Genomic DNA, 66,704 nt, shown 5'->3' with positions numbered 1-66,704 from the left:
GCGGCCTTAATTATGTCTTTTTACATGCAGTTTATATCTCACAAACCTAGGCAGAACCAAGAATCCTTATTGCACCCGAACATTGGGAGGAGGGAAGATGTGCCGACATCTGAGTGTCTAGCAAGCAGTAGAAAAGTCGAGGCACTCAGCGGTAAAAGAAATAATCGGCCACTTCTTTTCATACGGAAAACACACATGTCGGAGATACAGACAAGTGCAGTAGATGGGAGCAGCGGCTTCACTTGTGTCTACACTTTATCAAGCCTCACAGGTGGAAACACGCTAAATGTTTGTTACCATCTGCTGAACTTCCCAGTACCTCCCATTTGTATATTTTCTGCGTGATATAAAGTGACAACATGGTTATAATTTACTAGAGAGTAGAGCTGCTCATCGTGATCGGCTGGGTGATAACATTGAGACGATTTTCACAAAATCTTACTGGGTCATCCCAAGTGTGTGACCCCTTTTTCTATGATGTGACTCAGTTGCTAGCACTCTTGCTCTTCAGTGCTGGGGTCCTAGGTTCGAATCCCATCAAGGTCAACATCTGCATTACCTTGAAAAACTCCATCCAGATGTTACCCTTGGTAAGATTTCAATTTATAAACTTCAGCATTTGAAAGCAGCGGTGCTAATAACTGAGCCACCACTTTTGCCCATCCTGCTCTGGCATGAACAAGAATAAAAGTAATCCAGCTGTTGCCCTTGGTCATAGTTGAAACTACCACTCAAGCACTACAAAACAGTAGTGCTAACAACTGATCCACCCACTTGTTTGTTTTGCACTGGACCAGAACGACAAGAATAAATAGACAAAAACATCCAAATGTTGCCCTTGGTCAGAGTTAAGGCCACGCTCACACAGGCATTTGTAAAAATGCAGCATTTGTAAATGTGTCATGTTACAGTATTTTAGAACAGTATTTTTAATTCACCCCATCATTGCAATGGGTGATTTAGTGCTTCAAAAACACCCTGAACGCACTGAAATAGAACATACATTTGTTTTAGTGCGTGTTAGAAACGCTTCGCTAAAAGGCTCATCTGAGAAGCCCTGATTGAAATGAATGGGGGATCAGTGCAGTGTTTTTAGTGGGCATTAGAAACACCCGCTAAACGATGTGTAAAAAAACGTGTGAGAATGGCCTAAACCTACAACTCCAGCTCTGAAAGAGCTAACTACTGAGTCAGCACAACTGTGCTTTTTGCTCTAAAGGGGGAGAACAGCAAGAATAAAAACAGAAAATAAAAAACACCTTCTAAAAGTTGCCATTGGACAAATTTCAACCTAGAACTCCACCATGTTTGTTCTACTCAGTCTTTCTTCTACCTCCTCCAGTCGCAAAAGGGAATAAGAAGAAAGTGCAGAAGAATGAAGAGAACAAGTATAAGAAGGAAAAGGAAGAAGGAGATAGGGGCAGAAGGAAGAAGCTTTGAGGCTCAGTGGCTAGCATTATTGTCTTGTAGTGCTGGGGTTCTAGGTTCATGGCTGATTATGGAAACATCTGCATGGAGTATGTATGTTCTCTGTGTTTATTCTTCTCCATCTTCTACTACTTGTCCTTGGCACTAACACAATTAAACATGCGCCATCAGTGTTTTCTAATTGTGAGCAGTTGGCTTCATAATCTAGACGTACCTTAAATCTTGAAGAAGGAATTAAATGTTGCCCAGTGTAGAGGAAGCAGTATATAACGATGGTAGCAATGATATATTCTACTTACATGCCTCCAGTAACATGGTAGAACTTGGGTATTCTTCACTGAGACCGGATGACTTGTCATAGACAGTATGAATTCCTAGCTCCTGAGAATGGTCAGCATTAAGAGGTCTAGCTGTTACATAACGCATGTTAGAGGGGAATATCTACTACATATAAACACTAATATCTCATCACTGCTGCGTTGGGTCTCTCTTCCGAAAGACATTTGGTAAAACTTGATCTTTTCTGGGTTGTGGATGTGTCTCAGCAGCTGAAATGTTTAACACAGCCATTGGTCCACACTCCTCAGCTAAAGACAAAGTCATAGTAAACCTGTTATTGAAAACAGTCGTGCTTTCTACCACATTATGATCCATCAAAAAAGCCTAACACAACACATGCATTCAATACCCTGGTAGACTGAGGATTGTTCCCCATGATCGGACATTGGAATTGTCCAGTACTGAAAGTTAGTCACAATTAACAGGCTTAGCAGCATAAAAAAGGCATACTATAGGTATGAATCTTCTACCCCAAGACCGGAAAACAGACATGGAGGAGTAGGTGCTCTTCTCTCCCCGCAAGGCACCTTGCAGGTCATCCCCTTGGTACCCTCACCTTCCCATTTTTCGAGGTACATGCCCTACCACTTTTCTGTCTGCTGTCCATGCGACTAACAGTTATCTACCGCCCCCTAGGTCCTCCTCGCCTGTTACTTTGCCACTTAGCTCCCCCACTTCTTATTCTGCAAAATCTCAACCATCATCTTAGGCAACTTTAAAATCCCTACCAATGACCCCATTTCCCCATCTGTCTTTCAGCTTCTATTGCTCACCTCCTCCATTCGTCTCTCACAACTTGCAGCCTCTCCCACTTATAGGGATGGCAATACTCAATCTGGTCTTGTTCTCAGTCTCTATTCTGCTTCCCACTTCACTAACTCCCCCCTCCCGCTCTCGGACCATAACCTCCTCTTTTTCACTGTCAAACTGCTTAGCATCTCCCCAGACCCTCCTACCCACCGTACATATAGAAACCTTCAGGCTGTTCACACCCAAAACTTTGCAGAGCCCCCACAGTCCTATTTCTCGCCTCTCGTGCCCCAACCTGGCTGCCGCATATTACAACACCACTCTCAAACATGCTCTAGATGAACATCCGGCTACCACCATGACCAAAGCCATACAATGGAGTCCAAAGCACCCATGGCTCACATCTCAGACGCTCTTATTCCGGCGGTGCTCTAAATGTGCAGAATGGCTGTGGAGAAAGGTGCAAGTGTCTGCAGACTTTCTCCACTTTAAATTCATGCTCAGAACCTACAACGTAGCCCTCCACAATGCCAAACAAGTCTACTTCACCTCTCTTGTCTCCTCACTATCTCACAACCCTAAATGACTATTTGACACTTTTCACTCCCTCACTCCTAAATTACAGCCCCGTCGTGGTAGATCTCAGTGCTGAAGAACTGGCTGCTTACTTCAAAAAGAAAAACAACAACATCCAGCATGAAATAATATCCCAATCCCAGACTAGCCATGACCCTAGTCTCATCAGTACTGCATCCAGCCCCTACTCATTCTCTGTACTCAGACCAATGACAGAGGAAGAAGTCTCCAGATTGCTTTCCTCTGGTTGCCCCACCACCTGCACTAGCAATCCTTTTCCCTCACACCTCCGGTCCATTTCTCCAGTTGTCATCTCCCGTCTCACCACTATATTAAACCTCTGGCATCTTCCCTCCTCATTTAAACATGCTATCACATTCCCACTGCTAAAGAAACCAACCCTTCACTCAACCGATGCTTCTAACTACTGATGCATCTCAAATCTCCCCTTTTATCTCCAGACTAATAGAATGCCTGGTTTACTCCTGTCTCATAGGCCATCTCTCAGAAGGCTCTCTTCCTAACCCCTATAGTTGAGCTTCTGCCCTTTACACTCGACAGAAACCGCCCTGACTAAAGTGTCAACCTCTTGACGGCTAAATCTACTCCCTACTAATCCTCTTTGACCTCTCCGCGTTTGATACTGCTGACCACAAACTCCTCCTCAGTATGCTTCACTCAATTGGACTACAGGACACTGCTCTTTCCTGGTTTTCCTCCTACCTATCTGCCCACTCATTCAGCGTCTCCTTTGCTGGCTCTAACTCCCCTCCTCTTCCTCTTTCTGTTGGGGTCCCCCAGGGCTCGGTCCTCAGCCCCCTCTTCTCCATCTACACAGCCCCTATTGGACAAACCATCTAAAGCTTTGGCTTTCCATACCATCTCCATGCTTATGATACCCAGTTATACACCTCCTCCCTTGACATCACAGCACCTTTCCTTCAGAATGCCACCTACTGTCCACTGTCTCTAACACTATGTCCTCTGTCTACCTAAAACTGAACCTCTCAAAAACTGATCTACTGGTGTTTCCGCCCTCTACTAACTGACCTCATCCTGACATCTCCATCTGTGTGTGGCACCACCATAACTCCCAGACAGCACATCCACTGTCTTGGGGTTGTATGTGACTCCAATCTCTCCTTAACCCCCTATATCCAATCTCTTGCCCGAACATGTCACCTGCAGCTCAAGAACATCACAAGAATCTGCCCTTTCTCACCACTCAGTGCTTGATTGTTGGAATTCCCTGCTGATCGGCTTCCAATGCGCCAGACTCTCCCCCTTCCAATCCATCCTGAATGCTGCAGGCAGGCTCATCTTTCTGTCCAGCCGCTAGTCAGACACCTCTGCCCTGTGCCAGTCACTGCACTGGCTGTCTGTCACATACAGAACTAAATTCAAACTCACTACCTTCATCCATAAAGGTCTCCACAGTACCGCACATTGCCTCCCTCATCTCAATCCACCACCCAGCTGGTGGCTTCTGTTCTGCTAACAAATCAGATTAAGTACCCCTTTAACTTGAACCTCTCGTTCCCGCCTGTAAGACTTTTCCAGAGCAGCACCAGTCCTCTGGAACGCTCCACGAAAACTATCTGGGCAACTTCAGGCGTGTCCTAAAAATGCACCTTTTCAGGGAGGCATACCATATCTCCTAAACCCATTTTACTCCACTTAGAATTTTTTAAAAGTTTTTCAGTACATTATATGGTACATCAAATAGCACCATTGAAAAATACAACTCGTCCCGCAAAAAACAAGCCCTCATACAGTGATGTCGATGGATAAATAAAGGAGTTATCATTTTTTTAAGGGGGGGGGGAGGTAAAAACGAAAGTGGAAAAAAAAGGGGCCGCGTCATAAAGGGGTTAATCTACCCACAGCCACCATTTTTCTTTTTTTCCCCCCATTCTCACTTTCCAACAATTATAACTTTTGTATTTCATTGGTGATATAGCCACATGTAAGCTCTATGCTTTTCTCAGAATGACTTGTATATGTCAATGGTACCATTTAACGTATTCAAAAACTTTAAAGAATTTCTAAGTACGGTGAAATGGAAAAAGCAGCAGGTTTTTTTTGTTTGTTTTTTTTTAAGCAGTAAAAATAACCAAACTACTTTTGCAAAAAAAAACTTATTGCCAAATTCTGACCCCATAACATTATTTTTTCCTGATGAAGCTGTTATAGTTTTTGGTAAGGTGATCTTTTGTTTGTATCTGTCTCATTTTAGGGTGCATAAGACTTAAAAATATACATTTTTTGTTCTTGCCTATCACCCTACTTCTGCATATGGTTACTTTTATTTATCTAGCCATTGCAAATCATCTCGTTCCCCAAACACCTGCTTATGCCAGAATCACAAACCATCTCAGTTAGAGGCAAAATACTGGTTTTAGCCAAAGAAAATTATTACTAGTTGGCTTTAAATTATGGTTCTTTTTAGAATAATTTGTCAATCTTTCATAAGTGGATGGAATATCAGGGTGTCAATGGCATGGGGCCATTGTTGCATCGATGGGCATTGGCAGGGCTTTATCCTTATAAAAATATATAGCATATTCCTTCAGCAATTGTTCTCTGTAGTCTTTCACCATCTTGCCTAGTAATTAATGGCCCATGATGATGATTAGAGATGAGCGAGCATACTCGTCCGAGCTTGATACTCGTTCGAGTATTAGGGTGTTCGAGATGCTCGTTACTCGTGACGAGTACCACGCGATGTTCGGGTTACTTTCATTTTCTTCCCTGAGAAATTTGCGCGCTTTTCTGGACAATTGAAAGACAGGGAAGGCATTACAACTTCCCCCTGCGACGTTCAAGCCCTATACCACCCCCCTGCAGTGAGTGGCTGGCGAGATTAGGTGTCACCCGAGTATTAAAATCGGCCCCTCCCGCGGCTCGCCACAGATGCATTCTGACATAGTTCAGGGAAAGTGTTGTTGATGCCGGAGCTGCTATAGGGAGAGTGTTAGGAGTGATTTTAGGCTTCAAGAACCCCAACGTTCCTTCTTAGGCCATAGAAATCGCAGATCGCACCTATGTGTGATCTGCGATTTCTGTTCTCTTCTCTATATGCGCTCAATGGGGCCGGGGGCAGCAGCGCCGACCCCATTGAGAACATATAGAAGACAAATCATTCTTCTCTGCCACAGCTGTAACAGCTATGGCAGAGAAGAACGATGTTTGCCCATTGAATTCAATGGAGCCGGCAATACAGCAGGTTCCACTGAAAGCACTGGGCTGCCGGCGATCGCGGGATGAATTGTCGGGAAGGGCTTAAATATATAAGCCCTTCCCTGCAATTCATCCAGAAATGTGTTACAATAAAAATATATACCGGCGTATAAGGCGACGGGGCGTATAAGACGACCCCCCAACTCTCACCTTATACGCCGGGAATACAGCGGAGCAAAGAATAAAAATCATTACTCACTTCACCGGGCGTTCTGCGGTGCTCCTGCAGGCTGTCGCTCCCTCCTGGTCCCCGGCAGAGCATTGCTTTCTGGACGCAGTGGTTGAAATCCCCGCCTCCAGAAACACATGTGCCTTCAGCCAATCACAGCCATTCAATGACATCATTGTCATTGGCTGTGATTGGCTGAAGGCACGTGTGTTTCTGGAGGCGGGGATTTAAAGCCCTTCGTAGAGAAAGCAATGCTATGCAGAAAACAAATGGAAGCATGTCCTATCTAGCTGCAAAATCTCACAGCGCAGCCCTGTTTTCAAGGGGGCCAGCAGCAGCGCTAGGCCCATTGAAAGCAATGGGAGAACTTTGTAATCCTCCTATACAGCTGTTCCAGCTGTGGCGGGGGATTCCCTTTATCCCCACAGTGATATGAGGCAGTTTTCACATGAAAACTCCACGCATCCACAGAGCTTTCACATGGTGTGGAGTGCGATATAAGAATGGTATTCACGGCCCAATATCATGCTCATCCGTGTCAAGGCTGCCTAAGGACTAATTAGAAATCTTTTGTTTGGTGGGAAGTTCTGGGGGATTGAGGTTTCCACTTGCCTGTAAGTTCTTCTGGCTTTGGGACATTGACAGTCCACCTTTTTCCTTGCGTGTAGCTCTTGATTTGTTTTGCAGAGGGCGCATTATATCTAAAATGTCCTGGAAAAGGAAAGAAATATCAATCAGTGGTTAGGCCTTAATACATTGAAGAAGCATTGGAATCCCGTGTTCAAATTTGACCAAGAACTAAAACAGAAGTTTAATCACTGCTTAGTGTCTTAAAGGGGTTATCCCAATGTATGTGCTAAAAGGTGAACTGGAATCCAGAAGGTGTAGTGTGATCCTATTACCAAAGCTAAATAATAACCGTATATTGCTGTTTAACCCCTTCCCTCCCCATGACGTAAGCATAGGTCATTGGAGGGGGGTACTTCCCGCAAAATGACGTACCCTTATGTCATAGGGATAACGCGAGATCATGTCAGATCTTGCGCTATCCGGCAGCGGGAGCCGGCTATCACTGATCAGTGACAGCCGGCCTCCCGCTGCAACAGCAGGGGGTGCATCAGAGATGCGCCCCCTGCTGTTAACCCCTTTCCTGCCACGATCTAAGTAGATTGCGGCAGGAAAAGGGTTCACAGAGGCTTCAGCAGGCTCTCACGATGTTATCACAGAGAGCCTGGCTGGTTGCAATGCCTGCAATGCAATGCCCTATCTTAGCGATCATCAATGCTGCAGTGTAAGTCCCCCAGAGGGAAAAAAATGGTGTAAAAAAGTCAAAATAATGTACAAAAATTTAAAATGTAAAAAAAAGTTTAAAAAAAACCCACATTTTTTATGCTTTTTCTCAAATTAGCATAAAAAATTTAAAAAAAAATAAAGAAACACATATTCAGTATCATCGTGTCCGTAAAGACCTGTACAATAAATCAAACACACTTTTTATCCTGCACGGATATGTACAGGATACGTAGTCTATGTACCCAAAAGTGGCACCAATAAAAACTACAGTTCACCCCCAAAAGACAAGCCCTTATACGTCCGCATCGACGGAAAAACAAAAAGTTATGGCTTTTGAAAAATGGAGATGAGAATTCGCCAAAAATTGTTTGCTCTTCAACACCAAAATAGGCCATGTCCTAAAAGACAAAGTCTGTTTGAATGAGATTTTCCAGAATTTGTAAAGGTAAGAGTGCTGGTTAGAGATAAGCGAGTGTACTCGCTAAGGCAAACTACTCGAGCGAGTAGTGCCTTATGCGAGTACCTGCCCACTCGTCTCTAAAGATTCAGGTGCCGGCAGGGGGCGGGGGAGAGCGGTGAGTTGCGGGAGTGAGCAGGGGGGAGAGAGTGAGAGAAAGATCCCCCCTCTGTTCCTCCCTGCTCTCCCCCGCCACCCCCACCGGCACCCGAATCTTTAGAGACGAGCAGGCAGGTACTTGCATAAGGCAATACTCGCTCGAGTAGTTTGCCTTAACGAGTACGCTCGCTCATCTCTAGTGCTGGTATAATACTGAGCTGACCACCAGCTGGCCAAACAGGACTGTTGATTTAGTAATAGAGTCGTGCTGTCAGGATAGGTCGCTGAACACTTGATATTTTAGAGTCTGACGCCCATTTTACAGTCGATCAAACAGACTGTTAAATACTGGATCGTACTGTAAAGATAGGTTGCTGACTGTTCTATGATATGGGGAATTCACAGGCAAAGGGTGGACAGGGTGAGGATGGAAAACAGAAAGACAGCAATTTAAGGAAAGAAGGTAAAAAAAACATCGAAGAAAATATTAAAGAGCTGGAATGGGGTCTGAATGTGGCAGATGGGAAAGTTTTCATATTGAACAAAGAGGGTGGCTTTGTAATAATGGATTCACTAGCATGATGACTAAATGGAAGGAGGTGTCTGAAGTAATGAAAGGTGGATACAAGGAGAATGTGGAAAAATTATAAAGTATGAATGTTGGAATAATGGAATATCCAAGCAACTTATGAGTAAACACTCACTGTTGCCCTCATCCACTTTCTGCCCGATTATTGTAACTGGCTGCTGATCGGCCTCCCCTGAAGCAGACTCTCCTGCCTACAATCTATCCTGAATGTGGCAGACAGGCTCATCTTCCTGTCTTCCTGTCCAGCCGCTACTCGGTCGCCTCTGCCCTGTACCAGTCACTGCACTGGCTGTCCGTCAGATACAGAATTCAATTCAAACTCACTAGCTTCATCCATAAAGCCCTCCACAGCACCACACCACCCTACATTCCCTGCCACATCTCAATCCACCACCCAGCCCACGCCCTCCGCTCCGCTAACTAGATCAAATTAAGCACCCCTTTAACTCTAACCTCTCATTCCCGCCTCTAAGACTTCTCGAGAGCAGCACCAGTCCTTTGGAACGCTCTACAGAAACTATCTGGGCAATCCCCGACACACAACTTCAGGCATGCCCTAAAAACGCACCTGTTCAGGGAGGCATAGCATATTCCCTAAACCAAACCCCGCTGTACTCAGCCTGATAACATGCTCCCCATCCTACTGACTGCAATCCCTGCTAGCCACCATCAACCGCTCCCTGCAGTCATGCAGATTCCGCTACTAGCTGGTCTGACCATTGTCTGTGTGTATAGCATCCCTCACTCTCCACCTCACCATACCGTGCACATCTCCAGCCCCTTTACCTTCTGTATAATGCCAATATTTGTAGTATGTAGACTTGTTGCAGCACAACCCAGTTTTTTGTATCTGCCATGCATTACATAAGGTATTTGGGGTGCTTCAAGGTCATAGACATTAAAATCAAGTGAACTGAAACCAAGAATTTCACCCAAAACTTGGCCAGCAAGTGATTACAGACTTTTATCATCCACAAAGGAGTCGACTAGAGAGACTGTTAACCATTCCTCCAGTTTTATTAAACATGTGTGGCTAGAACTAATGGAACTAGTGGTTCATGCACTAATCTGCTCTGTAGCTGCGAGTGTATTAGTAAATATGCCCATGTGTTTTTGCCCTTAACGTGCAGATTAGAGATGAGCGAGCACCAAAATGCTCGGGTGCTCGTTGCTCGAGTCGAACTTTCCGCGATGCTCGAGGGTTCGTTTCGAGTAACGAACCCCATTGAAGTCAATGGGCGACTCGAGCATTTTTGTATATCGCCGATGCTCTCTAAGGTTTTCATTGGTGAAAATCTGCAAAACCCAAGAAAGTGATGGAAACGACACAGAACCGGATAGGGCAGGCGAGGGGCAACATGCTGGGCTGCATTTCAGGTTCCCAGGTCCCACTATTAAGCCGCAATAGCGGCAAGAGTGGGCCCCACCCGCTAACAATTTTTACTTCGGACAAACCCTCATTAGTAAGCCACACCTTAGCTAAGCACCACACTACCTCCAACTAAGCACAAGCTCTGCCTGCAGGACACACCGCTGCCTCTTCTCCTGGGTTACATGCTGCCCAACCCCCCCGTACGACCCAGTGTCCACAGCGCACAGCAAAGTGTCCCTACGCAGCCTTCAGCTGCCCTCATGCCACATGCTGGCCCCATAGCCACACCACCCTTATGTCTATTTATAAGTGTGTCTGCCATGAGGAGGAACCGGAGGCACACACTGCAGAGGGTTGGCAGGGCCAGGCAGCGACCCTCTTTAAAAGGGGAGGGGTGATAGCCCACAATGCTGTACAGAAGCAGTGAGAACTCCAATCCTGTGCCACCTTGGTCAGGAGCTGCAAACGTGGGCATAGCAATGGGGAATCCATGTGCCACACAGTATTCATTCTGTCAAGGTGTCGTATAGCTCAATCCACACTGCAAGGGGAAAGGCGTCAGCGCTCTGCCCCCTACCCAAGTCAGTCAGTGTCTTTGTGCCAGACAGATCAAACACCGCTATGGGAACTAAGTTTGCACCAACAGCATAGGTGGGTCCTAGGAAACCCAAGAAATGAACAAAAAATTGATCTGAGCGGCCAAACATGGCAGACTTGCACCGCGCCCACGGCATAGGCCTCGGCCCACAGATTCAGCAATCCTAGGCAGGAAGCGGACTTTCACTGCACCCAGGACATAGGCCTCTGAACAAACCCTCAGCAATCGCGGTCCTACAGCGGACTCCAATGCTAGCGTAGCTGTGCACGTCTCATTAGCGCTGTATTGCTCCTGTAGTTTGTCCCAATGCAGTGCCCCCGATAGTAGAGTCAACATCAGATTAAATACAGGTGGGCTTCGGCCCACACTGCATGCCCCAGTCAGACTGGGGTTTTTATAAGTATACACAGGCAGGTACAACTCCCTAATGCGAAGTCCGTGTGGTCCCACAGCATGGGTGGCTCCCTGGAACCCACCGGCGGTACATAAATAAATCCCATTGCATTGCCCAGCACAGCTGAGGTAACATCAGATTAAATACAGGTGGGCTTTGGCCCACACTGTATGCCCCAGTCAGACTGGGGTTCTTTATAAGTAGACACATGCAGTTACAACTCCGTGTGGACCGACAGCATGGGTGGGTCCCAGGAAGCCACCGGCGGTACATAAATAAGTCCCATTGCATTGCCCGGCACAGCTGAGGTAACATCAGATTTAATGCAGGTGGGCTTCGGCCCACACTGCATGCCCCAGCCTGACCAGGGTTTTTAATACATAGACACAGGCAGGTACAAATCCCCTATGTGAAGTCCGTGTGGACCGACAGTATGGGTGGCTCCCTAGAACCCACCGGCGGTACATAAATAAATCCCATTGCATTGCCCAGCACAGCTGAGGTAACGTCAGATTAAATACAGGTGGGCTTTGGCCCACACTGCATGTCCCAGTCTGACCGGGGTTTTTAATACATAGACACAGGCAGTACAAATCCCTAATGTGAAGTCCCTGTGGACCCACAGCATGGGTGGCTCCCTGGAACCCACCGGCGGTACATAAATAGATCCCATTGCAGTGCCCCGGACAGCAGAGCTAACGTCAGATTAAATACAGGTGGGCTTCGGCCCACACTGCATGCCCCAGTCAGACTGGGGTTTTTTATAAGTATACACAGGCAGGTACAACTCCCTAATGTGAAGTCCGTGTGGACCCACAGTATGGGTGGGTCCCAGGAAGCCACCGGCGGTACATAAATAAATCCCATTGCATTGCCCAGCACAGCTGAGGTAACGTCAGATTAAATGCAGGTGGGCTTCGGCCCACACTGCATGCCCCAGTCAGACTGAGGTTCTTTATAAGTAGACACATGCAGTTACAACTCCGTGTGGACCGACATCATGGGTGGGTCCCAGGAAGCCACTGGCGGTACATAAATAAATCCCATTGCATTGCCCAGCATAGCTGAGGTAACGTCAGATTAAATGCAGGTGGGCTTTGGCCCACACTGCATGCCCCAGTCTGACCGGGGTTTTTAATACATAGACACAGACAGGTACAACTCAATAATGTGAAGTCCCTGTGGACCCACAGAATGTTTTCATTGTTGGAGGAGGAGGATGGGGATGTTTTTGAGGCAGTATGTGTCCTGTCCCCGTGTCCGTGGTTATATGCACCTTCCCAGTGACCGAGTCACTGAAAAGTTGTCGCGTCTGGGGAGCCTAGTAGCGCGGCCTCGCCACCATCATGTCTTTGGGAAGCCTCAGTTTCCACTACCCTGTAACATAGCAGTAGCAGCAGTATAGGCAGAGCCGAGAATTAGTAACATTTCAGCGGTAAGAGTATACACAAACCCCTGTAACATTTCATTGGCAGCAGTGACGACAGACCCCACTAACATTTCATTTGCAGCAGTATACACAGACCCCAGTAACATTTCAGTAGTATCTGTATAGACAAACCCCAGTAACAGTTCAGTTGTATAAGTCTAGACAGACCCCAGTAACATTTCAGTTCCAGCAGTATTGACAGACCCCAGTAACATTTCAGTAGTATCAGTTGCGACATGCCCCAGTCACATTTCAGTTCCAGCAGTGCAGACAGACCCCAGTAACAGTAACGTTGAAGCAGTATGGGCAAAGCAGCAGATAAACATTTCCCTGGCAGCAGTGTAGGGAGAGCAAAGTATTTGTAACATTTCAGTAGTAGCAGTATAGTCAGACCCCAGTAACAGTAACGTAGAAGCAGTATGGGCAAAGCAGCAGATAAACATTTCCCTGGCAGCAGTGTAGGGAGAGCAAAGTATTTGTAACATTTCAATAGTAGCAGTATAGTCAGACCCCAGTAACATTAACGTAGAAGCAGTATGGGCAGAGCCCACTATTAGTTACATTTCTGTTATAGCAGTATAGACATGCCCCAGTAACATTTCCGTTGAAGCATTATGGGCAGAGCCCAGTATTAGTAAAATAACAGTAGTAACAGTATACACCAACCAAGGTAACATTTCAGGAGCAGAAATATCGGCAGACCGAAGTAACATTTCTGCTGCTGAAGTATAGTCAGACCCCTGTAGCATTACTGTGGCAGAAGTATAGGTAGGCAGAACAGAGTTACATTTCTGTAGCAAAAGTGTAGGCCAACCCCAGACACAGTGGTGTGCAGGTGAAGCCCATAAAAATTACTTTGATTACATTGTAGGCGAGGGCCCGAAAAATTGGTGTACCGACAGTACAAATGTATCCCAGAAAAATTGCCCATGCCCAACCCAGAGGGCAGGTGAAACCCATTAATCGCTTAGCGTACTGTGGCTTAATTTTTAACTAGGCCTGGAGGCAGCCCAGTCTAAAAAACAATTAGTTCAGGTGGAAGTTTCAATGCTTTAATGAGAATTGAAACAGATAAATATTATTTAGAAAAGTTATATGAGCCTTTTGGCCCAAAGAATAATTGCCCATTCACGGTGATTACGAGAGGTTTCAGGAGGAGGAGGAGGATGAATATCATACACAGATTGACAAAGGTCTTTAGGTAGCGCTGCTGTCCGCTGGTGGAGAAGAGAAGTCTGGGGAAATCCAGACTTTGTTCATCTTTATGAGTGTAAGCCTGTCCGCGCTGTCAGTTGACAGGCGGGTACGCTTGTCCATGATGATTCCCCCAGCTGCACTTAACACCCTCTCTGACAAGACGCTAGCCACAGGGCAAGCCAACACCTCCAGGGCATACAGCGCGAGTTCGGGCCACTTGTCCAGCTTTGACACCCAGTAGTTGTACGGAGCAGAGGCGTCACGGAGGACGGTGATACGATCGGCTGCGTACTCCCTCACCATCTTCTTACAGTGCTCCCTCCGACTCAGCCTGGACTGGGGAGGTGTGAGACAGTCTTGCTGGGGAGCCATAAAGCTGGCAAAGGCATTGGAGAGTGTTCCCCTGCCTGCGCTGAACATGCTGCCTGATCTCCGCGCCTCCCCTTCTACTTGGCCCTCGGAACTGCGCCTTCTGCCACTACCGCTGTCAGATGGGAAGTTTACCATCAGTTTGTCCACCAGGGCCCTGTGGTATTGCATCACTCTCGAACCCCTTTCCTCTTCGGGAATGAGAGTGGAAAGGTTATCCTTATACCGTGGGTCAAGCAGTGTGTACACCCAGTAATCCATAGTGGCCAGAATGCGTCTAATGAGAGGGTCACGAGAAAGGCATGCTAACATAAAGTCAGCCATGTGTGCCAGGGTACCTGTACGCAACATATGGCTGTCCTCACTAGGAAGATTACTTTGAGTATCCTCCTCCTCCTCCTCAGGCCATACATGCTGAATGGATGAGAGGCAAGCAGCATGGGTACCCTCTGCAGTCGGCCCAGCTGTCTCTTCCTCCTCAGGCTCCTCCCCCTCCTCCTTCTCCTCCACGCGCTGAGATATAGACATGAGGGTGCTCTGACTATCCAGCGACATACTGTCTTCCCCCGCCTCCGTTTCCGATTGCAAAGCGTCAGCCTTTATGCTTTGCAGGGAACTTCTCAACAGGCATAGCAGAGGAATGGTGATGCTAATGATTGCAGCATCGCCGCTCACCATCAGGGTGGACTCCTCAAAGTTTCCAAGGACCTAGCAGATATCTGCCATCCAGGCCCACTCCTCTGTAAAGACTTGAGGAGGCTGACTCCCACTTCGCCGCCCATGTTGGAGTTGGTATTCCACTATAGCTCTACGCTGCTCATACAGCCGGGACAACATGTGAAGCGTTGAGTTCCATCATGTGGGCACGTCGCAAAGCAGTCGGTGCACTGGCAGATTAAACCGATGTTGCAGGGTGCGCAGGGTGGCAGCGTTCGTGTTGTACTTGCGGAAATGTGCGGAGGAGGAAGGTTTAGTGGAGGTGCCATACACCGCCGCAGATACCAGCACCGATCTGGGGCCCGCAATTCTGGGGGTGGGTACTACATGAGCGGTCCCAGCCTCCACTAAATTCACCCAATGTGCCGTCAGGGAGATATAGTGGCCCTGCCCGCCTGTGCTTGTCCACGTGTCCATTGTTAAGTGGACCTTGCCAGTAACCGAGTTGGTGAGGGCGCGTACGATGTTGCGCGAGACGTGGTCGTGCAGGGCTGGGACGGCACACCTTGAAAATAGTGGCGACTGGGGACAGAGTAGTGCAGGGCTGCCGCCGCCATCATGTTTTTGAACGCCTCAGTTTCCACCAGCCTGTAGGGGAGCATCTCCAGGCTGATCAATTTGGCTATGTGGACATTTAAAGCTTGAGCGTGCGGGTGTGTGGCGGCGTATTTGCGCTTTCGCTCCAACGATTCTCTTAGCGACAGCTGGAAGCCGCGCTGAGATACATTGCTGGATGGTGCCGAGGACAGCGGAGGTGAGGGTGTGGGTCCAGGAGACGGTCGTGCCTGTGTCGTGAGAGGTGGGTTGGATCTCAGTGGCAGGTTGGGGCCCAGGGGGAGAGGCAGTGGCACAAGCTGGAGGCGGTGAATGGCCTTCGTCCAACCTTGTGGGATGCTTGGCCATCATATGCCTGCGCATACTGGTGGTGGCTCCCCAACTGATCTTGGCGCGACAAAGGTTGCACACCACTGTTCGTCGGTCGTCCGCCGTCTCAGTGAAAAACTGCCACACCTTAGAGCACCTTGGCCTCTGCACGGTGGCTTGGCGTGAGGGGGTGCTTTGGGAAACAGCTGGGGGATTATTCGCTCTTGTCCTGCCTCTACCCCTGGACACCCCACTGCCTGTTCCAACCTGTCCTGCGGCTGCAATTGCCTCCCCCTCTGAAGACCTGTCCTCAGTTGGCTTATCACACCAGGTGGGGTCAGTCACCTCATCGTCCAGCGGCCCTTCCTCCGAATCCTCTGTGCGCTCCTCCCTCCGACTTACTGCCCTCACTACTACCTCACTGATAGACAACTGTGTCTCATCGTCATCGTCCTCCTCACCCACTGAAAGCTCTTGAGACAGTTGCCGGAAGTCCCCAGCCTCATCCCCCGGACCCCGGGAACTTTCCAAAGGTTGGGCATCGGTCACAACAAACTCCTCTGGTGGGAGAGGAACCATTGCTGCCCAATTTGGGCAGGGGCCCGAGAACAGTTCCTGGGAGTCTGCCTGCTCCTCAGAATGTGTCATTTTCATGAAGTGAGGAGGCTGGGAGGAAGGAGGAGCAGCAGCCAGAGGATTCAGAGTTGCAGCAGTGGACGGCGTAGAAGACTGGGTGGTCGATAGATTGCTGGATGCACTTTCTGCCATCCACGACAGGACCTGCTCACACTGCTCATTTTTTAATAAAGGTCTACGACGTGGACCCAAAAATTGCGATGTGAAGCTGGGGACCGCAGAAACTGTCCTCTCTCCTACTCCCGCAGCAGCCGGCTGCGATTCACCTGGACCAGGAACTCGTCCTATGCCCACACCCTCACTTGGGACTCCGCGTCCTCGACCGTGACTGCGTCCACGTCCTCTGCCCCTACCCCTACCCCTCAGCATGCTGGATTAAGAATCGAGCAGAGACAGAGCGGTGTAAAAATTTTTGTGAATTATTGCCGCACAGTTGGTGGCTGCCAGCGGTAATATAACGCTAATATATAAATGAAGCCAGAGATAAATTATAAGGAAGGCTGCACTTAGGCCTTGCTGTGAACTATGCAGTTTGGATGGACGTGAAGTCCCACAGGCCACGCAGGCAAATGCACTGGGTCTCCGGTAGCCGTTAAAAAGGAATAATTTTTTTAATTTCCTTATTTTACTATGCAATGCAGACTGAGGCTATGCAGTGTGTATTGCACTTTCAATCTATGGGCGTCGGGCAGACCGTGAACTTCTGAGACAGCACACGCATAACAGAGCGTTGTAGAAAATGTGTGGTTTCTTGGCGTACACTTAGAGGCACACTGCAGTGAGGCTACGCGAAGTGCGGACAGAAATATGTTTAAATGAAGGCTGCACGCAGGCTCTGCTGTGCAATACAGAGGTACTACAACTCCCAGCAACCACGGAGTTAAATACACACGGTCACAGGTTGCCCTAAGAAGAACCATTGGTGTTCTTGTAGACAGGATTCTACACTACCACTGTCCCTGCCTGCCCATTAGTGCCCCTATACTGAAGTACAGACTGCAGCCTGAGAACGCTACAGCCTGCACGCCCGTTATACATAAAAAAAAAAAATAGTGCAAACGGGCTCATAGCAGCCACTACAGGTACTACAACTCCCAGCAACCACGGAGTTAAATGCACACGGTCACAGGTTGCCCTAAGAAGAACCGTTGGGGTACTTGTAGACAGGATTCTACACTACCACTGTCCCTGCCTGACCAATAGTGCCCCTATACTGAAGTACAGACTGCAGCCTAAGAACGCTACAGCCTGTACGCCCGATATACATAAAAAAAAAATTTGTGCAAAACTGCTCACAGCAGCCACAACAGTAATGCACTAGGTGAGCTGTGGCCCTAAGAAGGGCCGTTGTGGTTCTTGAAAACGCTAACACTGTCCCTATAACAGCAGCAGCATCAGCAGCACTGTCCCTGATCTCTCTTAGCGTGTGTCTGTGGCGAGCCGCGGGCGGGGCAGATTTAAATACTCGGGGGTCACTTGATCTCGCCAGCCACTCACTGCGGGGGGGTGGTATAGGGCTTGAACGTCACAGGAGGAAGTTGTAATGCCTTCCCTGTGTTTCTATTGGCCAGAAAAGGGCGCAAATTTCTCAGGGAAGAAAATGTAATGGAGTCGAGTGCTGCGTGGTGCTCATCTCGAGTAACGAGTATCTCGAACACCCTAATACTCGAACGAGTATCAATCTCGGACGAGTGCGCTCGCTCATCTCTAATTATATCCCATAATGTACAAGACTTTACCCCATTTGGGGCCACCCATACATGTTTTCACATCCTGGGTGTCTGGGCTTTATTCTACAGGGAAGTGAAAACATGTTGGCCCTTTAGAATAAAGCTACAAGATTGAGGAGTATGACAACTTGTTTCTATTGGCTACCAGAGGTAGCCAACAGCTTGGAGATGTCACCAGGGGCTGTGGTATGTGGTCCCTAGCCACGTGTTAGCTATAATTTAACAGATACAGCAATCACATAAAAGTTTAAAAAGAAGTACACAGTACACCCTTAGATGAATTTGTTAAGGTGTCTAGTCTTGAAAATGGAACCATTTGTTGGGATTTTCTGTTGTTTTGGCTGCTCAAGGGTTCTACAAGTGGGCAATGGGGCCTAAATCACCTTCATGCTAAATTTCTGTTCTGAAAGCTACCAACTACTCCTTTAATTTTGGACCCCATTGTGCATCTAGACATAAGATTAGGGCCACAATGGGTATGTCTCTGAGCACAGGACAAACAGGGGTATCCATTTTGGGGTGAAAGTCGTCATTCATGTGTGTGCTGTACAAAAAAAACTGTTTTTAAAATGAGACAATTGCCAGAAAAATGAAAATTGTTATTTTTTTCCTTCTGCTTTGCTTAGATTCATTCAAAAACTGTGTGTGGGTCAATATATGCAGTACACCCCTAGATGAATTCGTTAGGGGGTCCAGTTTTCAAAATGGCGTCATCTGTGGGGGTTCTCCATAGTTTAGGCCCTTAAGAGCTCTACAAGTGTGCAATGGGGCCTGAAACACCTTCAAGCTACATTTCTGTTATGAAAAGCTGCTCGTACAGACATAAGATTAGCGCCACAATGGATATGTTTCTGAACACAGCACAAACAGGGGTATCTATTTTGGGGTGTAAATCCTCATTTTTATGTGTACTATAGAGAAAAAAAACATGACTTTAAAAGGACACATTTGCAAATATATGAGATTTTATTAATTTTTTCTCCTCACACACTTTCCCTAGAAAGAACAGAACTAGATTTATGCATCACAGACACAATAAAATGCAAGATTAGATGGTCTAATCAACGCTACTATGCATTAAATAACAAACCCTTTACACCATAAACTCCATTCACTCAAATGCCCCGAAAACCGCTTTTACAAATTACGTACCAGAGGGGGCATGCTCTCTGACAGCTTCTCGGTGCTATATTATAAAAAATGTTCTTCGATCTTTAGTACTTATATAGCCCACTATTTCAATAATGCCATCTCAATGATCCCTAAGGCCCCCTGCACACGGGCGGAAATTCCGCGGTGTCCTCTCCACTGCGCATGTGCCAGCCAGCGCTTTGGCCAGCACACTCGCAGCAGAGGAGGCCGCGTCATCGCCATAGCAACAGCGCAGCGTCCTCTGTACTGTGCATGAGCCAGCTGGCGTTCCGGCCTGCACATTCGCCACAGAGGTCCGACCCGCCCGTGTGCAGGCGGCCTAAATTGGGCATATTTGTTTTCCGTGCTGGAACATTGGAAATTTCCAAACAAGTTTCTAACATGGATACAAATATTGTATCCTCCTAAAGTGTTTATTAGATGCAAGGGTTTTTACTTGGACTATATTCCTATTCTCCGAGGCACATGGCAGGAATGCCCCTTATTTTCCCTCTTGTTTATACTAGTCATGGAACCTCTATCCATTAGACTATGCAATAATCCAGATATTAGAGGAATTAAAATTGCCTCAGTCCAACTCAAACTCTGAATGTTCGTGTTACGACACTCTGACCCCCCGAGCGCCAGGTGGGGTGCCCTGAACTTCCCGCACCCCACTGTCCCTGCCTACTTGCCTCGGCCCTGGCTAACCCCAGGCGGACAACTGGACAGCGGTCCCTACCCTGGCTAGGGACATGGCGACTGCAAAGATGAATCTAACTAGCGGGGGACAGAGTGCCGACAGAAAAGGCAGATGGAATAACCAAACAGAAAATTTCTGCGCAACAGGCAACTGGAAGGAAGCTGACAGACAAACTAGGGACTGGCTGAGACTAGCTGCAGACAGAACTAACTAGAGGCTGACAGAACCAATAACTGGCAGTGAGCTCCGGACACTGCCAGCCTTATAACTACACGGCTCCGCCCCAGGGGTGGAGAGTGGGAGGAGCCAACCCCCCACTACTGCACAAGAGAGGTGGAGGAGTGCGGGCGGCGCCCTATGGGTGGACACGCCCACGCCGCCGCACACCGGCCGCTCCACATCGCCGGGAGAGCCCCGACGTCAGGGCTCCAGGACGCCGGAGCGGCGCGCGCCAACCGCGGGACCCTGCGCTGCCCTGCATGGTAACAGTTCGCTGATAACATCCTAAAGTTACTATGCTCTCCCTCATCCCTTAATACCCAATTTACTGGAAGAATTATCCAAATTTGGATCATTATTGGGGTTAAAAATAAACAACACAAAATCTAATACTAAACAGTATTACAAATCCAAGCTAATTTCACATTTCGATTGGTTTCTGGTTCATTAGATTATTTAGGGGTCTGACTCACTAATTCTTATTCATTTTATACATACATAATTACCCCTTTCTCCTACGTATGTCTCGGCTTCTCCTGGAGAGCTGGAGTTGTTCACAGATATCATGGATAGGAAGGGTGAACACATAGAAGATGACATTCCTCCCCAAACTATTGATTGAAAGGCGGTCTTGGTATCCCAAATACCCCAAAATAATACCAGTTAGCCAAAGTAAGCTCACCTGGCCTTTCTCCATTCACAAACTAACACTCCACTCTGGTCATCTTTAGACATTAGGGCTATCCCCTCAACATCGACATATGGGCCCCACCAATTTATAGACCCCGTCACAAATCCTATTACAAAACACTCACTTAAAATTTGGGACTCCATCAAATATTCAGGCAGCCTAATTTCACCTCATCTAAAAAAAAAACATTTTTTCAGTCTTGTGTAGTGGCCCAGGAGGTCCTACAGGATGGTTGCACAATCACTGGTCCTTAAACACCCGTTTGTGAATTTCTTCTGAGACATTTCTTGTACTGTACGTCAGAAAGACCCTGTCTTTCCCCTTTCTGCACGGGTGATGTCCTGATCTGCCCGGTAGCGTCTGGCTCCGGATTGGTTGCTGTCATAAAAATCCCTAATTGGAAGAGGAGGATGCAAGCCCGGGAAAATAAGCAGGGCGAGGCAGGATGTGAGGAGGAGTTAAAGAGCAAGAGCGGGAGAATAGAGAGGAAGTGAAGAAGGAGTTAGTGAGTTATCGTCTGGATGTAGACGAGGAAGGAGGTGTACAGTAGTGCTGCAGAAACTAACACTGTTTGAAGTGGAGGAGAGACTACAAGCTCTAAAGACAAGTGCAGTGTGGAGGAGAACAAGTTGGGATCTTTGCTGCACAACAGTGAGCGTTACAAGCCCCTGTTAAACTGAAGCCAGGGAAAGTACAGTTAACCCAAGTCTCCATAACTACAAATTCTGCATAACAATCTTTTGGAAAACAACTCTCAGATAACTTAGCCCGACAGGATTCTGTCTTGAGTAACCTTAAACCAAGTGAGAGACCGTTGAAGATAAAACTGCTTAATTTCTTGAATGTACTGAAATTAGCCATATTTACTTGGCTAAACTGAAACCTGCATACTGTGAATTGTACTAATGCTTCAAGTTAACAAACTGTTTAGTAAACTGTGTGCCTTCTGTTTACAACAAAGCTAAAGTAGACTCATCTCCGTTATTTCATTACCATCTATTGGAGCTCACAGCCCAAAGGTACTGGCGTCACTGTGACACAACCGTTAGATATTGTTGCTATAAGTTTTATTCCTGGTCCACTGCGCATGACTGAGCTGGGTCTATTTCCCGCCATTGTTGGAAGGGATCACACAGCCACCTGTGACAACCACCTTGTTTACCCGTGGTGTCCCCCACATTTGGCTTGCCCATGCTTGGCCGCTGCAGTTGTAACATCTCCCCCCAAACTTTTCAGGTCTGGACGAGCAGAGGTCTCACCAAATTATATCATCTAGTTTCTATAGAGAGTATTACCTCAAGTCCCACCCTTCAAGTAAACTACACAATACCCTCCTCAGAGGTAATTAGATATCTACAACTTAAAAACTTCAAAACATCTTTCGTAAAAAAAAACACCATTAACTTTAACCCCTTTTGAAACTTTCTGTCTTAAATACCCCCCATGCCAAAGGACTAATTTCTCAAATATACACTAGACTAGTCCACTCCTCTTATCTGTTACAGTATCCTACCCACCAGTACGCCAGCCCGGGTTGCCCTAGAACTTACCCGCAACCCCCTGTCCCTGCCTACTTGCCTCCACTCCTGGTTAACCCTCCGGAACCCCCGAAGGAGCGTCCTGCTGACCGTTCTGTAGTTGAGGTACGAGGTCGGATTCTAAAGCTGCCACCACCACCCCAGGTGCCAAGATATTCTCTGTAGTCATAGTCTCACTTTCCGGTGCCCCAAAACTCCGTGACAGGGCGTCCGCCTTCACTTTCTTCTCTCCCGGGATATATGTCACAACGAAATTAAACCTGGCAAAAAATAACGCCCACCTGGCCTGCTGAGCTGTGAGTCTTTTAGCATTGGCGAGATATACCAAGTTCTTGTGATCAGTGTACACGGTAATGGGGTGTCTAGCCGCTTCAAGATAGTGTCGCCACTTTTCTAGAGCCCACTTGATTGCCAATAACTCACGGTTCCCCACGTTGTAGTTACGTTCCGCCGAATTAAACTTACATGAGAAGAACACACGTGGACTATACCCGGATCTCCCAGTGACCTCCTGAGACAAAACTGCCCCTGCCCCCACCTCGGACGCATCGACTTCAATAAAAAACGGTTGACGCGCGTCCGGCTGTATTAACACTGGGGCAGTGGAAAACGCCCTTTTTAGATGACTAAAAGCCTCTGGGGTCTCTGGTGACCATCTTACCAAGTCAGCCCCCTTTTTGGTAAGATCGGTCAGAGGTTGGGCAATAACTGAGTAATTTTTAATGAAATTGCGTTAAAAATTTGCGAAACCCCAAAATTGCTGGAGAGCTTTTAGGTTGTCTGGTCTGACAAAAAGTTGGTATTCATGCAAGAGAACCAACCTCAGGTGCTGCACATGAGAATCTCAGTCCGGTGAGTACACCAGAATGTCATCCAGATATTTGACCATAAATACCCCCTAGTTCCTGAAAAAACGAATCCACTGACTGCAGGCAAGCCGAACTCTCGGGTAAAGAGTAGGCCCATGTCTGGGGGGACCCCGCAGTAGGGACATAATCAATGCCACTTTCTGGGACTCTGAGCCAGAGGAACCGGGCCGCATCCAAAAAATACAGTCTACATGCCTGCTGGAAAACAAAACTTGCTTCTCTCTCCTGAAAATACCTCGGGGAGAGGACACTTGGGCTCAAGGATAGACGGGGCGGTAGAAACCTGCGCCAACGCTCGCTGCTCCTGGGCCACCATACGACCGAACAGGTCCTGGATCACGCCCTCTAGATCCTGCAACTGACTAGCAAGGACATTCAAAGTCTCCATTGGAGAGCCAAACAAACCCTATAGGGGCATTTTAAGGGCCAGTTATTATGTTACAGTATCCTACCCACCGATACGCCAGCCTGGGTTGCCCTAGAACTTACCCGCAACCCCCTGTCCCTGGCTACTTGCCTCCACTCCTGGTTAACCCCAGGCGGGCAACTGGGCGGCGGTCCCTACTCTCACTAGGGACCAAGAGGGGACACTGGCGTACCAAGATGTAACAAGGTAGAATACCGAAAGGATGGGCAGATGATACAATCAACAGAAAATACAAGCAGACCAAGGCAGATGGGAGAACCTGGTAAATATGACAGAACACGCTGACAACGCTGGAGACCAACAGAGGCAGGATGCTAGCTCGCTGAAGGAAACCAAATAACTGGCAGTGAATGCAGGTCACTGCCAGCCTAAAAAACACAAGCCTCTGCCCAGGGGCGGAGAGAGGGAGACACTCACTCCCACAGCACCAATTTAAAAGGTGCTAATGCACGGAGCTGACTACAGGTGTGCGCGCACACGGAGCCGCCCGGACCCGCGAGCGCGCGCACCAACAGCACCACGCCGACCAGCCACCCGCGCCCCCGGCAGCCGGACAACAAGCTGGGGGGACGCGCCCCGACCACGGGACCCAGCGCACCACCGCCCCGGGAGGACCCGCAGCCGCCACATGGTAACATTATAATACTCAATTATGATGCATTTTCCATTGGGAAACAGATATTGGAAATACAGTTACTGGTGATGATTGGTCCCAGATTTGGCAATCCACTAATAAAGCACCCACAATATACTCAGGTTAGAACCTCCTTTAAGATACTATTCCGTTGGTATCTAGTCCCAACCTGAATAGCCCACACTATGTCGGTATACGTCTCAAATTGCTATTGTTGCTGTCAATTCCCTGGTGACATGCTACACATTTGGTGGTTGTGCCCCCAAGTTAAATGACTGTGTATAAGGGTATACTTGCTCATTTTTTCACTTACCGGATGCAATATCTGAAAAGTTCCATGGCTGGTCATATTTTAAAAAATTGCAAATATCTCCCCGGAATCATTTTTTTTTCACAAGTGCCCAGTCATAGAGGAAGGCCTCCTTGGAATTTTTGGAAGTAAAAATTCTTTTGTAGCCTTCTCTTGATATGTGCCTCCACACAATCCTGTCTCTGAGCTCTGATATGCATTGTGAGCAATGAGACCTTATATAAACAGATGGCTCCAATAAGGTGTAGAAACATTTCAGAGATAATCAAGAGAAATGGGAGGCCCCCACAGCTAAATGTAGTCATGCCAAAGGGTGTGATTACTTACGTTAATGCAAAATGGTAGTTTTTCATTTTTAACCCCTTAAGGAAATGGTCTCTTTTGGGCTTTCGGACGCAACAATTTGGGGGGGATTTTCATCTCCATTTTTTATTTTTCTGTCGACATGGCCATATAAGTGCTTGTTTTTTAATTCGCGAACTGTAGTTTTTATTGGTGCCATTTTTGGGTACATAAGACAGTGTTGAAAAATTTTATTAATGTTTTTATGATAGCAGGGAGAGAAAACACATTAATTCTGCCACAGTTTTTTTACAGCGTTACTCATGCAGCATAAATGACACAATACATTTTTTCTGCGGGTCGGTATGATTACAATGATACCAAAATATTATTTTTTTTTAGGTTTTTCCACTTTTCCTCAATAAAAACCTTTTTTTGGGAAACTATTATTTTTTTCTGAATCGCTGCATTCAAAGTCCTATAACTTTTTTATTTTTCTCTGGACGGAGCTCTGTGTGCGCTTATTTTTTGTAAGATGAGCTGTAGTTTTTATTCTTACCATTTTGGGGTACATATGGGTTTTTTGATCACTTTTATTGCGTTTTTTGTGAGGCAAAATGAAAAAAATAAAAATTTTGCTTCAGTTTTTAGGGGTTCTATTTACGCTTTTTGCCGAGCAGGATAAAAAGTGTGTTCAATTTATTGTATACGTTGTTATGGATATGACAATACCAAATATGTGGGGTTTTAATTTAAAAAAAAATTATGCTGCTATGGGAAAAAGCACACAAAAAGGGTTTTTACATTTTTTTTTCACATTTTTCTTTTTTTTACATTTTTTCTATCTTATTTTTACACTTTTTATGTCCCTGTAGGGGACTTGTACAATATCACCTACGATCACTATGATAAAGCATTGCAGGACTTCTGTCCTGCAATGCCTTATTGCTTGTATTAGCGATCACAGGCACTGGCGATGCAGGACCGCTGTATCTGGCATCCTGTGGCCATGGCAATCCATTGGGCTCTCCGTGATTATATCGCGAGAGTCCGATGACATTACAGAGGGAGCGCGCTCCCTCTCTGAACCCTTTACATGCCGCGATCTACACAGATCGTGGCAGGGAAGGGATTAACAGCAGGGGTCACTGTCCCAATGCACCCCCGCTGTTGCAGTAGGAGGCCGGCTATCAGTGACAGCCGACTCCCGCTGCCAGATAGCACGGGATCTCTTCTGATATTTCATTAAGTACCCCTCTGCAAGGATGTACAGTTACGCCCTGTGGCAGGAAGGAGTTAAAAATCTTACAAAGATTTCTCCCGTTCTGCTGTCACTTTGTCATTATGGGGTACTGAGTGTAAAATGATGGGGAACACAAGACCACAACATGTAAAACAATGAAAGGGTGTGAGGGCTTTCCAGACCCACTGTACCTTTCAGGATAGCTAACTAAGTCAGCAACATGAAGAGCAGCTCTTGAGCACAGACTGCAGCCATGATAAGTGAAATACTTTGTAGACTCAATGCTTTGCAGTCTGGATGTATTCAGATGCTATAAACTCACTTGTTTCCTCAGGACAGGGGCACTTACTTTTCAGAGGAGGATGAGGACTGATCTAGTGCAGAGGAGACATAGTGCAGATGATTAGAGGTTCAGTGTTGATGTATTGCGGGAAGGTGATATTGTGATGCAGATTTAGGAATGAAGGCAGCAAAAGGAGATACATAAAGCAGATATAAAATATGCAAAGGATTGAAAGTGAGCGATGTTACAACAACAGATAAGTGTTTAAACTGTTATAGAATCACAGATTACTAACTGCAGCAAAATACTAGAAACAATATTACTTGGTGTGCACCACAAAATAACCGCAATACCTTTAAGAACAATATCCATAACGTTTTGCAAAGTTCAGCCTGTAGAACAGAAATACAGACCACTTGATATAGTGCACAGTTCTTCTTTGAAGGGTTAATAGTTCACTATGATTAATACAGTCTATTGGAAATACAACATTCAAAAATCATTCGAAATATCTCTTCAACAAAGGCTCACATTCCTATGGCAATATCTCACTTTCTGTATGCGAGCAATGGAAATTTACTAAAAGTCCAAGTCCCGTAGGCATAGTGCCCTCCTTTACAACAGGCCTGTTGATTAGCTAGCAATGTCCCTATGGGTGTGCACACTTACAGTCAGATTAAGGCTGGCCTCACTTACAGTATATTGTAGGGGAGTAGTCACTTCGACCGGCCCAGGCTACTCCAAGCCCCAGGCTAGTCAAGGAGTGTTTCTCTACCATGGTTCACAAAAATCCTTGTCACCAAATGTCCAAATGTCCCACTTAGTTAGCGATGTAACTCTGATTCTCTCCCTATCTCTCTTTTGGCTCCATATAAAAGGAGTCTCGTCCTCTTTCAGCAGCTCCAGAAGCTTCTCACCTCTCTTGGCAGCCACTCTGTACAGGCTATTGCATCCTTATTCAGCAGCACTCCAGCTCTACAGTCCCTTTAAACTCTGCTCCTGTGGCACAGCAATAATTCCTTTTACAGTGCTGACATCATCTCCACATCTCCAAAATTTTGGTGCACACAATAATTTTGTCACAATTTTTAGTGCATCTTATAGTTCATCACCAAGGCAACAGTTTATCCCTTTAAGGTAGCCCCTTACAGACGTGTTGCTCCTCACCCTCTGCAGACTGCTTCATTCTGCCACCAGCCACCATCAGCACTCACTGGGGTTGTCGCCCAGGCTTTGTTCACTCCAAGATGACACACCCGCATTGTCATGTACATAACCGAATAACTGCATGGCTTTACATGTTTTTCTGGGAAAGCTGGGTGATAATTATAAGGTCCCTATGACACGTCTGTTGTCACCCAGATTTCTTGTCCTCCTGACTGGCTGACCTGCCTTGTTATATAATAATGCATAATTACGCACATTTCCTGTGCTGCAGTTAGGAAGGCTTCGTGACACTTCTCTGGGAGTTCTGATGATGGCCGTAACCCAACTTTCCCAGAAGCAGATAACATTACTTAACCCCTTCTCACCTTAGGGCGTAAATGTTCGTTCTGGGTGGGAAGCAGTACCCATAAATGAACCTACATTTATGTCCTATGGATGGCGCCGGTTCATAAGCTCAGCCCGCGCCATCCACAGTGGGAGCCTGCTGTGACTAACAACAAGCCTCCCATTGTTGACCTTTTACATGGCGGCATATAAAGGGTTCACAGCACAATGACATTCCCTCTGTGACATCATCAGCCCGCTGCTATGTAATCGTGGAGGGCAGATGGGCTGTCATGGCCTATGATTGCTACTATTACTAATAATACATTGCAGTACAAAAATTTAAAAAAAAGTTTAAAAAATTGTGAAAAAAAACAACCTTTATAGCGCACTTTCCCCTCTTTGTTTAAAAATACTCTCACGTTTGGTGTTATTGCATCCATAATAACCTGTAGAATAAATTGGACGCACTTTAAAACTTGCACAACAAACACTCTAAAAACTAAAGCAAAAAAACTTTAAAAAATACTTTATTTGTTCATTTCACCTCTGAGAAAAGCAGCCATATATACCCCAAATTAGATCCTCTCTGTTGACCCTTTACATGCTGCGATCAGTGTTGATCACGGCATGTAAAGTGTTCATAGAGGGGCATTCCCTGTTTGACGTCATCAGCCCCCCACCGTGTAATCGCGGAGGGATGGTGGGTGGCCATGGCAAACAGGATGGCAATCAATGGTATCCGGGTCGGTCATGGTCTGTGATCCCTATGAGAAGCGATAATGCATTGTGGTACAGAAGTTCTGCAATGTATTATCAAAGCGATCATAAGATTTCAAGTACAAATCCCCTACAGGGGCATGAAAAATGTAAAAAAAAAATAAAATAGTTGAAAAAAACGTTTAAAAAAATTGTAATATAAAAAACATTGTTTAAAGAAGAATAAACAAACCCACATTTGGTATCACTGCATCCGTAACGACCTGAACAGATAATTGAACAGACTTTTCATCCTGCGTGGCAAATGCTGTAAAAAAAAGGGTTAAAAAACCGAGCCAAAATGCTTTTTTTTAATTAATTTTGCGTCACAAAAAAAGCACAATAAAAGTAATCAAAAAAGCCATATCTGTCCATAATTGTACCAATAAAAACTACAGCTCATCATGCAAAAAAAACCAAGCCCTCACAGAGCTTCGTCGATTGAAAAAGAGTAAAAAACTTATGGAACTTTGAGTGCTGCGATGCAAAACAAAATTCCAGAAAAACTGTTTTTTATTGTGCAAAAGTCTGAAAACCTATAAAAAAAATATTATATGAATTTGTATTGTTGTAACCGTATCAATCCGCAGAAAAGGGGCATTATGTCATTGCAGGATTAACTCAATAGCAATTGGAGAATTGACGTTGTTTTCTCTCTGCCCTACAAATCAAATAAATAATAGTTTTACAATACATTATATGTACCCAAAATGGCTTTAGAAAACTGGAGATGAAAATCTCCCAAAAGATGACTGCATCCTTAGGACCAAGATACGTTGTGTCACTATGGGGTTAAATACCATGTATACCATAAAGAGAATTTGTGGATTATTATGAAACTCCTCTACGAGAGCGCAGTACTAGCAGTGAACAGTAGGTGGCAGAGAGGCCCACTAGTATTTACATCAATACATTTACATACCTGGCGGCTGCTCCTCTGTCTCCGGCCCCCGGCGGTGATACAAGGAAGTAATTTTACTAGGTAAGGTATTAGGGTGTGTTAACATGGGCGGGTTTTATTATGCAGTTTGTAACCAATATCAGATAAGGAAGGATCATAAAAAGAGAGAGAAAGTATAAAGCTGAGATCCAACTCCTCTCTCTTCATTCGCTACTGGTTTGGGCTTCAAAAACTGCATCAGAAAACGTGAACTAAACCTGAATGTGTGAAGACAGTCTTACAGCGCCACTGCGCCTAGTGGCATCACTGACCCTCATGGTACGATGACACGGCCAGAACTGGGGTCCGCGTTCCTTCCAGATTTCTTGTTAAAAAATGGGACAGAGACCCAACAGAGACGAACCTAATCTGTGCTTAATAATGACCTCTCATACGAGGGTAAACTGTTTATCCTGAGCTCAGGTTACTGGGTAACATGTCAGTAAGACTGGCAGGCCTCGCCTCAAATGTTTGCGCTGCGGTGAAGTATTTAATTTCACCAGCAAAACCTGTTTTATGGCTTCTCCCACCAAAGTATGTGAACCTGCATGGACCCAGAGAGTATTAGGGGTCAAACAAATCATAAGGAGGAGGCGGAGCCTGAAGGCAGTCAATGCTGAGAGAAGGTGGATTATGTGATTCATCCTAAAAAGGTTTGGTACCGTGTCACCAGTAGAGCAAAGTGTGATTGTTCTCAGTAAGAGAAACCAAGTCATCTTGTAGATATGATACCTTTTAATGGCTAACAAAAATACATGATGTTATTGCAAGCTTTCTGATCTTTTATGGACCCTTCCTCAGCCATAATGAAACTAATTTGGAGAATATGAAAGGTCTGAAGGAGGTCAAGGGGGATGTCCTCTTGGCATCATCCCTCTTCCCAATCATTGGTTTTTAAAAAGAAAACTTCATAAAAATGTATACATTGATTTGAAGGAATGCTGCCATCCAATAGGTGGCGCTGCAGAGGTATTGGTCCATTTTCCTTATGTGCAGATCTAAAGGAGAGATAACACACATCATAAAACTGTCCCATTCCTTAGCAGTGGACTGATTAAATATTCACCTCTCTGCTCATCTTGTCCAGTATTGTTTTAAGTTCAAATTAGTCTCAAATTTCTGTGTGTGAACATTTGTATTAAGGTAAAGAGGCGTGTTGTCATTTGTGTGTGTATATATATATATATATATATATATATATATATATATATGTGTGTGTGTGTGTGTGTGTGTGTGTGTGTAACCCATCTAAATGACCCAAGGAAAGGTCTGTAGAAGATCCAAAAGCTCACTATAACATCATGTACTTTTTTTTAGCCATTAATAGGTCTTATATCTACAAGATTACACGGTTTCTCACTGAGAACAATCACACTTCATGCTAAACTAGGATACTGGAACGTGGGACATAAAACAAAGCCCTGGGGACACGAGGTGACAGGATACACTGATACTTGGGGGACAGGATAATGACACGCTGATACTTGGGGGACAGGATAATGACAGGCTGATGCTTGGGGGACAGGATAATGACACGCTGATACTTGGGGGACAGGATAATGACACGCTGATACTTGGGGGACAGGATAATGACACACTGACACTTGGGGGACAGGATAATGACAGACTGATACTTGGGGGACAGGATAATGACACGCTGATACTTGGGGGACGGGATAATGACACACTGATACTTGGGGGACAGGATAATAACACACTGATACTTGGGGGACAGGATAGTGACACGCTGATACTTGGGGGGACAGGATAATGACACGCTGATACTTGGGGGGACAGGATAATGACACGCTTACACTTGGGGGACAGGATAATGATACACTGACATTTGGGGGATGGGATAATGACACGCTGATACTTGGGGGACAGGATAATGACACACTGATACTTGGGGGACAGGAAAATGACACACTGATACTTGGGAGACAGGATAGTGACACGCTGATACTGGGGGGACAGGATAATGACACGCTGATACTTGGGGGGACAGGATAATGACACACTGATACTTGGGGGACAGGAAAATGACACACTGATACTTGGGAGACAGGATAGTGACACGCTGATACTTGGGGGGACAGGATAATGACACGCTGATACTTGGGGGACTGGATAATGACACACTGATACTTGGGGGACAGGAAAATGACACACTGATACTTGGGAGACAGGATAGTGACACGCTGATACTTGGGGGGACAGGATAATGACACGCTGATACTTGGGGGGACAGGATAATGACGCGCTGATACTTGGGGGGACAGGATAATGACACGCTGATACTTGGGGGGGACAGGATAATGACACGCTTACACTTGGGGGACAGGATAATGATACACTGACATTTGGGGGATGGGATAATGACACCCTGATACTTGGGGGACAGGATAATGACACGCTGATACTTGGGTGACAGGATAATAAGACGCTGATACTTGGGGGACAGGATTATGACACGCTGACATTTGGGGGACGGGATAATGACACGCTGATACTTGGGGGGACAGGATAATGACACGCTGACACTTGGGGGACAGGATAATGACATGCTGATACTTGGGGGACAGGATAATGACACACTGATACTTGGGGGACAGGATAATGACACGCTGACACTTGGAGGACAGGATAATGACACGCTGATACTTGGGGGACAGGATAATGACACACTGATACTTGGGGGACAGGATAATGACACGCTGATACTTGGGGGACAGGATAATGACATGCTGATACTTGGGGGACAGGATAATGACACGCTGATACTTGGAGGACGGGATAATGACACGCTGATACTTAGGGGACAGGATAATGACACGCTGATACCTGGGGAACAGGATAATGACACGCTGATACTTGGGGGACAGGATAATAAGGCGCTGATACTTGGGGGACGGGATAATGACACGCTGATACTTGGGGGACAGGCTAATGACATGCCAACACCTGGAGGACAGGATACAGACACGCTGATACTTGGGGGACAGGATAATGACACGCTGATACTTGGGGGACAGGATAATGACACGCTGATACTTGGGGGGACAGGATAATGACACGCTGATACTTGGGGGACAGGATAATGACAGACTGATACTTGGGGGACAGGATAATGACACGCTGATACTTGGGGGACGGGATAATGACACGCTGATATTTGGGGGACAGGATAATGACATGCCAACACCTGGAGGACAGGATACAGACACGCTGATACTTGGGGGACAGGATAATGACATGCCAACATCTGGAAGACAGGATACAGACACGCTGATACTTGGGGGACAGGAAAATGACACGCTGATACTTGCGGGACATGATAATGACACGCTGATACTTGGGGGGCAGGATAATGACACGCTGATACTTGGGGGACGGGATAATGATACGCTTATACTTGGGGGACAGGATAATGACACGCTGATACTAGGGGGACAGGATAATGACACACTGATACTTGGGGGACGGGATAATGATATGCTGATACTTGGGGGACGGGATAATATCACACTGATACTTGGGGGATAGGATAATGACACGCTGACACTTGGGGGACAGGATAATGACAGGCTGATACTTGGGGGACAGGATAATGAACCCTTGATACTTGGGGGACAGGATAATGAACCCTTGATACTTGGGGGACAGGATAATGACACGCTGATACTTGGGGCGGGATAATGACAGGCTGACACTTGGGGAACAGGATAATGACACGCTTACACTTGGGGGACAGGATAATGACACACTAATACTTGGGGGACAGGATAATGACACACTGATACTTCGGGGACACGATAATGACACGCTGATACTTGGGGGACAGGATAATGACACGCTGATACTTGGGGGACAGGATAATGCCATGCTGATACTTGCGGGACAGGATAAGGACACGCTGATACTTGGGGGGCAGGATAATGACACGCTGATACTTGGGGGACGGGATAATGACACGCTTATACTTGGGGGACAGGATAATGACACGCTGATACTAGGGGGACAGGATAATGACACGCTGATACTTGTGGGACAGGATAATGACACCCTGATACTTGGGGGACAGGATAATGACACACTGATACTTGGGGGATGGGATAATGATATGCTGATACTTGGGGGACGGGATAACGACACTCTGATACTTGGGGGGACGGGATAATGACACGCTGATACTTGGGGAACGAGATAATGACACACTGATACTTGGGGACAGGATAATGACACAAAGATACTTGGGGGGACAGGATAATGACCCGCTGATACTTGGGGGACAGGATAATAAGACGCTGATACTTGGGGGGACGGGATAATGACACTCTGATACTTGGGGGGATGGGATAATGACACGCTGATACTTGGGGGACGAGATAATGACACTCTGAAACTTGGGGGACAGGATAATGACACGCTGATACTTGGAGTGCTGCCATGGCAGGTTCATATTGACTATCGCAGATCAACAACAAACTGCTACTCCCCAGTCAGCTGGCTGTCTGCATTCTCCACCGACTCGTGTTTGTCGCATATTTCGCCATCCTGTTACGTAGATGATGCAGATAAGAATATTTGCCTTTGGAGGAGTGGTAACATAGTAACATAGTATGTTAGGCTGAATGAATACAATGTCCATCTAGTTCAGCCTGTCTATCCTCCTATGTTGTTGATCTAGAGGAAGGTAAAAAACCCCAAGAGGCAGGAGCCAATTAGCCCTTTTGGGGGAAAATTCCTTCCCGACTCCCTAATGGCAATCAGACTGTTCCCTGGATCAACCTCTAATAGTTCCTACCTGCCTGTATACCCGGATAAACAATTGACCTAAGATTTACATCCTGTAATATCCTTCCCCTCTAGAAAGATATCAAGTCCCCTTTTATACTCGTCTATGGATTTTGCCATCACCACATCCTCAGGCAGAGAGTTCCACAGTCTCACTGCTCTTACAGTAAAGAACCCTTTTCCGTGTTGGCGATGAAACCTGCTTTCTTCTAGACGTAGAGGATGCCCTCTTGTTACCGTTGCAGTCCTGGGTATAAAGAGATCATGGGAGAGATCCTTGTATCATCCCCTCATGTATTTATACATAGTTATTTGATTGCCTCTTAGGGTGACTACTAGAGATGAGCGAGCACCAAAATGCTCGGGTGCTCGTTACTCAGGACGAAAATTTCGCAATGCTCGAGGGTTCGTTTCGAATAACGAACCCCATTGAAGTCAATGGGCGACCCGAGCATTTTTGTATATCGCCGATGCTCGCTAAGGTTTCCATTTGTAAAAATCTGGGCAATTCAAGAAAGTGATGGGAACGACACAGCAACGGATAGGGCAGGCGAGGGGCTACGTGTTGGGCTGCATCTCAAGTTCCCAGGTCCCACTATTAAGCCACAATAGCGGCAAGAGTGGGCCCTCATTAGCAATGCATACCTTAGCTAAGCACCACACTACCTCCAACGAAGCACAATCACTGCCTGTATGACACTCCGCTGCCACTTCTCCTGGGTTACATGCTGCATAACCTCCCCCCCCCCCCCCCCCCCGCACGACCCAGTGTCCACAGCGCACACCAAATTGTCCCTGCGCAGCCTTCAGCTGCCCTCATGCCACATGCTGGCCTCATGCCACACCACCCTCATGTCTATTTATAAGTGCGTCTGCCATGAGGAGGAACCGCAGGCACACACTGCAGAGGGTTGGCACGGCTAGGCAGCAACCCTCTTTAAAAGGGGCAGGGCGATAGCCCACAATGCTGTACAGAAGCAATGAGAAATATAATCCTGTGCCACCGCCATCAGGAGCTGCACACGTGGGCATAGCAATGGGGAACCTATGTGCCACACACTATTCATTCTGTCAAGGTGTCTGCATGCCCCAGTCAGACCGCGTTTTTTTATAAATAGTCACAGGCAGGTACAACTCCGCAATGGGAATTCCGTGTGCACCCACAGCATGGGTGGCTCCCTGGAACCCACCGCCTGTACATAAATGTATCCCATTGCAGTGCCCTGGACAGCAGAGCTAACGTCAGATTAAATGCAGGTGGGCTTCGGCCCACACTGCATGCCCCAACCTGACCGGGCTTTTTAATTCATAGACACAGGCAGGTACAACTCCCTATTGTGAAGTCCCTGTGGACCGACAGCATGGGTGGGTGCCAGGAAGCCACCGGCGGCACATAAATATATCCCATAGCATTGCCCATCACAGCTGAGGTAATGTCATGTTTAACCCTTTCCAATCCAATGTCGGGCCTGCCCCGACATCATAATTTCCCTCCACAGCTCCGATGTCGGGGCAGGCCCGACACTGCAGTGCAGGAGTGGATCTGCACCCGATCGTCAGACACATCAGGTGCAGATACACTTCTGCACTGGTCCTCATCGAGGACCCCTGAGGAGAAGGCAGAAAGGGTTTTTAACCCTTTCTGCCTTCTCCTTTACACATTACATAGCGCTCAATTAGCGCTATGCAATGCATAGAGATTCCGGCCGGCGATCATGTGACCGCCGGTGTTACCTGACCCCCAGCAGTCACATGAACGCCGAACCGGGAGCCTGCACGTGGGGGAACCTGCTTACCTGTCCGGTGTCTTCCGCATTCTCCCTTCTGTCTCCTGGCTCGGCGATCATGTGACCGCTGGATGCCACCTGACCCCAGCGGTCACATGATCGCCGAGCCGGGAGGCAGAAGGAGAATGTGGAAAACACCGGACAGGTAAGCAAGATTCCCCACAGTGCAGTGAGCACCTGCACCCTCCTGAACTCTGTCAGTTCAGGAGGGTGCAGGGAAATGTATTTTTTCTCACCCATTCTCCCCAGCTGCAATTTATTTGGAGCTGGGGAGAATGGGTGAGAAAAAATAAATGGATTGGAAAGGGTTAATGCAGGTGGGCTTCGGCCCACACTGCATGCCCCAGTCAGACTGGGGTTCTTTAGAAGTGGACACATGTAGTTACAACTCCGTGTGGACCGACAGCATGGGTGGGTGCCAGGAAGCCACTGGCGGTACATAAATATATCCCATTGCAGGGCCCAGCACAGCTGATGTAACGTCAGCTGTAATGCAGGTGGGCAAAAAATTAATTGGATTACACTGTAGGCGAGGGCCCCAAAAAATTGGTGTACCAACAGTACTAATGTACCTCAGAAAAATTGCCCATGCCCAACCAAGAGGGCAGGTGAAACCCATTAATCGCTTTGGTTAATGTGGCTTAATTTGTAACTAGGCCTGGAGGCAGCCCAGTTAAAATAAAAATTGGTTCAGGTGAAAGTTTCAACGCTTTAATGAGCATTGAAACGTATAAAAATTGTTTAGAAAAATTATATGACTGAGCCTTGTGGGCCTAAGAAAAATTGCCCGTTCGGCGTGATTATGTGAGGTTTCAGGAGGAGGATGAATATTATACACAGATTGATGAAGCAAAAATGTCCCCGTTTTTGATGGTGATAGAGAACGATGCTTCCATCCGCGGGTGCAGCCTACGTATTGCTTAGATATCGCTGCTGTCCGCTGGTGGAGAAGAGAAGTCTGGGGAAATCCAGGCTTTGTTCATCTTGATGAATGTTAGCCTGTCGGCACTGTTGGTTGACAGGCGGGTACGCTTATCTGTGATGATTCCCCCAGCCACACTAAACACACTCTCTGACAAGACGCTAGCCGCAGGACAAGCAAGCACCTCCAGGGCATACAGCGCGAGTTCAGGCCACGTGTCCAGCTTCGACACCCAGTAGTTGTAGGGGGCAGAGGCGTCACGGAGGACGGTCGTGCGATCGGCTACGTACTCCCTCACCATCCTTTTACAGTGCTCCCGCCGACTCAGCCTTGACTGGGGAGCGGTGACACAGTCTTGCTGGGGAGCCATAATGCTGGCAAAGGCCTTGGAGAATGTTCCCCTGCCTGCGCTGTACATGCTGCCTGATCTCTGCGCCTCCCCTGCTACCTGGCCCTCGGAACTGCGCCTTCTGCCACTAGCGCTGTCGGATGGGAAGTTTACCATCAGTTTGTCCACCAGCGCCCTGTGGTATAGCATCACTCTCGAACCCCTTTCCTCTTCGGGAATCAGAGTGGAAAAGTTCTCCTTATACCGTGGGTCGAGCAATGTGTACACCCAGTAATCTGTAGTGGCCAGAATGCGTGTAACGCGAGGGTCACGAGAAAGGCATCCTAACATGAAGTCAGCCATGTGTGCCAGGGTACCTGTACGCAACACATGGCTGTCCTCACTAGGAAGATCACTTTCAGGATCCTTCTCCTCCTCCTCCTCCGGCCATACACGCTGAAAGGATATCAGGCAAGCAGCATGGGTACCCTCAGCAGTGGGCCAAGCTGTCTCTTCCCCCTCCTCCTCATGCTCCTCCCCCTCCTCCTCAATGCGCTGAGATATAGACATGAGGGTGCTCTGACTATCCAGCGACATACTGTCTTCCCCCGCCTCCGTTTCCGAGTGCAAAGCGTCTGCCTTTATGCTTTGCAGGGAACTTCTCAACAGGCATAGCAGAGGAATGGTGACGCTGATGATTGCAGCATCCCCGCTTACCATCTGGGTAGACTCCTCAAAGTTTCCAAGGACCTGGCAGATGGCAGCCAACCAGGCCACTCTTCTGTAAAGAATTGAGGAGGCTGACTCCCACTACGCCGCCCATGTTGGAGTTGGTATTCCACTATAGCTCTACGCTGCTCATAGAGTCTGGCCAACATGTGGAGCGTAGAGTTCCACCATGTGGGCACGTCGCACAGCAGTCGGTGCACTGGCAGATTAAACGATGTTGCAGGGTCCGCAGGGTGGCAGCGTCTGTCTTGGAGTTGCAGAAATGTGCGCTGACCCGGCGCACCTTTCCGAGCAGGTATAACAAGTGTGGGTAGCTTTTCAGAAAGCGCTGAACCACCAAATTAAAGACATGGGCCAGGCATGGCACGTGCGTGAGGCTGCCGAGCTGCAGAGCCGCCACCAGGTTACGGCCGTTGTCACACACGACCATGCCCGGTTGGAGGCTCAGCGGCGAAAGCCAGCGGTCGGTCTGCTTTGTCAGACCCTGCAGCAGTTCGTGGGCCGTGTGCCTCTTCTCTCCTAAGCTGAGTAGTTTCAGCACGGCCTGCTGTCGCTTGCCCACCGCTGTGCTGCCACGCCGCGCGACAGCGACTGCTGGCGACGTGCTGCTGCTGCTGGTGGGTGGTTTAGTGGAGGAAGCATACACCGCCGCAGATACCAGCACCGAGCTGGGGCCCGCAATTCTGGGGGTGGGTAGGACGTGAGCGGTCCCAGGCTCTGACTCGGTCCCAGCCTCCACTAAATTCACCCAATGTGCCATCAGGGAAATATAGTGGCCCTGCCCGCCTGTGCTTGTCCATGTGTCCGTTGTTAAGTGGACCTTGGCAGTAACCGCGTTGGTGAGGGCGCGTACAATGTTGCGGGAGACGTGGTCATGCAGGCCTGGGACGGCACATCGGGAAAAGTAGTGGCAACTGGGAACCGAGTAGCGCGGGGCCGCCGCCGCCATCATGCTTTTGAAAGCCTCCGTTTCCACAAGCCTATACGGCAGCATCTCCAGGCTGATCAATTTGGCAATGTGCACGTTTAACACTTGAGCGTGCGGGTGCGTGGCGGCGTACTTGCGCTTGCGCTCAAACAGTGGCGCTAGCGACGTCTGGACGCTGCGCTGAGAGACATTGCTGGATGGGGCCGAGGACAGCGGAGGTGAGGGTGTGGGTGCAGGCCAGGAGACGGTAGTGCCTGTGTCCTCAGAGGAGGGTTGGATCTCAGTGGCAGGTTGGGGCACAGGGGGAGAGGCAGTGGTGCAAACCGGAGGCGGTGAACGGCCTTCGTCCCACCTTGTGGGGTGCTTGGCCATCAAATACCTGTGCATGCTGGTGGTGGTGGCTCCGCAGCTGATCTTGGCGCGACAAAGGTTGCACACCACTGTTCGTCGGTCATCAGGCGTCTCTGTGAAAAACTGCCACACCGTAGAGCACCTTGACCTCTGCAGGGTGGCATGGCGCGAGGGGGCGCTTTAGGAAACAGTTGGTGGATTATTCGGTCTGGCCCTGCCTCTACCCCTGGCCACCGCACTGGCTCGGCCTGTGCCCACACCCTGACTTGGGCCTCCGCGTCCTCGCCCGCATCCATGTCCTCTAGGCCTACGCCTACCCCTGAGCATGCTGTATTACCAGTAGTGCAGAAACAGAATGCTGTAATTAAATGTGCCACCTATTGGCCTGTGGTTGGAGGCTGACTTCGCTTACGGAACGCACAGCAGAGCCAGGAAATAATTTTGCGCAAGCCTGCTGTAACACTTAGCTGGCTGCGTATGAATTAGGACAACTACCCCCAGCACAGACCCAGTACACTGAGGACGGTCACAGGCAGCCCAAATAGATTTTTTTTCCCAAATGTTTTTGGAAAGGCCCACTGCCTATATACACTGTATATGTCTTCTCTCTCTGCGTCACCACTACTGGCCCTGGAGTATGTAAAATAACTGCAAACTGTTGCACTGTGGACTGGAATAGAGCGGTGATGTAACAGCCAACACAGAGCCAGGAAATAATTTTGCGCAAGCCTGCTGTAACACTTAGCTGGCTGCGTATGAATTAGGACAACTACCCCCAGCACAGACCTAGTACACTGAGGACAGTCACAGGCAGCCCAAATAGATTTTTTTTCCCAAATGTTTTTGGAAAGGCCCACTGCCTATATTCAATAAATATGTCTTCTGTCCCTGCCTCACCACCACTACTGGCCCTGGACTATGTATAATTACTGCAGGGCGCAATGCTCTGCACGGCCGATATACAAAAAAAAAAAAAAGTGCAACACTGCAAAAAGCAGCCTCCACACTACTGCACACGGTTAGATGTGGCCCTAAGAAGGACCGTTGGGGTTCTTGAAGCCAAAAATACTCCTAACACTCTCCCTATAGCAACTCCAGCAAGACAGCACTTTCCCTGATCTCTGTCAGAATGCATCTGTGGCGAGCCGCGGGAGGGGCCGATTTATATACTCGGGTGACACCTGATCTCGCCAGCCACTCACTGCAGGGGGGTGGTATAGGGCTTGAACATCGCAGGGGGAAGTTGTAATGCCTTCCCTGTCTTTCTATTGGCCAGAAAAGCGCGCTAACGTCTCAGAGATGAAAGTGAAAGTAACTCGAACATCGCGTGGTGCTCGTTTCGAATAACGAGCATCTCGAACACGCTAATACTCGAACGAGTATCAAGCTCGAACGAGTATCAAGCTCGGACGAGTACGCTCGCTCATCTCTAGTGACTACCCACTACAGTTTTTTTTTCACTGCGAAATTTGCAGTGTTTTTTCTTCTGCAGGGGTCTATGGGACTTGTAATGTTAAAATCGCGATCGCGCAAAATCGCAATTTACCGTGAAATCGCACTTTTGCGCCATTTTAACATTACAAGTCCCATAGACCCCTGCAGAAGAAAAAACACTGCAAATTTCACAGTGAAAAAAAACTGTAGTGGGTAGTCACCCTCTGACATCTTTTTTCCAGGATAAATAATCCCAATTTTGATATTCCAGTCCCTTCATTCCATGTATTAGTTTACTTGCCCTTCTTTGAACCCCTTCAAGCACTGTAACATCAGAACTGTACGCAGTATTCCATGTGAGGTCTAACAAGTGCCTTACATAGAATAATGTTCTCGGCCCTCACCCCTATACCTCTTTTAATGCACCCCAAGACTCTATTAGCTTTTGCAGCAACTGACTGGCATTGGTTACTCCAGTTTAATCTATAATCCACTAGGACCCCCAGGTCTTTTTCCATAGCACTTTTCCCTAACAGTACCCCATTAAGTGTATATTGGTGACATCCGTTTCTCCTGCCCATGTGCATAACCTTACATTTATCAACATTGAACTTCATTTGCCATTTTTCTGCCCAGGCCCCCGGCTTATTTAGGTCCATTTGTAGCCGTACCTTGTCCTCCGTTGCATTGATTATATTGTATAATTTTGTGTCATCTGCAAATATTGATATTTTACTGTGCAGTCCCTCTATCAGGTCGTTAATAAATATATTGAACAGAATGGGGCCTAATACTGAACCCTGTGGCACCCCGCTAACGACGGTGGCCCAATCAGAGTACGAACCATTTATTACTACCCTCTACTTTCTATCTCTGAGCCAGTTCTTTACCCAGATACACATGTTTTCGCCCCGACCAAGCTGTCTCATTTTATATAATCAGCCTATTATGCGGCACGGTGTCAAATGCTTTAGAGAAGTCCAGATATACGAGACCAATCGACTCTCCCAGGTCGATGGCGTCTCTCAGAAATCCCTTGAATATTTTTCCAGTTACTGAAGTGAGACTTACCGGCCTGTAGTTACCAGGCTCACTTTTGGACCCCTTTTTGTAAATTGGAACCATGTTGGCAATGCGCCAATCCAATGGTACAACTCCAGCCTTGATAGTATCCACAAATATTAGATATAGCGGCCTAACTATTACATCATTTAGTTCCCTTAGAACCCTTAGGTTTATTCCATATGGGCCTGGTGATTTATCGATTTTAATCTTCTTTAACTGGTTACGCACTCCCTCCTGTGTTAGGTATGAGATATTTTGTGATGGGTTCATTTTATTCCCCTGCATCTCGTGTGGCATTTCCTTTTCGTTTGTAAATACACTTGAAAAAAAACTATTTAATAGGTTTGCCTTCCCTCCGTCATCTTCAATGATTTCTCCTGCATCATTTGTTAAAGGGCCAGTGCTCTCAGTGCAAATGCTTTTGCTGTTAATATAGTTGAAAAATAGTTTTGGGTTGTTTTTGCTCTCTTTGGCGATCAGTCTTTCAGCCTCCTCCTTAGCAATTTTGATCCTTATCTTTGCATATTTTGTTTTTTTCCCTGTACGATTTTAGTGCTTCTTTGCTGTCTTCTTGCTTTAGTAGTTTGAACGCTTTCTTTTTTTCGCTTATTACCCCTCTTACCGTCTTGTCGAGCCACATTGGTTTCCTTTTACTTGAAGTTCTTTTATTTTTAAAGGGAATGAACTGCTCACATGAGGTGATTAGGATCCTATTAAACCTTTCCCATTTATCCTCTGTACTGATATTTTTGAGGATGTTGTCTCAATTAACGTTACCGATAGTAGTTCTAAGCTGATCAAATTTTGCTTTACTAAAGTTTAGTTTATTTGTCGCTCCCTGATAAGGCTTCTTATTGAATGACAGCTGGAAGTTGATTATATTGTGGTCACTGTTCCCCAAGTGCCCCTCAACCTGTACCCCCGTTATTCGGTCCGGTTTGTTAGTTAGTACTAAATCCAGAATGGCCCTCCCTCTTGTTGGTTCCTGCACAAGTTGGATAAGGTAGTTATCTTTAATTGTGCTCAAGAACTTATCACTCTTGTGAGATTTGTAGGTTTCATTTTCCCATGTTATATCTGGATAATTAAAGTCTCCCATGATAATTACTTCGTTGCAGATTGACACTTCTTCTATCTGCCTGAGTAGTAAGGTTTCAGTTGCTTCTGTTGCTTTTGGTGGCCTATAGAAAACCCCTATCAGCATGTTGTTATATTTTTCTTCCTGTATTTCTACCCATAGAGATTCCACACGTTTATCTCCTGCCCCTATATCCTCCCGTAGCCTCGGCATTAAGTAGGATTTAACATACAGACATACCCCTCCCCTTTTCTGGTCTCCACAATCTCTTCTGAAGAGGTTGTAACCCTGTAAATTCACCGCCCAATCGCACTTATCATCAAGCCATGTTTCTGTTATTCCGACTATATCATAGTTTTCATCAGTTATTCTCGCTTCAAGCTCACCCACTTTACCAATCAGACTTCTTGCATTCGTGGTCATACAATTTATACTGTTTTTTTTTTTTTCTTTAAATTCATTTTGTTACTAATGGTACTATTGACTGATCTGATACTTCTAACTGTACTAACCCCACCCCCTGCTCAACCCCCATTCCCATTGCTTAGACCCAGTTCGCTAGCTACACTGACTACCCCCTTATTTCTCTTTTTGCCCTTCCCCCAGTTCCTAATTTAAACACTCCTCCAGCCTTCTAGCCATCTTCTCACCCAGCACAGCTGCACCCTCCCCATTAAGATGCAGCCCGTCCCTACGGTAGAGCCTGTAGCCGACAGCAAAGTCAGCCCAGTTCTCCAGGAACCCAAATCCCTCCTTCTTACACCAACTCCAGAGCCACTTGTTTACCTCCCTAAGATCCTGCTGCCTTTCTAGTGTGGCTTGTGGTGCAGGTAGTATTTCCGAGAAAACTGCCCTGGAGGTCCTCGCCCTAAGCTTGGACCCTAAATCCCTGAAATCATTTTTGAGGGCCCTCCATTGACCTCTAATTTGTTCATTGGTGCCAACATGCATCATGACCGCTGAATCCTCACCGGCCCCTCCCAGTAATCTGTCAATCTTATCCGCGATGTGTTAAACTCGAGCACCAGGAAGACAACACACTGTTCGACGATCCCGGTGGAACAGAAATACTAAGTCTCTCTCTGTAGGGGACAGGAAAGGTTCAGCCAACAAATATCAGGCTGATAGGAAGGAAAAATATCCCATTGATTATACATGTTACCCCGGTGCGGAGCTGTATACCTGATATCCTCCGCTGCACATCACTACCGGAGGTCCTCTCCATGGTCATCACCTTCCTGGAGGCCGCTCACTTACTCAGGAAGTGTTTCCGCTTGTCCAGCCTACAGATAGTCTGTTCACAGCCCATAGCGTACACTTATATTCTATGGTTGGCGCAAAAGCTGTGACTCACAGTCTGCTTCCTGCTGCAACCATTGAGTTTGTGAAAACACTGATTCCCACTATTAACCGCTTACATGCTGCGATCAATGCTGATCGAGGCATATAAAGGGTCCACAAAGGGAGGCCAATGGGTTGCTATGCCCAATCAGATAATCATTAGCAATAATACATTCAATCTTCCATGTTCGTCCCCAAGTCATCAGGCCCACTTTTGCACCTCTGCTGCTCTGTAGCAGATGGTCCATGCTGCATCTACGGGCTTCACCACTTTACAACAGGCTGCTTTGTGTCAGGTTTAATCTCACTGGTGCAGAGCCCAAGGGCAAGGAAGCAGCTCTATTTGTCCCTATGCAGGAGGAGGAGTCCAGAAAGTGCGGGAAGGAAAGAGAGGTTATAAAAAGTAGTGTCTGAGAACAGTTAGTCCTCCCTCACACAGGCGTTTTTATACAGCATTTAGCACTACGCTAAACGCTGTACAAGGCTCCCATTCATTTCACTGGGGCTGCTTACACAAGTGTCAAAATGCAGCGTTTCCAATGCTGCACTTTGACAGCGATGCATGTTCTATCTTTGGGCGTTTTCAGCCCTGCGTTGCCCATTGAAAAGAATGGGCAGCGGTTTCAGCACTGAGTTGAAGTTAGAGTATCAACAATTCCACACTACTGTATCTTGCCTGTTTAGGTCTACGTCCTTGTATACCTGCTATAACTACATAATCAGAGAATTGTAAAGTTAACCTGTTATTGCAAACACCAAAGTTAGTAAATCTGCTCACTCTCAGATTGCTAAACTAAACTGGACTTGTCTCTGCGGCATATTATCCGGAGTGTCCAATTGGAGTGTGGCATCACCGTGACAAGGACTAGGCCTCTGGCCATACATACAGTAAGTTTATTGGGGTGATACACTGTCATGGCCATAGTGGTGGTCACCCAGCTTTTGAGCAAATAGAGGAACGCAGAAGACAAGGAGTACATAAAATCATAGGATCTTAGAGTTGGAAGGGACCTCCAAGGTTGTCGTGTCCAACCCCATGATCAATGCAGGACGATTCAGGGGCTTATATTTACTGGGGATATTACAACCATATGTGGACATCTTACCTGTCTGAAGTAGGTGGTTGGTGGGGATATGGAGCGGTATGGCAGACGGAGGTGGAGGCAGCACACATGTTTTTTAAATGAACTTTATCGAACTATAGTTAACTTGTAACCCCGTACATCTCGGCAGAACAAGGCAAGTTGAACCTCACTTATTACTGACCATGGTCCGTACTAGTCCTCCACACTCATTGTCTTACCCCGTACTATATCTTGAAGGCCAGTGGCATGGCAGCATTGCAGCCTCATACACCATAGGTGCCAGAGTACGTCACAAATTTTGGAGTTCCGCACAACTGCAGACTCAATGCACCATAGGTGCAACAAGACATCTCTAGTACACATTTATCTCACATCATCTCCCACTAGAGCATAGCACTGCTTCCCTGAAATGCCTTGTTCTCCCATTACAGTATATCAGATATCTTCACATGACATCACTTTGCACATGGTGCTTTGTATCACATTTCCTATTATCCTAACAAATGTCATATAACATCGAAACAATTTCCACATTTCCCATATCATAGTCCCGTCAAGGAAAACCTGTCTCAGTCTCATCAGTCCATCACAGCCCCTATAGTGTGCACACTATTGTCTTATTGGACCGGCCTTGCTCTGTTGCTCTACTCTTTCTTTTTGGGTGCATAGCGTTGTCATCTTCAGGACCAAACTCCGGTAGGAAGGGAGCCTCCCTCTTCTTCAATGCTGCTTATCTCTTTTAGCCTTTCTGTGTCCTCCATCTCAGCCCTCGGATCATCAGGGCTGCTCTGGTGGCCTCCGCTTTCGAGTTACTGCTCTTACCAGCTGCTGCCATGTACTCTGCAGCCTCCCTGCTGGTGTACTACCAACCACTATAATTGCTGCGTCTCCTGCACTCCCCTGATGGTGCAGCACAAAAATACTTTTAAAATCTAAAATAGCATCCTGAATCCCTTCCAAGAGCGTCGGCGCTTAGCTTCAGGCACTTTGCCATACTTTGAGAGATGATGCGATAGCCGTGTCACCGCCCGCGTCTTCTAGAGGGGAATAGCCTCTCTCCTATTCAGCCTCAACTGGGACTCCAAAAAATTGGTGCCTGCAGTGCCCAACATCCTCCGCTCCCTACCGCTACTATCTGGCAGGGGAGCAGGGACTCGAACTGCTGCATCTCTTCAACTCTTCCTACTCAAGACGTGGCACTGGGCCGGTGCTTACATGGCGACTGAAGTGTTCCGTATAACCCTCCCCCTGCCCCTCTCCTGGCTGCATCTGGCGGGGTTTAATGCCGCGGTACCTGAGCCGCTGTCCCGATGGCTATAAGCCGCTGCACTGTGTAAGGTCTGGCAGTTCTACTTCTTACAGGTCTCTGACACAACATGCAGTCTTGCGTCTGGTAGTTAAAAAAAAAGTGAATGTCCAAAAACCTCCTCGGTGATGTCAGCAAGGACTGCACGGGACTGCTGAGAATAGTGATTGGCTGCTGTGATCGCGTCCCACAACCTGTAAGCAAAGAACAATGAACGGCCATCCGAGGATCTGCCCTGCATCGGAGGTAGATTAGAGGGGTTGTACCAGAATATCAAGTTATGTGCTCTCCGCAGCATAGAGGATAACTTGCTGATCAGTGGGGTCTCACCGCTGAGATACCTACCAATTGGAAGAATGGGGGTCCTGTATCTCCCGTCCTCCTCACTGCAGGGTTACTGCACCTAATGAAAGGGGAGCTGGTTACATACACAAGTGCATTAGCGCTCCATTCACTTTTAATGCACCGCTGAGTACACAAATGCTGCATGCGCTCAGGTATTACAAAAGAGAAAGTCTGCAAAAATGCCAAGATGTACACAAAAAGAGAACCTTTATTAAACAAACAACAACACCTGAAAATCTACAAAAAGGCAGAACACAAGAGAGTGTCATATTAACAACTAGTGCAGTCGCCCAGTACACAATGTGAACGGGCGGCAACATGAGACCAGGAAATAGCAGAAAAGGCAACAATGTACCTATAGTATAGGATATAGTAGGGAATGCTGGGAAAGCCTGGAGCAAAAAGTTTTTCAGTTCCTAACTAGAAGATACCTGCCAAGGTGCGGGGGCTCAATAGCAGGAATCAACCATAGTGCATCCACGAGGGGATCTCAACCAAAGTGCAGGACCCGCATGTCCATGGAGGGGAGTGGGAGACCCCCATGCATATCGCCACCACCCGTGGCTTCATCAGGAGTGTGATTGCACTGGAGATTAAGGCGGTTTATATAGCAAACAAAATAAATGAAATCATCGGATTAACTTCTAGTTGCCACACATCTCAGAGGAGGACGGGCCGCCCAAGGATGCCCCAACGGGAGCGCCATATGAGCGGAAGGGACCACCAGCATCATGCTAGTACTGTGCCTAGTTCTAATATGGAGCGAATGAATATCTGCTTATATGAGGGACGAGTAATAAATCGAATGAGTGTTGGAGACACTGAATGCACCAAGAGGGCAAGTGGAGCTACCTACGTAATGCTGGCAGAAACTAACATCATGCTGGTAAATCACTCAATTTAAATATGAGGCGAACAGCCATATAATCGCTACAGAACAACATAAATCGCAAGTGCGTACACAGGCTCCGGTCAGAAGGCGGAGAGTGGAGAACATAAGTAACACTGGTAATGATACAAGGACGTTGGCACTGAAAAGCAGCTCTAGCAAATGTTGCATAGATTCCCATATATTCCATGATTGCAACAATATCACATAGAGGGAAGCTATCGGACTTACTATGGGCCCTCGTTAGAGGAGATGAGGTCACGGCCCTAGAAACTGCTCATGATCCACATTGGTGGCGATACAATAACACCAGTAAAAGTGCTTAACCATAAGGACTCCTTCACAAGGGTGACTCGACTTCGCCACAAGAAAATCGCAGCAATTATCCCATCGCTGGTCCGTGTGATATCACTGTGTCTTCTCGTGGCAATACCGCAATTTTGTAGGGCTATAAAGTCGTGGGACTTTGTAGCACCACAAGCGGGGATTTTCGGGGGCAGGGAGGAGGGGCCTTAAAATATAAGCCCTACACTGAAAATAAGCCCTGACTGCAAAAAACTAAAATTTTAAAAGTATACTTTACCTAGAAGTGCTATCCGTCTGTGCTGCATCTTCTCCCCACATCCCCGGCACTGGTCTTCTTCATCTCTTCTGGCCGAGGATTGAAAAATTCCCGCCTCCTAGAAGCGCTGGCTGTGATTGGGTGACGCTTAGCCAATCACAGCCAGCCCTCGATGAATGGCTGTGATTGGCTCATTGAGCGCTGGCTGTGATTGGCTAAGTGTCAGCCAATCACAGGCAGTGCTTCTAAGAGGGGGGATTTTTCAATTCCCGGCCAAAAGAGATGAAGGAGAATAGTGCCAGGATCCGGGAAGAAGCTGCAGCCGGGTTGACAGCGCTTCTAAGGTGATGTATACTGTTTTTTCTCTTTTTTTTTTTCCCCCCTGCAGCCAGTGCTTAGATCAGGGCTTTGACAGTAGGATTTCCTCTCAGGTCACCTGAAGGACAGGGCACTCCTGAAGTATTTGTGAATATGTAGTGGCCTAGTACATACATTACTGGCCCCCTCCATAATGTCATACATGTCATGTCTTATGTTGTTGCACTGTGCAAACCTGTCTACTCATTCTGGTATATGTATTGCATAGCTGCAGCGTGTGATGGGTTAAGTGTTTGCAAAAGCATAGGGATTGCCTGTAAATGTATCAATTTATGTCTTGTCGTGGTATAAGTGAGGCTACAAATGTGAGTGTGTGAGAGTGAGAAGGAGAGATTCTTCGGGGTTCCTGAGGCTTCAGAGTGCCAGCCACATGGGGGTACCTTCAACCTTCATGTGGTGAAGAACGGAGGAAAAAGAGAGGTTCCCTGAGAGTGTATGTTCAAAGATGAGAGAGGAGTAAGTTCCAATTGAAGAGACAGAGAGCGTGAGCAAGAAGCAGGTGCCACTTCCAAGGCCTAGTGCAGAGGTACTCTTTATTCATTTTTCCTATGCGGCCATCCGGATCTAGTGGATCACCATGTAAAGGTACACTCATTTGTTGTTCACACCCAGCCGTCCTGCAGTCTGGCATCATCAGGTAGAGGTACTCCCAAGTCTGTCTAATACCTGCACTGCAAATCATTGTCATTTGTGCCTTGTATGCAAGAAGTTGTTTCAGTAAAGTTTTGCCTGGCCCAGACCGTTCCAAGAGATCTGAGGTACATTACTTCTGTTTGCGGCTCCATTTATTTAGCGTCGAGGGTCATACCGGTGGGTAACAGAATGGTGGCGTCACCTGTGACATCCGCTATCCCTGTTCTTCAGTTTATTGGGCTTCCCTATCCTAGGGGTGTCCAAAAGACGCCCAGCGATGCCCTGACTGAGGCTACGTGCATCCCTCCAGGAGAAGCATGGTAAGTGTCAGCATGACAAGCCACCATCTTGCCCTCCCAGCTCCTCAGCATTTGCCCTGTGTCCAGGGTCACCCTATGGGACGCTGCAAATACAGCTCTGGATATAATTCAGGACCAGTACAAGATGTGCAACATTACTAAATGTAGGGTTGATTTGTGAAATCATTTTCAACAGTAGATTTAATTAAAATAGCACAAACGCTAATGACGCATCTCCGGGCTTCAGCTGCTGTACAGGCATAGGTATAATGAAAACAAAGATCTGGTACTGTATTAGCCAGTAGAGCAAAATGAGATTGTTCTCAGCAAGAGAAACGACGTAATCTTGTAGATATGATACCTTTTAATGGCTAACAAAAATACATGATGTTACAGCAAGCTTCCGAACCAACGCAGGGTTCTTCTTCAGGCTTAATGGATTGGATCTGAAGAGGCATGAATATTTATACTGACTGCGGACAGAATACAGATCCCCAACACACAGCAGGACTATAAGATCCCAGGGACATTTACATGTTCCTCGTCCAATGTTGTGTACCTGATCATGTGCAGTAAATGTCCTGTTGGGGGGTCTTCATGTTGGAGAAACAGGACAGAAACTGAAAGCCAGGATGAGATCTCATCGCCACACGATTAAACACAGAAAAGAGAATTGCCTGTGGCCGAGCACTTCTCTAACCATGGACATAACATAGGAGATATGAGAGTTTTGATATTGAAGGGTGGTTTCAAGTCACAAAACCACAAAAGAATTTGGGAATATAAATTGATAACAACCTTTGACACGCTGAATACTGGGTTAAATTGTTCCCCAGGATTTATGTGTGAACGGGAAGTGTGAGATATTTATTGCACAGATAAGACCCCCATCAACAGTAATTCAGGGACCATAAACTTTCACACCCTTATCAGTGTTTAGCTAAAAATGTTTGTGCACCTCTTGTAGCATTTCTAGCCTGCCCGACCTTTCCCCTCCCCCCCCCCCAACAGTAATTTAGGGACCATAAAACTTTCACTCCCCTATCAGTGCCTAGACAAAAAAAAGTTTGTTTGCTGTTGCAGAATTCCTTTTAAGTGCGAACCAATCACATCCATATCTGTGCCTTGTCATAAGTATTTATGTTATAAGTGTGTATAAATATCCATGCCTCTTCAGATCCAATCCATTAAGCCTGAAGAAGTACCCTGCGTTGGTTCGGAAGCTCGCTGTAACATCATGTATTTTTGTTAGCCATTAAAAGGTATCATATCTACAAGATTACGTCGTTTCTCTTGCTGAGAACAATCACAGGCATAGGTTGCACTTTGTGGGTAAAGACTCCTCTCATTAGGCTCTTTATGAGCTAAAACGTTGCTTATGTGCTCTCATTTTTATTCGGACCAATAAAGGAGCATCGGTTATGATGCAGGGTATTTTTTACCCAGTTGACTCTGCATGCTGCCCTATTCTTTCTATTGTGGGTCCTCTCATTTTGTGTCTACAACTTCATTAACAGTTTCATGCACCAATGAAATGTTATCATATCCGACAAGACTTCTGCTGCCTTTAGCCAGGATACTTTTGAGTTGGACCCAGAAGAATGTCTGCCGGTTCTCCTCCAAGGGCCACTCAAGATACGTTTTAGTGCTAAGTAGTTTTCTCAGCTTGCAGAACCTTTTTGGCAGGTCCTCCATTCTGACGTTTTCCTTGACCACCAGAATGATGTCCTCGAAGACATGACCAACAGCCCTCTGATGCGCGAAGTAGAGCTCATAGTTACACCAGTCACTGTTGACAAAGTTGTGCGACAACACAAAGATGATCTTGTGGCTGTTCTCGATGTTCTCTATGATATTGTCAATTATCCACTTCCCAGGTAGGAAGTCTCTTTCATGAATGCAAACTCTATAAGAAGGGTTGGAGTTCTCTAAATGAGGCAGTAATACTCCTCTTACCCAATCGGCATCCGAGTAGCTATAGGAGATGAAGGCATTATAAGTGTATTCTCTTGTCTCTTGACCTTTCTTAGAACGGTATTTGGATTTAATTACCTGACATGTTGCTCTCAAATACCAGGGAACATCAAACCAATAGCAGAGAAGCATACAAACAATGACTACAACTGCTGTCACTGAGACTGAGATGCCCACTACCAAGTGGATATCACACTCCAGCTTTCCTGGGCTGAAATATTCAATCCTGGTGTCTAGCAGTTCCAGTGGATAATGGCAGAAGTATTTTTCCGGCCAGTCAGGAAGAGACAAGGACCTATCAGTGAGAGTCTCTGTAAAGAAGTCATAAAGATCACACGTACAATGATAAGGATTGTTCCCGGCAGTCAACATTTTCAGCTGGAGCAAGTCTTGGAAAGAACCTTGAACAATGGCTCCGAAAGAGTTCATCTCAAGTGATAGGACCTGCAGGTTAGGGCTTTTCCAACCTGTTGGTATGAACTTGATTTTGTTTTTCCTTAGGATGAGCTGTGTTATGTTTGTAGCTTGGTCAAAATAACGCATATCCAAGCGTTCTAGATAGGAATCGGACATGTCCAGATATTCCAGCGTTATAGGCAGGCACTGAAACACATCCACAGTGAGCATATTGTCCCTTAAGATTAGAATTCTGATGCTGGGCGTCCACACACAAGACTCGTTGTAGCTCCCAATTATGTTATTTGTAAGGTCCACCTGCATCAGCTTTGGCCATTTAGCTGTCAGCAATGAGATGGTTTTCAGACTGTCGATTTGGTTATTGCTAACATTGAATGTCTCAATATTTGGTAGCAAGTTCTGCTTACATAATTTTTCGGACAGGTAACTGGAAAGCAACCGGTTGCCTGATATGTTTAACGTGACAACATTAGTCATTTCTTCCCAAGCATCGCAAGGAATAAAGTTGAAGTTGACGTTGATGATGCTCAGTTGGGTGACTTTGCGGAACCATGTGAAGGTCCAGTCAAACCGCAGGATGTCTGGGTTATTGATGTCCTTTATGATCAAGTGACGCAGAACCAAGTTGTCAATGGCCACAACTGTCTTATTGGCATTTGGGGAACGAGCAAAATCCACAGAAAGCAGTAGAAGGTTTTCAATATTAGAATTCTGAACATTTTGCAAGATCAGACGGAGAAGATTCTCGTTAAATTTTCCTCTATAGAAGACCAGATTTTTTAGATCGATGGCAGGCAAGAAGGAGAATATATCCAACATAAGATCATAATAAGAAAACTCAAATAGATTTCGGAAACGGAGAGTGTTCAACTTTTTCCCCGCTAAGTCCTTTAACATATCATATAGCAGATTGGTGCTACTGTCCATGGCGATGTCCAGCCACAAGACATCAGTGTTCAACACCGAGAAAGCCCCAGGCTCATAATAGTCCAAACTTGACTTTGACTTCAAAGAAAACTTCTGGAGACTGATATTCTTCAGGGCGACAAAGTCGTGTCCTTGAACCATAGAAACCAGAGGACCTCCGATGGATACAACTTGTAAATTCACCAGTTTGCTGAACCCTTTTTCCAAAGTGACGAATCTGTAGTAGTTATTGGACAAGTCGAGGATCTGCAAGCGTGTGAGGGGTTCCAGGGATGAAGCTGGTATCTCTGTGAAGGAGTTATTAAATAGACTCAAGTTCCTTAGTAGCAGATTGGCCTTGAATGATCCGTTTTCTATGCAAGAAATATTATTGTAGCTCAGGTTTAATGTATCTAAGTAATGGTATCGAGAAAGCATACTCGGATTCAGTTTTGTGATATTATTATAGGACAAGTCCAGATATTCCAGGTCCCTCGGCAAGTCCTGTGGAACATAACCCAGGTTTGCCTGATGGCAGTTGGCATGTTTTCCATTCGAACTGATGTGACATACCAATTCGCACAATTTAACTACTTCAAAGAGTAAGATGAGAGTCAATGTCAATCGTCCACTGTGGTGAAACATCACTGAATCCTCTACATCTTCTTCCTCTAATAGATGTAAGAAAAAAAGTCAAAACTTAGTTTTCAGACACAAATAATACAAAAAAAAGTTCTACCCGTGTTATTGTATCTAAACCTACCAAATACTTTCAAGACTACTTATGCATTTTGGCCAAGAGACTTGGATTGCAGACAGGAGACATCACTCTCAAGAAATGAAGATAGGTGTTGCGCAAGACTCTGACCATGGGAAATAAACTCCATGTGCAGCAGCAGGTGTTTACAGACTTTAGGGTGCCTACCCACAAGCGTTTTTTTTTATTGCGCTGCAAGAGCAAGTGAAAACACACACCTCGCAGCACAAAGAAAACTCTGCGATATCGCTAAATACTTTCAATGAGGCCAGCAGCAGCAGTGCCAGCCTCACTGAAAATATAGGGAGTATATCACAGACTTCTGCCACAGCTGTGGCAGGGGTTTCCTTCCTCCCCGTAGGGACTGCAGGGATGAAGGAATCCTCTGCCACAGCTGTCACAGCTGTAGCAGAAGTCCAGGATGCTATCCTATTTCTTTCAATGGGGCGGCACTGCTGCAGCCCAATTGAAATCAGTGGGTTGCAGGCGACCCCCGCAGCGATGATGTTTAGGGAAGGGCTTGAAATATAAGCCCTTCCCTGAAAATCATCCCTAGTTGGTGAAAAAATATATATATATACTCACCTCTCCGCCACTCATGCGCGTGCTCCGGCTGTGAATGGCTGTGCTGCCTGTGATTGGCTGAGCGCTCAGCCAATCAGCACAGCCCTTTCAAGAGGCGTGGATTTTTAAATCCCCGTCTGCTGAAAGAGCTTCATAGCAGTGTCGGGGAGCCAGCCGGGGGACGCGTCTGAGCGGCAACTATATAATTTATTTTTTTGCCGGCTGAGACTGAATGATGATTCATTTGTCGTTCAGTTTCTGCAGGCATAAAAATCAAACAACGATTGGGCTGTGTACACATCTAGGAACGACGGACAAATTCCTGTGAATGGATGCAGGCAGAGTGATCCTTGTCCAGTGTGAAAATGAGTCTCTAAGCCGCCCACGGTCGTGGGGAAAACTTTGAGGGCAGGACTAGAGTCTCCATGAAATCTCTAGTCTATAGTCCAGGAGTAACTATTTCCTGGTTGTCAGATCGGTCAGATCATGCATATGCTATATACATTCATTCACAGAATTTACCTCAGAGAATTCATTATCTCGGATCCTCTCAGCAAAGGACACAGAATCACATGACTGGCGATCTCTTATGAGGTTTGTGCATTGTGACAGTTGGAATCTTCACCCTAATCCAGAACTTGGTACCTAAAACTGACAAAGATGGAAGATGTCAGCCTTTATATCATGTCTGAGAGGTAGTCACAGCCCCGCCCACTGCTAATGACGTCATTGATATAATGACAGGTGATCAGACATGAGATCCGCACACCTTATAATACAGTGACATCATCTATTCCTGCTGACAACCAGCCTTTATATCATGTCTGAGAGTAGTCACAGCTCCGCCTCTGCAGATGACATCACTGATATAATAACATGTGCTCAGAACAGATGCATTCTCTTTTTCTATCTGGTTGTCTGTGGGGGCTTTAAAGGGGTTGTCCCGCGGCAGCAAGTGGGTCTATACACTTCTGTATGGCCATATTAATGCACTTTGTAATGTACATTGTGCATTAATTATGAGCCATACAGAAGTTATCAAAAGTTTTATACTTACCTGCTCCGTTGCTGGCGTCCTCGTCTCCATGGTGCCGACTAATTTTCGCCCTCCGATGGCCAAATTAGACGCGCTTGCGCAGTCCGGGTCTTCTCCTGTTCTCTATGGGGCTCCGTGTAGCTCCGTGTAGCTCCGCCCCGTCACGTGCCGATTCCAGCCAATCAGGAGGCTGGAATCGGCAATGGACCGCACAGAAGCCCTGCGGTCCACGGAGACAGAGGATCCCGGCGGCCATCTTCAGCAGGTAAGTATGAAGACGCCGGACCGCCGGGATTCAGGTAAGCGCTGTGCGGGTTGTTTTTCTAACCCCTGCATCGGGGTTGTCTCGCGCCGAACGGGGGGGGGGGGGGGGGTTAAAAAAAAAAAAAAAAACGTTTCGGCGCGGGACAACCCCTTTAAGTGCAAGTGAGAAGAATGTGAAGTGCTCACACCTGATCCTTGTACTATGCAGCCTTCAAGGATTAACCTCTTCCTCCCTGGTGGGAATCATTCAACATCTCCAAAGCAGCTGGTTCGCTCCAGTAATCTGCAAATGAAGTGAACAAAAGCAAAACTTGAAATGTCAGTTTTCAGGCAGAAATAAGAGAAGTTGTTCTTCAACTGAAGATCAGATTGTAGCAACCAGTGCAAACCGCCATGCCAGCAGCTGGCAGACCCGTCTAGTCACACTGCTTCATGTGGTCAGTCGGTGTCCGCCTTCAGGGGTTGTCACCCCATCATTCCTTTGCATTGCTGAGGGAACATATATGCTGAATAAATAGATTTGCCCCCCAGGGGTCCGTGAAGGCGACTGCAGCAACCAGCGTGGTTGTCACCCAGATCTTATTGAGGAACAGAGGAGACGAGTAAGTGGCACAGAAGAGGATTGCAGCGATGTGCGAGGCTTACAGTTACATCGGTCGTCTCTTTGGCTTGCATCCCAGACTTCCAGCAAAATGAGGGAAACATCTCGCGATTTACACTTTACTGCAGCGTGTCCAACAATGAGGAAGCGGTGACACTCAGGGACAAACTCCACCAGAAGCTCTGCTCCACACAGCTCTCCAACCGCAGCAGCGACAGATCTCCAACCGCAGCAGCGACAGATCTCCAACCGCAGCAGCGACAGATCTCCAACCGCAGCAGCGACAGATCTCCAACCGCAGCAGCGACAGATCTCCAACCGCAGCAGCGACAGATCTCCAACCGCAGCAGCGACAGATCTCCAACCGCAGCAGCGACAGATCTCCAACCGCAGCAGCGACAGGTCTCCAACCGCAGCAGCGACAGGTCTCCAACCGCAGCAGCGACAGGTCTCCAACCGCAGCAGCGACAGGTCTCCACCGGCAGCAGCGACAGGTCTCCACCGGCAGCAGCGACAGGTCTCCACCGGCAGCAGCGACAGGTCTCCACCGGCAGCAGCGACAGGTCTCCACCGGCAGCAGCGACAGGTCTCCACCGGCAGCAGCGACAGGTCTCCACCGGCAGCAGCGACAGGTCTCCACCCGCAGCAGTGACAGATCTTTGCACACCCAGCAATTACCTGCAGATTATTCACACCCTCTGTGTGTGCACAAACAGGCGCCCGCAATGTGCAAAGGAGGGTCTAAGTCACATCACAGTGAAGGGGGGAGATAAAGATAACTCCATCGGCCGTTGTTACTCATTGACAGTTGTGTTATTGGGGAAGATCAGTGGCTACTGTACTGCTTATCTCAGAAAACAGTAAAGCCTGGTTTAGACACAATGATTATCGCTCTAAAAATCTTTTGAGCAATGTTTGAGCGATCACTTTGCGTTCCGAGTGAGGGATGCAGAAGACAAGCGGGGCCGCTTGTCTTCTGCATCCAGCTGTTCTCTGCTCAGAGCGCCGGGCTGTTATACAGCTGAGCGCTCCAGGCCGGGGATGAAGAACACAGCTGGACCGCTCTGTTCTTCATACCCCGCCTGTCTTCAGGGAGCAGGATACAGCTGAAACAATAGTATCAGCTGTATCCCGCTGTGAATTCCTGATAACTGATCGCTGATCTTTCAGCATGCTGAAAGATCAGTGACGGCTTAACAAAAACTGCACAATGTCAGTGCAGTTAGACACAACGAGTATCGCTCAAAAGACGGCTTTAAGCGATTTTTGAGCGAAAATCGCTGTGTCTAAAACAGCCTTTAGATTGCACTGGAAGCCTCTTTTGTGTCCTACCTCCAGATTGCTGCATTGTGCTGTTCTGGGTCATCTTCATGGCCTTTATGGAAACATAGCGGCAGAATTGTAGCGTGTAAACCCGGCGCTATTACCTATCTCTATAGGAAGCTGTAGTTAGAACGTCACGTGTGACTGCAATACACCTTTTTACTAACCTGCACATACGTCTGTATAAAGCGGTGTCTTGGCCAACTACTAACAGCGCGGCTCCTGCTCTAACAGCTAGGAATGGAGAAACCTCAGACCCTGGCAGTTTAATCCCTTACATGCCACAACCAATGGCAACTGCAGCATGTGAGCAGATGACAGGGGCTCCTTCTATCACCCATCAGGGCGATCCCAAAGTACCAAGGCAGCTGGAAGCCTGACAAAGCTCTCCATGTCTGTCAAGTAACTCAGCCTATTAGACCCAAAACACACAAAATCTCTTGGTCCTTTTACCACTAAATAGGCCGGTCACTAAGGGGTTAATCAAACTTCATGAAAATTATCACAGTTACTTTAATTTTGTAAAAACTAGTAAGGTGACTTAATGGTGTGGGACGTGCCGAAACATCAGAAAACAAAAACAGTAGACAGGAGGAAGGGGAGGAGGGGGGATTGGGCGCTCATTAAGGTAATCGCTTCATTTGCACATAATCGGATCCGCTGACTCACCAGTGGAGAATTCACCACACGCCATGATGCAGATTTTCTGTCCGTATCATTCTCTATGTGAAAATGTCAGCGTGAAAGTAAAGTGATCAGGCACCATATGTGAGGCCTCTTAACAAAAATGGTGCCATATGTGCAAAGTACGTGACGATTCATACAAAGTTCAAGCGCTCTACAAAGCGCTGACTAGACGGTTATTTCTTACATAGATGTAAATATGGCGCATGCAAGCAGCACCTTCAGCTGTGGATGGCTGTAATACCCTGTACCGCCCACCCCTGTACCTACTACATACTGCCATCCCTCCACATAACTGCCCACCCCTGTACCCCCTGCGTACTCCCATCCCTCCACATGACCGCCCACCCCCAAATCCCGCTGCATACCGCCATCCCTCCATATAACCGCAAACCCCTGTACCCGCTGTGTACTGCCATCCCTCCACATGACCGCCCACCTTTATAGCTGCTGCGTAATGCCATCCCTCCACATGACCGCCCACCCCTATACCCGCTGCATACTGCTATCCCTCTACATGACAGCCCCACCCCTGTACCTGCTGTGTACTGCCCTCCCTCCACATAATCACTCACCCCTATACCCGTTGCATACTGCCATCCCTCCACATGACGGCCCACTCCTATACCCGATGCATACTGCCATCCATCCACATGACCTCTTACCCCTATAGCCGCTGCATACTGCCATCCCTCCACATGACGGCCCACCCCTGTACCCGCTGCATACTGCTATCCCTAAGCATGACCGCCCACCCCTATACCCGATGCATACTGCCATCCCTCCACATGACGGCCCACCCCTATACCCGCTGTATACTGCTATCCCTACGCATGACCGCACATCCCTGGCTTTTAGACCACTACAACTCCTAGCATGCTACAGCACAGATCACTGATCACCGAGGAGTCACTGATTACCTGCAGGAGGAATGTGAGGATCACTCCATGTACTTACCTCCAGACAGGAACCCGAGCTGGAGAACCCCCCACAGCACACTCACAGCCTGCAGTGTACAGCACAGTGATCAGTGGGTGAGACACTGCCAATCTACCCGCATAGTAATCCTATCACACACCACGCCCCCGCATAGTCACCTCATGATGTCATCACCTGCAGGGACACCACTGCTAATCCTCTTCTGTGTGATACTGTCTGCTGAGCCGTGTATCTAATCCTATCCTGTGTGATACCGTCTGCTGAGCCGTGTATCTAATCCTATCCTGTGTGATACCGTCTGCTGAGCTGTGTATCTAATCCTATCCTGTGTGATACTGCCTGCTGAGCCGTGTATCTAATCCTATCCTCTGTGATACTGTCTGCTGCGCCATGTATCTAATCCTATCCTGTGTGATACTGTCTGCTGAGCCGTGTATCTAATCCTATCCTGTGTGATACTGACTGCTGAGCCGTGTATCTAATCCTATCCTGTGTGATACTGTCTGCTGAGCCTTGTATCTAATCCTATCCTGTGTGATACTGTCTGCTGAGCTGTGTATCTAATCCTATCCTGTATGATACTGTCTGCTGAGCAGTGTATCTAATCCTATCCTGTATGATACTGTCTGCTCAGCCTTGTATCTAATCCTATCCTGTGTGATACTATCTGCTGAGCCGTGTGTCTAATCCTATCCTGTGTGATGCTGTCTGCTGAGCCGTGTATCTAATCCTATCCTGTGTGATACTGTCTGCTGAGCCATGTATCTAATCCTATCCTGTGTGATACAGCCTGCTGAGCCGTGTATCTAATCCTATCCTGTGTGATACTGTCTGCTGAGCCGTGTATCTAATCCTATCCTGTGTGATACTGTCTGCTGAGCCGTGTATCTAATCCTATCCTGTGTGATACTGTCTGCTGAGCCGTGTATCTAATCCTATCCTGTGTGATACTGTCTGCTGAGCCGTGTGTCTAATCCTATCCTGTGTGATACTGTCTGCTGAGCTGTGTATCTAATCCTATCCTGTGTGATGCTGTCTGCTGAGCTGTGTATCTAATCCTATCCTGTGTGATACTGTCTGCTGAGCTGTGTATCTAATCCTACCCTGTGTGATACTGTCTGCTAAGCCGTGTATCTAATCCTATCCTGTGTGATACTGTCTGCTGAGCTGTGTATCTAATCCTATCCTGTGTGATACTATCTATAGGTTGCGTATCTAATCCTATCCTGTGGGATGCAGTCTATAAATTGTGTATCTAATCCTATCCTTTGTGATACTACCTGCTAAACTGTGTATCTAATCCTATCCTATGTGATACAATCTATGAGTTGATAGAGTTGGCTCTAATGACAGCAGTTAAGTGTTCAGATACTGAGGTCAAAGCTGAAAACGCATCTAAACAGTCAGCGGTCCCATCAGGTACCCCTGCGATGTGAAAAGGAGTTGCCAGTGGGCTAGCATCAAGCATATATGCCATACAAGGCCTGCTCTTGTGTAGAGGATAATCGATGGACAAATAAAAAGCTACGAGTCTCAGAATAAGGAGATGGCAAGCAATTTGCTTTTTAAATAAGTGAGATAGAATAATACCTCTGCAGCGCCACCTATTGTAAGGCAGGGTTCCTTCAAGCCAAAGTTAGACTCTTTATACAAGCCTTGTAACAACGACTGAGAATTAAAATAAAGCCAGATCACTCAATACAGACAGCTGTTTCAGGGTATTTGCCCTTCATCAGTGTGCAGTAGGAGTCTGGCTTTGCTAGTGAGAGGCCTGGGATGGGGCAGAAACATTATCTTTTCTCCTTAGAGAGACCACCTAGATCAGTGGTGGCGAACCTATGACACGCGTGCCAGAGGCGGCACGCAGAGCCTTCCCTGCTGGCACGCGCCACATCGGCCGCTCACCACTTGTGAATACCAGCAGGGGCCGCGGCTCCCCTGCCGGCATTCACAAACGGCACTGCTAGCCGCGCTGATCCCGGCACACACTGACTTCAGTCTGCAGCTGGAATCCCCCTCCCCCCTACCCCGACGTCTCCTACTACTTGGTTCCGCCGGGAGGGGGCGGTGTCCAGCAGCGTGTGTGTCAGAATGTGTGCCGGGAGCATATTAACACTTTCTTCCCCACTTCTGCAGCAATCAGCAATTCCCAGCAACCTGATTGGTTGCTTGGTTTGGCTGATTCACCAAACAACCAATCAGGTTGCTGGGAATTACCTATTGAGGCAGAAGTGGGGAAGAAAAAGTTAATATGCATGCCGGGACCATCGCTGACCAGAAGAGGAGCTGAGCTTACAGGAGGAGGGGGGGGGGGTAAGTATGTGGGTCTCGGGAGGCGCACTGTGGGGTGTCACTAATGCACGGGGGGCAGCTGGGAGGGTGTCACTAATGCACGGGGGGGCCGCTGGGAGGGTGTCACTAATGCACGGGGCGGCGCTTGGAGGGTGTCACTAATGCACTGGGGGGGCCGCTGGGGGGGTGTCCCTAATTCACTGGGGGGCCGCTAGGGGGTGTCCCTAATGTACTGGGGGGCTGCTGGGGGGGTGTCACTACTGCACTGGGGGGCGTCTCTAATGCACTTGGGGGGCCGCTGGGGGGTGTCCCTAATACACTGGGGGCCACTGGGGGGTGTCCCTAATGCACTGGGGGCCGCTGGGGGGGTCACTATTATCGCTGTGGGGTGGGGGACACGATTACCGCTAGGGCCGCTGTGGGGTGGGGGTCACTATCACCGCTGGAGCCGCTGTGGGGTGGGGGTTACTATTATTGCTGCAGCGTGGGGGTCACTATTACTGCTGGGTGGGGGTCACTATTATCGCTGGGGGTGCTGGGGGGGTGTCACTATTACCACTGGGGGTGGGGGTCACTATTACCGCTAAGGCTGCTGTGTGGTGGGGGGTCACTATTATCACTCTGGGGGGGTCACTATTACCGCTAAGGGCCGCTGTGCGGTGGGGGTCACTATTACCGCTGGGGCTGCTGGGGGGTGTCACTATTACCGCTGGGGCTGCTGTGTGGTGGGGAATGTTTACATGTGGCGGACATGGGCAGGGCCGCTTCAAAATAGACAGCGTGCAGATTTTGACTACTTTTTGGATGCGGAAATGCTGCAGAATTTTCCACAGAAATTTCCCCTGAGGACATTCTGCAGTATTTCTGCATCCAAAAAGCAGTCAAAATCTGCACGCTGTCTATTTTGAAGCGGACCTGTCCTTTTTAGAACGACGGGGGTAAAATCATATGTCGTGATAAGCCCCGCCCCCTGACGTATTGGCACTTTGCGATAAATAAGTGGGTTTTAGGTTGCAGTTTGGGCACTCGGTCTCTAAAAGGTTCGCCATCACTGACCTAGATGGTGAGTGAGGAGACTCAAAAGGCCATTAATGCTCCTCTGGGTAATATGTTTCAAGACTTGTATAAAGAGTCTAACTTGGGCTTGAAGGAATGCTGCCTTAAAATAGGTGGCACTGTGGAGGTATTATTCCATCTCCCTTATTTGCATATTACCCAGAGGAGCATAAATGGCTTTTGAGTCTCCTCACTCATCATCTAGGTGGTCTCTCTAAGGAGAAAAGATAGTGTTTCTGGTTTACTTTTTAAAAACAGAATGACATGTTTAAAAATTATATAAATTTGTATCGCCGTTATCGTACTGACCCACGGAACAAAGTTCATATGTCATGTTTACAGCTAAAATAAACCCACTAAAAATGGCGCAATTTAATTTAAAAAAAAATGTCCCCATATTACATGGTACAATAAATGGTCCCTTTAAAAAAATACAACACATCCTGCAAAAAACAAGCCCTCATACGGCCATGTCCATCGAAAAATTAAAAAGTTATTGTTCTTGGAAGGCGGGGACAAAAAAAGTAAAAATGAAAAATCTCTAGTCCTGAAGGGGTTGACATTAGAATTTCCTCCTATGAGACGTCTGGGATGCATCTCTTCTTGCAGAGCCCCTGATATCAGGGAAGGGTGCACATACTTTGCCCACCAATACAGATGTTATCTGAGCAGTAAGACAATATGGGGGGAGATGTAACTGACCCTGCGGGGTCCTGCTGCAGACTGGGCTACACAAATATGTAAGCCCGAACTCACACGGCAGTATGTGGAATCCGCTTGTAGAGACCCGCAGCGGATTCCAGCTGTGAACCCGGCCATGACCCTGCGTAGGACCGCGTCAAGTACTGCATATAATGGTCAGGCGGTCATGCGGAGTACACCTTTTTTTTTTTCTTATATTACCCGCTCCATTGCTTACTGATGATGCAGATACCCGCAGCACATACGCAATTCAATTGCGTATAGGCTGCACCTATATCTGCAACCATAGAGAACAATGGACTCTAAATTACAGATATCTGCAGTAAAATATAACATGCTGTGCTCTAGTTTCCACAAGCGGATTACACAATTCTGACCCGCTAATGTGAGCATAATTGTGTTATCTGATGCATTCAATTGATCCGTGTATTACCGCAAATCAAACGCATACTGAATCCACAATTCCTATCCGGTCATGTGAGACCGGCCTAAAACAGAGCATGTGTATCTAAGCCTGCCGAGTGTGTGATACTGTCGTGGAGAACCGCACAGGACTATACATGGAGACATTCCATAATAATCTGCATGATTGGAATGTCACTGATATACATATATACCACACAACATGAAAGCATCCGAGGAGCACTGACAAGTGGGACAAACCAGTCCACCCGCATGTACTACATTCCTCCTATTACACGTGCTGATTACAACCATCATCTCATACCACATAGGGGGCAGTATTACACTGCCAAGTTTCCTGGGAAATAAGACCCTGTTTTACACTATATTTTCCTCGAAAGGAGGTGCTAGGTCTTATTTTCAGGGCAGGTCTTATTTTCCTTACCCAGCAGCCTCGGCCACATCCCTCCTGCTGCTCTTCATAGCTCCTGCACGGTTCCCGCAGTCCTCTGCCGCTCACACAGGATCACCTACTGGTTACGGGATTCATAAATCCCGCCTCCATGAAGCGATGGCTGTGATTGGTTCTTTAAGTGCTGCTCAAACAATCAATGCAGCACTCGATAACCAATCACAGCCATCACATTGCTTCATCGAGCGTTGCATTGATTGGCTGAGCGTTGCTCGAAAAAAAAACAATCACAGCCATTACGCTGTAGAGACGGAATTTATGAATTGGCTGAGCCGCAGCTCTTCTTCCACTGCCGACACATCAACAGGCGAGGGGTTGGCAGCAGCTTCTTTTGAGTCCACAGTAGACATCGCTATTGCCGCCGGAGATTCAGAAACTCCGCTAAAACAAATGCCGCTCATCCAACTCATAAATCTCTGTGATTTTGAGCACTGCGGCACAGCCAATCACTGCAGCACTCAAAAAACCAATCACAGCCATTGCATTGGGTAATCAAGCACTGCATTGATTGGCTAAGCAGCGCTCGAAGACCAGCACAGCCATTGCTTCCTGGAGGCAGGATTTATGTATCCAGTAAACAGTAAGTGATTTTGTATGAGCGGCTGAGGACTGCAGAAATTGTGTTGTGTCGGAAGAGCAGCGGGAAGGACCTGTACAGAGCCTACTGGGTTATGTATTCCTTTTATTTATTTTGTAATATAACTAGGACTTTTTTAGCGCAGTATTATAGTAGTTATATTCTTGTACATAGGGGGCAGTATTATAGTAGTTATATTCTTGTACATAGGGCGCAGTATTATAGTAGTTATATTCTTGTACATAGGGGGCAGTATTATAGTAGTTATATTCTTGTACATAGGGCGCAGTATTATAGTAGTTATATTCTTGTACATAGGGCGCAGTATTATAGTAGTTATATTCTTGTACATGGGGGCAGTATTATAGTAGTTATATTCTTGTACATAGGGGCAGTATTATAGTAGTTATATTCTTGTACATAGGGGGCAGTATTATAGTAGTTATATTCTTGTACATAGGGGGCAGTATTATAGTAGTTATATTCTTGTACATAGGGGCAGTATTATAGTAGTTATATTCTTGTACATAGGAGGCAGTATTATAGTAGTTATATTCTTGTATATAGGGGGTAGTATTATAGAAGTTATATTCTTGTACATGGGGGGCAGTATTATAGTAGTTATATTCTTGTACATAGGGGCAGTATTATAGTAGTTATATTCTTGTACATAGGAGCAGTATTATAGTAGTTGTATTCTTGTACATAGGGAGCAGTATTATAGTAGTTATGTTCTTGTACATAGGGGCAGTATTATAGAAGTTATATTCTTGTACATAGGAGGCAGTATTATAGTAGTTATATTCTTGTACATAGGGGGCAGTATTATAGTAGTTATATTCTTGTACATAGGAGGCAGTATTATAGTAGTTATATTCTTGTACATAGGGGGCAGTATTATAGTAGTTATATTCTTGTACATAGGAGGCAGTATTATAGTAGTTATATTCTTGTATATAGGGGGTAGTATTATAGAAGTTATATTCTTGTACATGGGGGGCAGTATTATAGTAGTTATATTCTTGTACATAGGAGCAGTATTATAGTAGTTATATTCTTGTCCATAGGAGGCAGTATTATAGTAGTTATATTCTTGTACATAGGAGGCAGTATTATAGTAGTTATATTCTTGTACATAGGGGGCAGTATTATAGTAGTTATATTCTTGTACATGGGGGGCAGTATTATAGTAGGGGACTTAGAATAAAAGAATAAATTTTATTAGGAAGTGTAATAAAATAAGGCACACTAGGGCACAACAAATAACACAAATATACGTAAGTCGTTAGGTGGACGGTACGACTGATTATTTTAGGACACACATTAAACAATCATTGGAGATGAGTATCAAGTGATCACTGTGATGGGTCACATTTGATGTATCTATGTCTTCGCATGGACCCAAAGGCGATTGACGTGATAACTTGACACTGTGACCCTTGAATTAGGTCCACTTGATGTTATATGGTTTAACAGTGGATCGTTGTGGATCTATGCAGGGAGGGTTCTGTCTCCATCAGCTGGTCAGCTTCTGATTAATTTATGGTGTTCTTTTAACCTAGACACCATCAGAAGTACTAAGTTGCACAGCTGTTTAGTGATTTTGCACTGTCGATAGTACTTAATTCCAGTTCTTCGAACTTTTTGATATAGGGAACGAAGTGTTAAACTCCAAATAACAAGGTTGTTGAGATCTAGCGCCGTTGATAATGCTA

The 66,704-nt window shown here is 46.9% G+C and overlaps 1 protein-coding gene across 2 annotated transcripts; it reads right to left on the bottom strand.

The window, feature by feature from the left end:
• Positions 1-50,445: 50,445 nt before the first annotated feature.
• LOC136633215 (toll-like receptor 2) lies at positions 50,446-59,588 on the bottom strand. 2 transcript variants are annotated; one of them, XM_066608761.1, is made up of 4 exons: positions 59,507-59,588; positions 56,130-56,224; positions 55,164-55,292; positions 50,446-53,991 (listed from the first exon to the last, which is right to left on the bottom strand). In XM_066608761.1, exon 4 carries the CDS (start codon positions 53,963-53,965, stop codon positions 51,512-51,514), a length of 2,454 nt encoding a protein of 817 aa, XP_066464858.1. In that variant the 5' UTR covers positions 53,966-53,991; positions 55,164-55,292; positions 56,130-56,224; positions 59,507-59,588; the 3' UTR covers positions 50,446-51,511. The 2 variants fall into 2 exon arrangements, with proteins under 2 accessions (XP_066464858.1, XP_066464859.1); XM_066608762.1 differs by having other exon boundaries at positions 55,164-55,286.
• Positions 59,589-66,704: the final 7,116 nt, after the last annotated feature.

This window comes from Eleutherodactylus coqui, chromosome 6 (assembly GCF_035609145.1).
Source record: "Eleutherodactylus coqui strain aEleCoq1 chromosome 6, aEleCoq1.hap1, whole genome shotgun sequence".
NCBI lineage: Eukaryota > Metazoa > Chordata > Amphibia > Anura > Eleutherodactylidae > Eleutherodactylus > Eleutherodactylus coqui.
Note: the sequence above shows the minus strand (reverse complement) of the source record. Positions and strands in the feature narration are given on the sequence as shown.

What these genes read in the sequence shown, in the direction of transcription:
- LOC136633215 (XM_066608761.1), bottom strand. Translation starts at nt 53,965, where the DNA reads ATGTTTCACCACAGTGGACGATTGACATTGACTCTCATCTTACTCTTT.